The 72089-nt window shown below is 43.1% G+C and overlaps 1 protein-coding gene across 1 annotated transcript; it reads right to left on the reverse strand.

The window, feature by feature from the left end:
* Positions 1–6250: 6250 nt before the first annotated feature.
* fgfr2 (fibroblast growth factor receptor 2) lies at positions 6251–45675 on the reverse strand. The gene is made up of 18 exons (XM_067609619.1): positions 45075–45675; positions 42557–42812; positions 34979–35236; positions 34506–34580; positions 30089–30258; positions 27906–28029; positions 23323–23513; positions 21897–22041; positions 19883–20076; positions 18971–19110; positions 16661–16782; positions 15690–15800; positions 15203–15393; positions 14399–14521; positions 13105–13175; positions 10160–10297; positions 9446–9551; positions 6251–7948 (listed from the first exon to the last, which is right to left on the reverse strand). Exons 2-18 carry the CDS (start codon positions 42735–42737, stop codon positions 7784–7786), a joined length of 2505 nt encoding a protein of 834 aa, XP_067465720.1. The 5' UTR covers positions 42738–42812; positions 45075–45675; the 3' UTR covers positions 6251–7783.
* Between the last annotated feature and the right edge of the window lie 26414 nt (positions 45676–72089).

Raw genomic sequence — 72089 nt, forward strand, 5'->3', positions numbered from 1 at the left:
GCAAGGCAAGAAGCTGTAGAACTAAAGGGCTTTGAGGTAAGTGATTAAGTCAGGAGCTATAATTATCCCGTCTTGTCCGGGCAGGACAGAGCAGGCTCTTGTTGTTTCTGAGCAGACAGGCAGGTACAGAGGCATGTCACTCACTGAACACTTTTATTTAATGACCTCCTTACTGTAGAGAATGAGAAAGAGAGAGAAGTTTCCCTTTACCTGCGCCCAAACTTTCAGCAACACACAATCACCCGAGCCATTCAAGTCAAAGAAGGGTGAGGAGGAGGGAGTGATTGACCAAGAAAAAAAGAGTGAGGGGGGAGAAAAGAAGTAAAGAGACACAAACAGAGAAAGAACCAACAAAACGTTGAAAGCATATTTGAAATTGACAAATTGAGTAGAGGGGGGTGAAGGGAAATGAGCTGTGTTGGCATTCAGAGAAACAGTGGAGTTCTTGTTAGCTGGAAAGAGTGATGCAGGTGAAAAGGGGAGGAGGGTCTTGTGTTGATTTATTTCCCATGTGATTTATAGCCAATCCCTTGTCTGTCACCATGGCATTGTCATGGTGATCATTTGTCATTTAGACTGTGAAAACAGTCCACCTGACAAAGGTAGGCGCCAACATTTGCAGCTGAGTATGCGCAAACTTTACTCATGACTCTGTTAGGAAATTTTATTCATTACATATAATGTTGCTTAGACGTAGGAGAACATGGGTGTCATGGAATGCAACCAGTAAGACATTCATCTTACTTAAAATGACTGAAGTTCAATACTAAAATCATAATGACTCCTATTTATCAATTATATCCTCTGCTTTCACTTTTGGAGACCAAAACAATCCTAACCTCCCTTTTCAATCAATCCTAACCTCCCCTCTTCCACTTCCTGCTCTTCCTCCCCCTTCTCTTCCTCCTCTTGTTCCCCTTCCCCCAACACCAGTGTGTATGGACCCCTGGGAGCCATAGTACTGACGAACTGCCCTCCTGCACAGTTTCAATTAAACATCATTTATGGGCACTCTTTTTTTTTTACAAGTGTTTTTTATTGGCTTGGGCCTGTGTTTACTCATGACAGTAACAGTGCAGAGAGGTTAACTGTCCTGCCTGTACACTGCCATATATCTCCATCCAGTCTGTCTCCTGACACGGAGGCCAGAGAAGGCAACAGACTCTTTACTGTCTAAAGTGCACTAACAGCCACCTTTCTGTCCTCCTGTCAGTAATATATTGCACTTTGAGTTCAGTTGAACTGGTGTGAGGGACGAAGTGCAGTTTATCTCCAAACTTGGCCGTGGATACTTCCTCCGATTTTCCTGTTTGCTATTGTTGACTTTTTTTCAGACACATCAACATTGTGATTTCATGGTAAGGTACTTCCAAGGAACAAAATAATGTAAATAAACTTCAAGGTTGGGCTCATTGCTGTGTCAGGTGATTGAGCCAATGCAATAAATAAGCAAATAAATAAGCGCTATCCTGAAATACAACCTACTATGTCAATATAAACTGCGACTATAAATGGTGTCATGGAATAAAACAGTTTATACAGCATAAGAAATAAACCTGTTTTTAAACAACAAAATATGCCCCTGTAAACCACAGGTTTTTGGATTTATAGGGCACCAATTTTACATGTCAACGTGTTTTTATTACTACACATCCTGTGTAGTAATAAAAAATAATCTCAACTGTAGTTCTGGAGGAGTTCTACCAACTTTGAGGAAAGCCTGCATTAAAAACTGGGGGGGGTGGATTTGTATGTAAATCTTGCTGGGAGGGTCTAACAGCCATTGAGTTGCATCATTGGAAGTGAAACCAGTGTTTTTGAAGCTCAACCCATATTACAGACAAAAAAAACAGAATACCTCAACCTCTTGTGCATTGTTTTTGACCATTATTTTCTAATCTGTCTCTGCCAAGTCTTCTAACCTTATGGCAGAGCAATACTACATCACTGGAGTTCTCATTTTGGCTCAGTTTTTTATAAAATACAACTTTGCCTTAGTCACAAGCTCAGTCATTCGCCCAAATAAACCTTTTCTAAGTATATAAGTATTTTGTTTGTGCTTAAAATGAAAAATCTCACCATTGGAAAACCCAGGTTTGACACCTTGGCAGGACATCATTAACACGTGTCAGGGTTTATAGCTTTTGAGGTCACCAGTGACATCATCACTGCAAGACAAGACATGGGGGAATAGGGCTGACCGATGGGCTGAGTGTTGTGATTGGCATTACTGGGCAGGGAGCGTTATGACTAAACTCATTTATAGAACACACCCAGAGGCTGTAAAACATGCCATGAAAGCCTAATGTAACAAACCTCACCACTTAAAAGAGTGAAACTTATCATTTTGCAATGTGGAATTGTGTGTATAGATTAACACTACCTCAGCATCCTAGTGTTTGCAATAAACACTGTTAAATTGGGGCACATTATTTACCAGTCTTCTGCTTAGTTGACAAACAAAAGCGGTCGAAACTCTGCTTAAAGATGTTCATTCTTGAGTTCTGGCGATTCAACCCTGTCATCTTCCTCTAAACAATTTAGTTTCAGCTCTTCTTTTCCACTGATTACACTCCAAAAGCTGTTACCTCAGACCTTTAGACAGCAGAGTCAGCATATAAACCAACTGGAAGTGGATTCTGTGAATTACAATTGCTCAGACACAATTGCGAATGTTTAGAAGATCCCACGGGGCAACAAACCCCTCACATCCTTGCTCACACGCGCACCACAGTCCCACACACAAACACACACTCGACTTGTTTATCCTTCCATGCAGAACCAGACACGGTGCCTTGCAAGCCCTTAATCAAACACAAGTAGACCCCTCCCTCACATGAGCACTGACCTAGCAATGAACCATTCATTATCTGATACTCAATGCAAATTGTAGGTTGAGAAACGCAGCCTTGACGGATGCATACTCTTACCCCATTGGCCAGTGGCAAAGGGTTTGGTGAGAAATCATCTTCAAATGCAAAACATAAAATAATTTTAATTTTCATAAAATAATAAGATTAACATAGGGGGTGTGCTCAGATGTCTTCAACCAAGAAATTTTGGTGGCCTTGTAACAACCTCACTTATCAGGCAAAGCTGGAGCTTGGTGAGGGGAGAGAGCTATAAGCGGTGGGTATGGTGGTCACTTGGCAGCTTTGTTAAACTATAAGTCACCCTCTAACTACGCCCACTGCCCTCCCACCGATCCTCCAACTCCTCCTCCGGGGTTGGTGGGGTCTTATCTCCAGTGGATGTGGGCTCCTCTGGCTTCACACAAAGCCTAATGTTGACATTCCAGAGGACCGAGCCTTGTGCAAACACACCAGGCCCCACCAGATGGCTAGGCGAGGGAGGACAGGGCTAGGACGAAGGACGCAAAGGAGGACGAGGAAGGGCAGGAAGAAACAACAGAATCAGACATTTACCACCAAAATGTCAGGCTACCCTGGCAGTTCATCAGTCTATCCCACTGCCAGATGGCTTCAGGTTCTATCTTCAAACAAATCATGTGTCCTGTCAAACTTCGCTTGAGCGAAACACTGACATTTGTCCCTCAATGAATGTAAAGTGTTCTTCTTATGTCCTCCAGCTACTGCCCCTTCTCCCATAAGCCATACATACAAAGCTAATATTTGGAGGTCACTGGGTTAATCTTCAGAGCATTAGGAAACCATAGAGTAGAAAGCCCTCAAAATGAAAAACTCATTTAGGGCTTTGACTGACCGTGGTGGGTCATGTTTATCAGAAAAGGGCAAGAAAGTATCACTGCTTAGTGAGTTTTTGGGCAGTTGAGTAGTAAAAAATATCAGACTGTTTTTACATGGCAGTAAATATATGACAGTAAAACTGTGCCACAAGCGAACAGTATTTGTTTTTATTTTGGTCAATATAAGCTATGCTAAAGCACTGTATGTAAGAACGGGATATTTTATTATTGGTGTAATATGTTATATGACAATCTTCTTGTTTTGAGGGAAAATAGCAGAAATGAAGGCCTTGCTGAGAGTTAGTTGTTAGTTGCCTTTGCATGATCTGTGGTCTGCAGTCATGGGTAACCCATCCATTTATTTACCCCTGCATCTTTATCAATACGTAAACAGAACTGATATGTATCTTTTGAAAGAACAAGCTTTGCTTTAAGTTAGGACCCATTGCGTCACATTTGTGACATCAAATAAAGTATATTTGTCTTCCCTCACAGATGCAATGACAGATCAGAGGGCATTTTGTCAAAATGGAACGATCTAATCCTCTATTTGGTCTCCCTGGAGTTCACCCCTCCCTGCTACCGCCCTGCCTGTGTGTGCCATCAGCCTACAGCACAATAGACAGCCGTTCTGATAAAAGTGTGCAATAGCCAATGTGGATATCCGGCTGGCTTTCTCTCCTCTCACCCTTTTAATGAGGGTGTATGCCGCTGTGGTTTATCCTGCCACTCTTTCTTTCCAATCCCCTTCCAATCCTTCAGGGCTGTTGCTGCTTTCTTCCCCTTATTCTATGGAAAAAGAGGAATGTTTTCTGACTGACTTTTCCCTCCAAGCCCTTTTCAGGTTCCGGAGACATGAGGGGGCACGTCTATTGGAGGAAGACTGGTGTGTGTGTGGGTGTGTGTGTGTATCCAGAACAAGTTGAAACCTGGTAATGGAGTGAATCAAGATTTATGTTAAAGAAATGTATTTTTATTACGGCCAAGAGCACATACTGTTGCTCTCATTTTCGGATTTGAGTATACAACAACATACTTTATAAACATAAATGTTTAATTTCCAGATTAGTATTTGGTTACTATCCATCCAACAATTACCTCACTGCATGCAATAATTTATGTAGCTCTAGGGATGACGTCATTCAGTCAGTCCACCACTTTGGTCCTGAAATATCTCAACAACTATTTAATGGATTGAAATGAAATTTGGTACGGGCATTCATGGTCCACAGAGGATGACGCCTACCGTCTTTGGTGATCCCCTGACTTCTTCTTCTAAGGTTGACTTTTTTGGTTTTTTTGGTGAAATATCTTGACAACTGTTGGATGGATTACTCTGCTTTTCAGAGTGAATTGCTAGGGTTTAGATTAGAATTGAAGGTTATCCCTTCAATTTCCATCTAGCGCCATCATCAGGTCAAAATTTCAACTTGTTTATGACCAAATATTTGCTATCTAATGACACAACATTCCCATCAGCCTTAGTTGTATCTTGTACTTAGTGTTAACAAATGTTAGCATGTTAATGCGCTAAACAAAGACGGTGAACCTTATACCTGCCAAACATCAGCATGTTAGCATTGTGATTGTGAGCATGTTAGCATTCCGATGTTATCATTCAGCTAAAAGCACTGCTGTGCCTATGTACAGCCTCACAGAGCTGCTTCTCTTTGTCTTGTTAATTCTTTGCTTCTTATCACATGAACCTGCAACAGAAGAGTGTTAGTACTATGCTGTGTGAACATTCTTACTGTGGTTGATATGTATGAGCCACCATTATTAAATAAAAGACACATCCACAGCTGCCACTACCAATCACACTTGCTAATAGATCAACTTTGATTAACTTACATCAAAACAGATAAATCAACTACTCACTCTGTTGAATTAAATCTGTTGTGATAAGAGAAAAAGGGGAATCAATCAGCTAATCAGAGCACCTATTAGTCTGCCAGGAGGCTTACAAAGACTCTTTGTCTTATCAAAGTCGGACAGATCAAGACACAGAGCCACACTATCATAACAATGATGAGTTCTCTGTTCATTAACAAAATTGCTTTGACCACTGGCATGAAGTCAGTATCTAATGTGATCACATTTACTCTGAGTTTGTGCTGAGCTTTGTATTTTTGCATGCATTTTTGGTCTGTTAGAACAACTGAAGTAGGTGAGTTTTTATGTAAAATGACTCCCTTTCTATTAGAATAAACTAGTGAAATATAGAAAAATCCCCTTGTTTGAGCCTCTGTAGAAATGCCAAGGTTGTCTGAATGAATTTTTGACATGGTGGAAAATCCCTCTCCTCACGTATTAAATAATCAAAGCATGCAAGCAAAATACATAACTTTCTCCAACACAGCACTGTACCATTTCCACCCATATCAGAAACAAAAAAGAAGAAATTTAGCTCAGAGGAATGCACAGTTTAATGATAACACATTCTTTGTACTTGGAAAAATAAAACAAATCCAGCGATTTATCTCTGCCATTCACTGCAAAACTGCAAAACTGAGTGCAACAAAGTCAGAGATTGGGACAAGAATATATTTTTCCATCATTTATTTTGCAAATGTGGGCAAGAACACTTGCAAAAGAACATCTTAAAGTTGGTCCAGTAGAAAAAAAACAAAAAACACTTGAATGATTTAATACTTTGTTTTTCAGCTTTCAATTCTGTCAAGTAAATTTGGAGTCTATATTTAGTCTAAATGAGGGAGCGGATTGCTAGTAGGCATTTCCAAAATATTTTTCTTTCAATCATATAAATATCCAGAAATCAATCTCGTTTCCTAAAGCAAAGCTAAGAAAGAGTAAAATGACTGGATAGAAATGGCATCAACATCTACATAAGAAAGGGATTAGCTGACTATAAAATGTACAGTTTTTAAAATTTAACTTAATATTCACATTCATATATAAAACTTACAAAACCTGGATCTTTCAAACCCACTAAAAATAGCTTTTTCTGTTACTGCTGAAAGATCATTTTAAATTACCATAAATTTAACGGATTATTTATGTATTATCAGCATAATTAATGTAATAATTTCTGCCATATTGTTTTTGTTCTTTTTCCAGACTTTTGATTCATAAAAAAAAAAAAAAAACATAAGTCAATAAATTAACATGCTACCTCAGTCCCTGAAAGCCAATACTCAACTGTGTTACTGAGTGAGAGTAAGACAGGTGTTTGTGTATATTAAAGTGTGTATCCATGTCTGTATGTGTTGTGTGTGTGTGTGTGTGTGTGTGTGTGTGCGTGTGTGTGTGTGTGTGTGTGAGTGAAGAGAAATATAGGACACATAACCTATTAGCATACCTGCCTCAAACTCAAAGTAGGGTGGGGAGGGTTACGGTTATTTTTTGAGTCCATACAAAAAATAATTCATTGTAAATATATAATATATATTTATACATATTTGAATATATTTACAAATATACCCAGCACTATACATTATACTGTGTATTTTCTTTCTCCAGAATAATTGGGAAGGTTTATCAAGAGAACTGAAAAAGAAATGCATCAATATTACAAAATAAACAAGAGAGCAGTTTCTATATGTGCTCTCCTCCTATTCCTCTGTTTTGTTAGTCGAAAGTCTCTCTCTTACTTTTCCTATTCATCATCCTCTTCTAGTCCCTTGTTTTAAGTTCACTTCGGTCCATACATTCCTCCAGGAGCAAATAAAAGTCTTGGAATGCCAGCCACTGGAATGGGATCGATTGCAAAAAAATGAAAAGTCTCTGTTTATATGAAGGGAGAGGAGAAAGAGGGTCCCTTGGGAACATCAGTTCATTCAGTCAGTAAAAAAACAGCTTCTGTATGGTCCCTTTCCTCTCCGTAAGACCTCATGTGAGTATGTTGTGTGGGTGCATGGCAGTTTGAGTGTGTGACAGCAGCGCTGCCACCAGCCCAGTCCCGTCTGGGTCCGTTAGTCCACTGGGAGCCAGAGGGGGTGATGGGGGGGCAGGAGGTTTGGAGGATTTCGGAGAGGGTGTCTGTGCTACGTGTGTTTTGGGAAGTGGCGGGGTAAGAATGGGGTAGGTCAAACTGGGGTAGAGAAGACAGGTGGCGGCTCATGTTTTGACATTTCCATTGATGTGCTGGTACTTGGGAAGGCAGGGCTCGTCCGGTAAGGGGTCGTGGGAAAACACAGAGTCGTCACCGGAGGAGCAGGAGCTGCGAGTGTCGGGGAAGCTGGGGGAATACTGCTCTGTTGGGGCACACAGGTCCAGATACTCCTGTACACAGAGTGAGAAAGAGAGGGTTGGGTGAGATCATTTACACTCAGACACAAGCTCACATGTTTCAAAAGGGAAAGGTGCTTCGAAGGAGTGAGAGGCGAAAGATGTAGAGCAAACAGGAGAACATAAATATAGCGCTGAAACCCAGTCAACAAGAGCAGGGACTTTCCAGAGAAGGGTGAGAGAGGTGGGGAAGAGGAGTATCACCTTCATTATGATATTTATCTAAACCATGCCAAATCACCCTGGAAGGATTTATGAAACAGAGCAGAAAAAATCATATTAAACTGGATACTGTATGAAAATATTTGCAGGAATAATAGATAATAAACTGAATGTTGGACCGCTGACTGATCCAGCAGAGCTTGAGGATAGCATGGTTGACCTCGTTGCGGTTTTGGTCGACTATAAAACAGTTCAGTATGGTTGTGAATTTGGGAAAAAGAGGATATGCTTAGACCAGAGAGAACTGGGGCAAAGATGTGGTGCTCCGGCCTTTACAGCATTGCTTCACATCACTCTCAAGTCCAAACTAATCTGACATCTGACACTGAAACGCCTGACATAAACACTATAAAATGGCTGGAAAAAATAAAGAAGCTGGCAGAACACAGCGCTCACCCCCCACCCCAAAAAAATGAAGATGAAAACCCCAAGAAATCCTGTTATTAATTTTTGACTCAGTCCAGTGTTGTGAAGTTGTTTTGGTCTTTTCATGTCGGCTGAGGCACCCTTTCTTCCCCTCCTCCTTGTCTTTCATGGCTGTTATTGAGACTAGTTGTGAGGAGGAAGAGTTCTTGGGGTTTTCTAGAAAATGAGCACTGGCTTCCATTTTCCCAGCTCAACATGAGAAGGCTCACATTACTAAAGACCTCCACATCTGCCAGCGGTTTGGGGCAGAGTGAAAGGGGGGTGGGGGGGGGGCGGCAAGAAAAAGGCGCTTTATTACATTTCAAAAGTTCAAACTCAAAGTTGGGCTTTTTTGGCAAAAATTCATGAAGTTCCAGCTCAAGAGCAGACGAGTCTTGACAGCTTTCCATCGACGGCCTCTTTTCAGGTCAGCACACGGATATCACAAAAGACAGGAAGGGGAATGGAAAGAAATGCAGGCCATTATAAGGAGCAAAGCATGGTTGTGATGATTGGGCAACTTCACTAGGCCGTAGCGGCCATGTTGGGCCTGGATCAAATCATCCGGCCATTTTTTTGGTCACCATTTAGGCCTTGTGTCAGCAACGTGGCTGCTAATGCTCCTAAAGCTTTCAGCAACATTCTGCTGAACCCTGCATGCACTGGCAAGAGCGTGATTTAGTTTGGATTGAGAAACATGCTACTCTGTGTAGGAATGTATCATATTATTCCATTTTATTGTTATGAAATGTCTGACTCCCATTTGCCAGGAAATAATAGCATGTGTGTAGCGCGATTTCTGACCACCCGGAATGCATCCTAAAACTTTATGGAATAGGTGAACATGAATGAAGCTGCACTCACCTCATTGGTGCTGAGGGTGAGGATGCGATCCAGATCTTCTACGAGCTGCTTGAAGGTAGGTCTCTGGGATGAGATGGCATGCCAGCAGTCTTTCATCATCATGTACCTGAGAGAGAGAAAATGAAAATCTGTTTACTCCAAGGAGAAGAGTGGATGAAGAGGGAGAATAGAGCAGTTCATGGAAGTGTTGCAGGCATCACCAGGTCTGTCCAAACTCAAAACTATGTCTCCTATGTCCTCAAGTGTCAAAATTTGTCATCTGAATTGCTTTATGCCTCTGGAACCAGGTATAAAGGAGTAAATCAAAACAGCAGGCATTCTATCACACTCATCTCATTTTTTCATACATTTTGATGGCCTGCTGCTGATCACAAATATGCCTCCTAGTGCTGTGGATTTCTTGAATACTGTAATGCAAATGTGTGTGATGTCCTGTATCCGTCTCTACTTTGTCTCCAGTGTTTTCCATCAACCCTCTCAGTGTGGCACTGCAGTAGAGCTGTGCCATTGTCCGCTGATTGCAGAGGACTCATTGTGAATGAGGACACTGATAGCAGCCAGTTACAGCTGTGCGGAGGCCTGACAGAGTGCACACAGAGTCCCGGAGTCATGGATCTGATGAAGCCCGGGATGGCGTTAAGAGTCTGAGTGTAAGAGCCAGTGTGTATTTGGGTGTCAGGAGGAGGTAAGTTTGGAAGAAAGGCAAACTCTTACAGCTCATTGGTGCAGTTGCCAGGCTTGTCCATGCGATGGCCCTCTTTGAGCAACTTGAAGAGCTCTTCAACAGGAATGCCAGGGTAGGGGGAACCCCCTAGGGTGAAGATCTCCCACATCAGCACCCCAAATGACCAGCTGGTGAGACAGAAAAACACAAACACTTTAAAAATATAGTCATGACATACAAAAATGACTGCAAGAAACTGCAAGATATATCTGTAAACAATGTTCAAGACCTCCCAGTCTTATATACATACATATGACCTTAACCTATAGATAATTTACATATGGCTACTTGGCTGAAGCTTGGAGTGATCTTCAGCAGTGTGACTGCAGTGGTGTCAATGCCCTCTTTCTGCCGTCCGGTGGCTTGTGGCGCGAACCCGCTCCCAGTGCCACTCTGGCCCTGATCTCAATGATGGCTTTTGTGCCCGGCTGGACGATCACACAGACTGGCATTGTCCAGTCACACCACACCAAAACAAACAGAGGACCACCCACAGCAGACAAGAGGAGGAAGAGGTCCAGAAATGGCTATTGACTATTAACTACTTCCTCATGGCAGTGTCCGGTCGTTAAATATCAGCAATCCCATGCCGCTGATTTCCATCACTGTCATGCTGCATGTTTATATTAGAGAGACTGTGGATCCACAGTGTCTCAAATGAATCATTCCTGCAGTGACAACATACTTGATTCATGTCCACACAAAGGCTGTATTATAACACACAGACACGCTTACTAACACTGATGCATGTGTACGCATTCAGGCAGCCACAGGCCATGTTAGTGGTCCGGTAGGGCAAGTAGGCATGGACAGGCAGGTTGGGTGTTTTATCAGTTCCTCCATCTGTTTACACAACCAGCCCCGGGTGTGTTCTCTTCTCTATCACTGGCTTGTATCTCTCCATTTGTTGACACACTCATCTCTCCTTTCTGTGCTACTTTGTAACCATCTCAATGCTTGTCATCTTGTTGCCCCGTGCAGGTTGGTGTCCACCTGCAGCCAACCTTGACTCACCAAACAAACATGTCCTGGGTCACTTTGAATGACCTGGCATTCATCCTTATGTGACTATATTTATGTATTCAAGCCAACTAGATACATAAATAAAGTGTAGTCAAACAAACAACAAATCAAAATCAAACAAATCAATCAATCGTATGCAAGTGACTCTATATTAGCAAAGTTCATATTCTGGATTCATATTCATATCTTGTTACATTTATATCTCAAGCACTTAGGTTGTACATTGCTCGGCTGCAGATATTTATGATATCGACTGAAGGGAACATGAATATGAATGTCAGAAAACAAGTCGATATGTGTACATACATCAGTGGTTCAGACCAAAACATGAAGATTTAAGGCTCTGCAATGTGGTCAAATGTAGACCTGCAACCGAGGGGATGGAGGGGTTTTGTTTAATTTGGCAGAGCAGGGATGATGCCGTGATGGCGCCTCTCTGGGTTTGAGCTACAGCCCCTTAGCTTTACCTAAGCCAGCCAGAGCTGAGTCCCCCCGGGCCCATTTGTCAAAACAACAAGTTTAATTGTAATTCATGTATTCATTTAATCTGATGTCATGTATGGATCGCCAGTGTTTCTGGTGATGTTTGAATTACACATCACTCTGGTGTGCGTAGGCCCCCCTCCGCCTCCACAGCACCTCTCTTCCTCTTCCCTTTCCCTTCATATGCTATGTGAGAAAGGCAATTACTGAAAGTGAGTGATGAAACGTAATTAGCGGTGAGCTGACATAAAGGACTACAGTAGCCACTGCCTGCCTGCACCCCTGCCCCCACCCCACCCCACCCCCCCTCGATTCAGTCCCCTGAGCTCCACCAGGTTATTGATTGGTGCTGAGCTATGGAACATGAAGGGCATCATGTGTACACACACATATTATCTAAGCGTACACACACATATACACACAGACATGGACAGTGGAGAGATTCTCTCTATCCAAGTGCTTAACTGGATGAGTGCTATGTTTAGTGTGCTACTGGTGTATGACTCATAGACACACACACACACACGCGCAAAATCTCTTTTCCCAGGGGTCAGCATGCAAGGCATTTATCTAATTGCCACATATACTTTCTGCCGCCAGTGTCTGGAGCAGAAACTTCAAACAACGCTGTCAGAACGCATAAAGCTCAAACACCAAAAAGAGAGGGACGCCTCCCTTTGTTCTGTTTTTAGAATGAGTACTCTTGAACTTAAAAAAAGAGGGAGACAGAGACGGGTCAGCAATTCACATACCAGATGAATGAAAATAAGAACGGTAGGCGGCAAACGGAGGGGAGAGAGGGAGATTATTTTGATCATGGAACAGCTCCAAAACGATGAGCCACATGTTCAAAGTGTTGCTGAATGAGGAGAGGAGAGTGAAGGAGGAGGGGGAGGGATGGGGCCCGCAATGGAGGACTGCAGCATTGTTGCGTTCAGACATGTGTGGAGGCCCAAAAGGAGGGGAGACTTCCGAGCCGGGCCGGAGGAGCGAGGGGTGAGTCTGTGGTGGAGGAGGCGCTGGTGGGCTCCGGACTCCTTCCAGGGCCCTTTGAAGCTGGTCAGATTAGTAACACGGCATTGGCTACAAGTCTAGCGTGAAATCCTCACTTTTGCCACAGACCGGCCAGCACTGGCCCCCTATAGCCAGTAACCCCCCACCCAACATTCACCAGCACTGCACCAAAACACCTCACCCACTCCCTGCTCCTGAATGTACTCCTGAAAAACAAGCCTCTGAATGTCACTGCAGGCCACAGGAAACCAGCAGGGCTTCACATGAAATCTAAAAAATAACTGATTGTGTGTTGTACTGTGTGAAGAAGAGGGAGTGTTTGAGGTTTATTGCATCACTGATGTGTGTAAATTGATTTTTTTTTTATCATTTATTTGCAGTAGTAGGACACAGAGAGAGTTTGTTATATACTTACACATCACTCTGGTGTGTGTAGACCCGGTCGAACAGCGCCTCTGGAGCCATCCATTTCACCGGGAGACGACCCTGTGGACACACACACACACACACACAGGTGAAATAAAATCTACACCCAAACCACCACTGGACTCTTTAATTTCTGGCCCGATCAGCATGTTGGAATTCATTAACTGCTGGGAAATCTCATTACTCTTGGAAAGGCCGATATGTGAAAGCAGCCTGGGGAATAAGGCACTAGAGCAACTGTCTGGGAGGAGGATTTCCCAGAGGAACATTTACATTGTTAAAGCATGAGAGCTGATAAACAGGGTCACTGATAAAGGAGAGTTTATCTCTGCGTGCCATTAAAACACTGGCTGGGAAGCTAAGCGCAGCTGACAAGGCGGCCATGGTCAATATCTGTGCGGTAGCTTAATGGCAGGAATAATCTCATCAGACACTCTGAATTAGTAAATGGAGGGTTATAAAACTGATTTTTCAGCTGCTGTAAATACAAGCTCACTAACCAAAATCAGGAGTACGCAAGAAAATAGTAAGAAACACATAATATATTAAACTAATGTACTTTTAGGTTTTAATTCATTACATAAAGTGTCTTATTGTGCACCTACAATACTTTTTCACATTTTAATGTGATGGTTATTTAACAATAATAAGGTCACTGTGAGTTGTTCCTTTTTCAGATTGAAGACAAAATAAAGAGAAATAAAAGCAAAAGTAGCGCTACAATGATGGCTCTGTCTAGATTGGTTTAATGTAAGTGATCATCATTGTCACTGCTGTCATTGTCCTAATCATCATTACCATCAACATCATCGCACATTGTTGTTGTTGTTGTTGTTGTCAGCTAGTTCTCAGCGTGATTGTGCATGCGATGAAAAGGCAACCATGCATACTAAATGAGGATGTGCAGGCAAAGCTGCTCTGTGGTGGGAAAGAAAGACACCATTGGACCACTATGGAGATGTCAATTATGTTTAAACCGCTCCCCTCTCCTTCTCAATCTGTCTCTCTTTCTGGCTAATTGTATAAGTGTCTATGGAACTAAAGGAACAAGAGACTGACGGATAAACAAGGCAGAGTCTCCAGAAGCACTACATTCACAGGCTGCCTGGGAACCTGCAGCTTCTGCCAAGACACCAGCCGAGGGAAAGAGTGCAACAGAAAGATGAGGGAAGGGAGGGAATTAGAGGGACGGGTGGACTAATCTCACACTGTGGCACTCAAAAACATTCCCCTCCCTCGAAGTGCACATTGCTCTGTGTGCAGCATGCAGGTCGATGACTCACATTGGTCGTCTTTTTATAGTAGTCGATGTTATGGACGTCCCTGGCCAGGCCAAAGTCAGCTATCTTCATGACGTTGCTTTCTGTGACCAGGACGTTCCTGGCTGCCAGGTCTCTGTGTATACACTGGGATGGATGAGAAATAAGAGGGGGAGGGGGAGTGAAGGGTAGAGAAGAATTAGAGATTAGAGTTAAGTCATTCCATAAATAAATCAACTCTGAAATAGGTGTATACTTAATTTGGAATGGTGTTAACAAGTTTGTGGTGCATGTAATCATCAAGAAATCTCCAACACAGAGGTAGTACTTGAATGAAAAACATGACTCTACAATGACTGCACCAACTTGAACAAGTCTGGATAAGTTAAGATTCCTTGCATACTTTGCCACATATATGGCCGGAGTCATTTCTGTGCATCAGTGCACATATGCAAGTATGCACATGCGTGTGTGCATGTGAGACAGTATGCTCTGTCACATTCCAACAGTGAGAGGGAGCGTGAGGCTGCATTTGGCCAACATGGCCGTACCCCCATTGTGAAAACTTGACAATCCTTCTACACAGAGGGGCTTTTGTCATGGAATGAGAGACAATGCAGGGATTGGGCAGGGGGTCAGAATAGTGTTTGTAGGAGACATTATTCCCACAGTGATGCACAAGTAAGCCTCCTACGTAAAAACCCTCCTGGATACAACACATCAAACACTGTGCACTGGCACAGAAATCTGTCTGGACAGTCAGCAGGGAGGGGGGGGGTGGATATCAAAACAGGACAGTTTGTGTGTTTGTGTGTGTCCTCCTCTTACCTTTTGTGAAGCTAGGTACTCCATGCCCCGTGCCACCTGATAAGTGCATGAGACCAGATCTTTGAAAGTGAGCTGTTCGTCTGAGACACGGGCAATGTCATAGGAGTATTCCATGCCGGGCGGCCGGCGGGCTCGAAGGTACTCCCTAAGGTTGCCTTTGGAGGCATACTCCACTATCACATACAAAGGACCTGCACAGGAGACGAGAACCACATTACTCTTTGAACATGGTCATGAATGATTCCTTTTGAGAAAAAGGGGCACTGCACAAAATTCAAAGTAAATCTTTAATGAAATACATCAGGAAGAGGCAATTGCCCATCTGCATGCTAAGACTTTAAAGCTACTTGTTTCAAGAAAACTGCTATACAAAAACACAAGGAAGTCTGTATGAAAAGCACCTTCCCAACTGACAGTGTCCCAAGTAAAATCATTGAAGTTCCCCTTTAAGGTGGTACTGTATGATGTTTTGTCCCATGTCACTCACCATCTTGTGTACAGGCCCCCAAAAGATTGATGATGTTCTTATGTTTGCCGATCATCTTCATCATTTCCATTTCTGACACCAGGTCAGACAGGTCTTTCTCAGTGGCGTCATCTAAGAGCAGAAGAAGCATGATAGCAGGTTGTCAGGAAAAACTCAGCAAAACAAACACACCCTAGTCCTGTCTTCCCTTTAACCCTTGACTCACAACTCAGGTGCTGCCTTGTCAGGCAACACCTTGTTTAGTAGGGTGCTTCTGATTAAGTGCGGCTGACAGACAATGTAGGCTAAAGTTACAGGAGCAAGAGAAGCTCCTCACACAGACTATAGAGGCATCCTTTCAGTGCCAAAGGGAGGGAGGAGGAATTAAAGACGTTCAATCTGGATTCATTATCTGCTGCACAGGCTCCTTTTTCATAGGACTGATTGAGCCAATAAAGGTATCCAGACAGTCAGAATGGTATTGCCTGCATTCCTCTGCACCATTACCTTACATAGAGTAACTCTAAAGAGCAGATTTCTATTGTCAAGGTTGGTAGCCTGCTGCTCTACCTGATCTATCCACCCCTCCCAACCCCAAACCATCCCTGAGCCCCCCACTGACGCTTTCATTAATCACAGCAGTGCTGCTAGTGTGACTTGCCTCTTTGTGTGGGTGCTGACTGAGCTCCAGCCAGCTGCTGCTCTGGGGTCAGGTATGTGACCGCCCCTAACCCTTACCTACCCAACCCGCCTCCCCCTAGCCGTCATTCACCAGCCACCAATAACAAATAATAATGACTGCCCCAGGCTCCGCCTTGCCCTTTGCTGAACCCTCACTGCAAGCATAAATCACCTATAAAATGTACTCAGGTTGCCCACAAGACATAATGAAGTAGTGTACATCTTATCCCAGTGGCTTGATTTTAAGCACAAGTTAGACGTTTACCATTACAATCTCACTGTGACTGTGCTTCAGCAGGAGACCCACTTACCTTTCAGCATCTTGACAGCGACAGTTACAGCCTCCTTGGGTTTGTCCTTATCGATGCCAAGGGCCTCTGCCATTACAACTTGGCCGAAGCAGCCCTCACCCAGGGGTTTACCCAGGGTCAACCTGCAGCCACCACACAGCAAACACAGAGAGAGAACAAAAAAGACAAGTCAGGAAGCTGATTAGCTACTGAAACACAAACTAAAACTCATCGACCTGATCTCACTGTGGCATTGATTCACTCCCTGGACAGAAATAAATAGGTTAGATAGAGTGTGAGAGAAATAGAGGGAATGAAACCAGGCACTAAGCCAGTTTCTTAACCTCTACCGGTCTTTTTTTTTCTACAAGATCGCTCGCTCTGTTTCAATCAGATTGTGTCTGTGTGAGTGCTTTATTGGCGCGGTGACGGCGGCCCGTGCCAGGGCAGTAGGTAGGAAGGCAGACATGGCAACGATAATCACCTGATAAAGCCAGGGAGAGACACTCATTTCTAAACTGTTTACCCTGCCTTGGCATGTTCCAATATACACTCTTTACAAGTCATTACACAGGGCTTAGCTTAGCCCCGAAACTTTAGCCCGTGACAGATGGAATGCTGGCTTTGTGTTGCCATACAGGTGGGCCTGACTACAATACCAGATGGAAATTCAACTGCTATTGTATTGTAAACCATGTCACAATAGCTGGTGTGTTCAATTTAACATCCAAACTAGAAAGAAATTTTACTCACACATGCAACAACTATCCATCACAGGCACAGCACCTCTCTGACCCCTGAACCAGCGGTGTGCTCTAGTGTTTTTTTTTTTTGTTTTTTTTTTGATTGACGGGTGTTGGTCCAACCCCTAAGGCCCAGCGTCCCTGCTATGTAAACACTCACACTGCACACCGTGAAGCCCAGGGCCCAAGGCCGGCACCCTGCCGTAGTAACACAATCCCCTATCTGTCCACACACACTCGCCACGCTCAATGGCAACCATTCTGTCCATCCAGCCACACATAATCGATGTTATTTTTCCTCCACACAAACCGCAAACGTTAGCATTCCTCAGCATTCTGCAATCCCAACATGATCCCTAAGGCGCTGGGATGACAGGCGAGGAATAAAGACCCAAAGAGAGAAGCACAAAGACATTTATTCAGCCTAGACAAAACATCCCCTTTGGTTGGTTCATCAATTAAAATCAAAATTTTCACCAGAGTGTCATTCTGTATGCACACAGAGAGTCTAGCATTACATTAGAATTGTTTTTTTTTCAGTGGTGATTGATGGTAAAATTTATCATCTGAGCTTTTTTTTACAACCATTTTAACAAAAGACAGGCCTTCACGTTTATGGTTTGAGATTTCCCCTTCTTTTTCAAAACTAGAAGTCTCAAGTGAGTATTAAACTCCTCTAACCTTTGCCGCCCTATTAAATCCAACCTAAAGCTTATCGCTGGCCACTGCAACTGTGACTAACCGAAACCTCAGCAGTGCTAATTCCTCTGGTATGAGACAGAGCAAACACTCCTAGCCCAAACATGCAGATGAAAGCTGCAAGTGCTAACCACTAATTAGCACAGCTTCGTTCCTTACCATCAGAGGCATGTGTGTGACTATGTATGAGCGAGTGTGTGACGGAGCAGCCGTTGTAATGATAAGGCAGGGTGCCAAGTTCAGGTCATTCTACTACAGCACAGTAGCCTTTATCTCAGCCACCACAGCCATTATTCACCACTTTGTCATTATTGCCTGCTGTCTATCAGTGTTCATGGCACTCTTCCCCTAGAAAAATAGTTATCTGATCATTTAGCAGCTGAGATACAATCAAATGTTCATTGTATAGTAATCTAGGTGTTATCTGCTACTGTAATGCACCCTGTTACCCAGAGATATTTGTATTGGCTTTGACAACAAGGGACATGGGTGTAACACTGAAAATGGTCATGCATACTGTCAAACAAGTACTGTATGCAGGTCTTGAATCCTGAGTGTGTCAAATGAAAGTGACACAGCATGGAAGATCAGCACTTAAAGGCTGTTTTATTCTTTATGGAAAAACTGAATCAGATTTACATAATGATGCATTTTGCTGAATGTTCAGATCAGTAATTAGGACCAGTTGATAGTTATTATTTTCTAGCAAAACTTTGATCTTAATGATTCTCAGAGGCTAGCAGAATATATAAAACTTTTTTGTCTTTAAAAAGACTTTTTTTTGTTTCAGATGCAAATGAACTTTTCTCATGAATAAAAAACAGTACAGACGAGGACAAGGTAGCGAGTGATCAGAAACATGAGAAACAGACACTAGAGTCACCCTCACCTGTCTCGGGCAAACTCCCAGCGTGGATCCTCAGGAAGGTCGTACTCAGGGATTGGCTCATCGTGTGCAGAGCTCCGCCGTGTAGTGATGCGTACCAGCGGCGTACTGGAGTTCATTGAAGAGCTCGAGTCTGCCGACACCTACAAGTGTAAAGACATTGGCTGATCACCGCGGTCTGGGTTCATAGGTCAGATAAAGCTCCAAGGCATCACTAGAGGATGTGTGCGTATGTGTAATTGACTGTGGTGCTTTTGTTGAAATTACCAGTTGGGAAGTATGGAACATTAATATGAATATATCATATTTAACATTAGGGCTAAGAATCTGTCTCTAGGCTAGAGATTACATTTCAGTGATCATTAAGCTGTGTGCAACAACAGTAATTTTGATGAACATGGGTTAATCACTCAGCCTCGCCACTGTCCCCGGGGCTCATCTCTCCTCTTTCCACCCTAACCTTACCTTGACACAGGAATCAGTCTCTCCGCAGAATGTAATCCAACACTTTTTGTACCTTTTGGTTTCCCTTTAGGGAAAAGCATTGCTCACACACAAAAAAACACTCTTGACTGCTATTTCAGGCAGCAGTGCTAACTTGTTCAGAAATGCACACCTTCTTAATTAGGACGGAGGTAGTTTGTTTAAAATACCATAATAGTATGTACGATAGATCGTGTTTTTTTTTTGTACACAAAATCCAACCATGCAACTTTTGTTATATTTTAGCATTACCCTACGTTTATTGCTGAAATAATAAAAGTAAGTTTCTCTAACTATCAGACTACTCTTTCTGCATGTCAGTGAATCTAAGAGTTTGTTGTCTGTTGTATTTCTGCAGTATATGTGCATTGTGTGTTTTTCTCCTCTAGGGGTGTTAGATGCCATTAGAACTCTTTATCTACTTTCTGTTACCTGGCGGCGCAGAGGGATCTGCTTGCTCAATTTGTGGACCGCTGGTTGACCCCCAAAGTCGGGTTTCTTTGCAGTGTTCCTCATGCGGCACACCACCACGATGCCCACCATGCAGGCGATGAGGAAGACGCCTGCACAGTATATAGCAATCTCCACGTAGTCTGGGGGAAGGGGCTCTGCGTTTTTCTCTGTGGCTGAGGAAAATAAAGGAGGGGCATTGAGATGGAGATCAGGCAAAGAGAGTTAGAGGATGTGATCACTCTCACATACATGTATGGGTGACACACAGGCACATTCTCCATTTGAATAAACACACATGGGTATCAGACAGACAAACAGAGAGACAGATGCTTTGGAGATGACTCATGCGTAAATATAATCACCATTGGCAGGCAAACTAAACAGAAATGATTTTGTAGCATTCTACTCTCTCTCTTCTTCCCAAGGTACCAGCACGCCTAACAGGCCTGTACAGGGCTTAACAGTCTAAACAGATAATAAATCTTGATTCTTCCAGTACAACCAGGCATGCATATGTCTGCATTCTGTGCTAATGTTGGAGACACACGGGCACAAACACCCACGAACGGCGGAATAAAACACGCTTCACTTCCAATCGCAAACGAGGGAAAGTGATGCCCTTCATGGTTGTATATGGGCTGAACTTCCTGTCAAGGAAATGGGCTAAGTTAGTGTGTGTCTGTGTGTGTGTGTGTGTGTGCACTATAGAAATGAACTGTTCCATAATGCATGGTTCTCCAGACCACAAACAAGGCTCTTGTACAGCACAGCCAACCAAGAAGCCCGTCAGCCAGCTGGATGTGAAGCTACATGTAGGAACCTTTCTTCTGTCTGCCTCCTATCCTCTGGTCCAAAATCCACATCGCACACACAGATGCCACAGCCTCGAAGGCGCCGTCGGCGTAGATAGAGCTCGTCGAGGGCAATAAATATTACATATTACTCCCAGAGGAAATGGCTTGACTGTGATCATTATGCTGTATTGTTTACAGACAAAACAAAACTACTATCTTGTTACACCATTAAGGGAGGGTTGATACTACTTGTCCGTTGAGAGCCACAGAGTTCAGATAGTCAACTACTCTCATCAATCTCATTTAATGCCCTGACATGATGCCCAATCTACTTTCAGCTACAACTTTAGCAGAAACATTTGTCTGTCTAGCCTGGCGTAAACTTCTGCAGAAACTGACACTAAGTTTTATGTATTTGATCCTTTGGTGTACATAATTACAGGCCAGTCATACAGCAACGGACAAAAATAGGATAAAACACATTGATAAATGAAAACACACACAAATGGACAAACATTCACATGCATGAGTCATTCCGTGTAGAAGCTAAGAGGTTTGGCCCTGATAATTGAGAAAGCCAAGCCAACTTGAAGCGAGTGTTGAGCTTTACCTTTCGGTCTTTATTTCAAGGAGAAATAAGGATTATAAAAGTAGCCAATTATCAGAGCCACGAGAAGGTTTGAGAAAATGGGATGCGCTCAGTAACAGAGCATCAGTGAAACACATGTAGAGAAAAAAAAAGATTTTTTTTACATGCAGACTCAGAACCAAAATGTGGCACTGAAAGACTTTCCCCAAGGAGCAGGAGAGAGATGTAACAGCAAGAAAGAGAAGGTGGGAGACAAACCCTCCCCTCACTTTGGAGTCTGGAGACACTCAAGCTGCTCTGGGAGCTCCATTTCCGTCTCAGAGTTATAATAAGTCGTCTGCAAACTACCACGTTATCTGCTCTGAGCTTTCAACAGCTCGCCAATCCTGATAATATTATAGAATATATGCTCCCTGCTCTTACATTACATTGTCTTGGATGTTGACCGTGCAGGTTCATCACAGTAATCTAATATTTGAGTTGTGTGCCTTGGACTCCGGGGGGAGGACCTGCCTTCCGTAGAGGTCATTGAAATGACATAATCCAACCATTTTTGACAAAGCCGAGAGAAGAAAAAGGGAAAGAGAGGACAGTACACGAGTGTATATACCTGGAAGCACCGTCAACCAAGCAGTGTGATAGGAGATCCCAATAGAATTACCCGCCAAGCACGTATACTCCCCAGCATCTTCAAATGTTACATTGGGCAAGTAGAGAACTTCTATCTCCTTATCTGTGGTGTTAACACCTGCGGTCTGGGGAGAGGAAGAAGAGGAGGAAGAGGAAGAGAGGGAGGAGGTGGAAAATAAGAAAGAGAGGATCAAAGATAAGAGCAGAAGGGGGACCGGAAAGCAGAAATGGGGAGTTATAGAGAGAGACGGGGGAGGACAGAGAGAGAGAGAGAGAGAGAGAGAGAGAGAGAGAGAGAGAGAGAAAAAGAAAAAATGAGACCCACAACACCAAGAGAGAAATAAAAAGAGTTGGGTGGCGTCCATCATTGAGTTCCCATCTACAGCAAAGGTTGTTTCCATGGTTGGGGGAGGAGGCTTCATAAACAAAGACACAGATAGAACCCAGTATGCCACCAAAACATGGGAAAATAGAGCCAGTACACCAAAAATAAAACCCTGAAAGGTTCCCGTCACCATACCAACAGAACCTGCTAATAGAGGCCAATCTAATCCATACATTGGACTAGACACATGCACACACAAACAAAGAGAGCATGGAGAGCACAGCACTGCAACACCGTACGCTATCTTGACACAGCTTGCAAGAGAGAGAGAGACAGAGAGATGTGAAAAAATGTAAGAGAGGGCAAAGTCAGATGCTAGCTGTGACAATTTCAGTGTCTTGGTATGCAGGTCCAACCAGTGCTTCCATGGCTGCACCAGTCTCAGCAGCTGAAACACAAGGGTCTAACATTAGGGGAGAGAAGGTTTGTGAGCCCCAGGACCACCAAGAGACCACCAGCAGGACCACCACAGCACAGCAGGTCAGGGACAAAGCCCCGGAAACCACACCGGAAGGGGGAGGGAATGTCGGTCAGGTCTCGGGGGTTACCTGGGATGACAGTCAACCAACCCGACTGGCTGACTTCACCTATATAATTGGAGACTTTACAGGTATACTCTCCAGCATCGTCCTCCGTCACATTGGTAAGGGTGAGCATCTCCACGTCTGAGCTGTTAATGCCTGACCGCTGAAATCCACATACACACATACTTAGACATGAACATATTCAAATCAGACAAATAAACGTAGAATTAATCACAAACAGACAAACATGCAAAGATCATGACTACGGCTACTGTTTATGGATCTGCAGGAAAGAAGAGAGAGCAGGAATCACCACCAAAGAGTCAGCATGGAAAAGACCTATCAGTTGATAAGGGAGGAAATATGATGATCAGTTACTTATATGACCTTTGGAATTCATCTGAAACACCTGCAACCACTGGAAAAATACCAAGAAAAAAGGAAGGATGAGCGTCTAATCAAGAGAACAAAACCTAAAAGGGGAAGCTGGAAAGTACCTTCAGCACTCTGACGTAAGGATGCCCGTCAGGACCGTAGCGACTGCCGTTCTGAGTGATATGTTTCAACCACTGGATATGAGGTTGGGCATCGCTGTAGACCTTGCAGACAAAGCGGGCGTCCTCCCCAACGTATACAGAGGTGTTGGCCGGCAGACCAGCCTGGAGAATAGGCCGATGAGGGGACCGTTCTGTTGAGAGAGCGGGAAATGTTAATGTTGAAACTCAGTGTATAATACACAATTTTAAGAAAAATCATATCTGAAATTTTAGGATGTGCATTGCCTGTGAGAGTTTATCTTTGCAAAAGCAGAACTTCCTGTACTGTACGTGTGAGTGTTTCCAAGCAACCCTAACAGCTAGAATCATGACTGTGCCGCCTTTTCCTTATCTCAGAAGCATTTAGAGGCTTCACACAAAACAAAGACGCAAGGGGATTTATCTACAAAAGATAAAGAACTCAGGTGGAGGAGGACTTCCATACAGTGGGGTGTATATGGTGCATGTGAATAGGGGGGTTATGCAAAACTATGCACCAGTCTTGGAAAGTGAAACACCTTCATACCACCCCCACATCTCCTGCTATCTGCATTCTTTTACAAGCAAACATTTGGCCTGCGAATCCAAACAGAGCGAGACCTGCTGAACAATGCCCCCTTTCAAACACTACCCGGCCTTCACAACTACACTGAGGAGCCCACCAACCCCCACACTGACAGCAACCACCCGCTGCCATCTCACACACACACACACACACACACACACACACACACACACAATGACATCACTCAGCCTGGGGCACTGCATTGCCTTTCCAAAACAAAGCCTTAAGCCTTAAGGTAGGTGCAGTGAATTTGTGCGTTTGTGTGAGTGCATATGTGTGTGTAAGATGGGGGTGGGTCATGGGGGATGGTCAGAGGGTGAGGCTGGGTTGATGAAGGGTAGAGGCCAGGATAAAGGAGGAGGACTAAAAAAGGGAGAAGGAATTAGCAGGGTGAGCAAAGGACGAAAATGAATCAACAGATGGAGAGTGCAGAAACTGGGAGGCAGAGACTTCTTCCATATGTCTGCCTGCCTGTCTTCCTGCTCCATCTTTCTGAAATCTGTCAGATCAGATGATTCCCACCCCTCCTTCCTCTCACCCCATCTCCCTCCTCCTTCCTGCACATTCCTAGGGTTTGTCTTGTTTATTGTCTCTCTTTCTTTCTCCCTCTTTTTCTCTCCTCCTCCATCATTCACAGGCATTCTCACCCTCTCAATCTTTCCCGAACAGAGAGGTGATCGATTGTTATGCAACTCTCTCTTTGCAAAATTCTACCGATATTTACAAAAACTGTCAAATGTAAAAAAGAGCAGTCAACTTTAAAGTTAGGTGAAAATACACCGAACTGAAACAATCATAGAGAGAGAACCTAGGAGCTGCCATAAAAAAAAATCATTCTGATCTCAGGTGGTGAGGGTAGGTAGACACACCTTTTCTACCCTCATCCTTAAGCCTGGGACACACTGCCTGCGTGAGCATCGCGTGTGTGTTGCAGAACCTCTTGCTTTTGATTTCAGCGCCCATGTTAGCAGGTTAGAGCAGCAGCGCGTCATCTAGAGATTCAGCATCTATTTTTTACGTGCGACGCGTGTGATTCTCGGCAAAATAGACAGTGAAAATGATCATACCGGCAACATTACACCTTTCACTATAGTTTCAGTGTCTTTATCTGTGGAATATGTCACAGACATGAAAAATATAAAAGTGTCACCAATGCGGATCAGCCTGCACGGTACAAGCCGGGGCGGTCTCATGACCTTGGCACTGTATACTGACTCAGTGGTGAGAAAGGCAAGGCAGAGACTGTTTCATCTCAGACGCTTGAGGAAATTCCGGGTATCCCCTCAGATACTGAGGAATTTCTACTCCTGCACCAATGAGAGCGTCCTGACTGGGAACATCACTGCCTGGTATGGACGAGTACCGAACAGGGCCGCAAGGCCCTGCAAAGAGTGCTTCAGTCAGCTGAACATACAATAGGCAGTGCTCTACCCTGCCAAAAGGATATTTACACCAGACACTGCAAGAATAAGGGTAGAAGAATCATTACGGATTGTGCAATCAGACCAAATGACAGCATGGGTGTGTGGTGTGAGAAAATAGGCCAAATCATGATTAGAGGGAAACCCCAAAAACAATAAAAGTTTGTGGAGCAATTCTTGCCTAAATTAGAAAAAGGAATATTTTGTGTGTGGCCATGGGTGATGCAAAGACACTCCTTTATGGTCCATTGACCTTACACAAGAGAGCTACACTTAAGGAGAGAAAGGCATGAGGGAAGAGAGGAAGAAAAAGTTTTGAAAGACTCAGTCATACTGCCCTTTCTGTCTGCAGCACCAAATGAGGGACTGGCGGCAGGAGAAGCTAATAGGTCCTGGTCATTGTTTCCATGTATCAAATCAAATGAGAGAGCAGAGACTGCAGTGTTTTTTATGTTCTGCTGTGACCAATATGTAGTGACCGGTTTCAGATCTGAATCCATCTCTCAATTAAGTCATTGGTGAAGTAATTTGATGGCAGTAGTGGGGAGATACAGACAGAAAGAAGCGTTAGGAGACGGACCAGCGGCATTCCATGGTGTCCCATGCGAGACCGCTGAACTCTGTGTAACCTGGCAGCTTGGCACACAGGGCCCTAAGGGTCAAGGAGGGGCAGAGGCACAGGAAGAGCGCGGCATGGCACAGGATGGCATGGGGCTACCAACAAAGTGCCGAAGGGCCACTGGGTGCCACAGTTCTGACTGAAAGAGCCGGCGTCTGTTTTGACTTCCCATGTGTGTCTTCTCGTGGATGTCTGACTGAGGCCTTTTCTCTAGAGGCCAGTTTGAACCAGAAGAGGCTGGTTCCTCTTGGTTTTAATAGCTGATCCTGCAGGTCATTTGGAAAAAGACTGATAAGAACGGTCTTTTCTGTCTCTGTTTCTCCTCCTTTTCTCTTTCTCCCCCTCTTCTCCCTCTGTCCGCCCCACCATAATGGAATAAAATGAAGCAAGAGGTTGCAGGGGGCAGTGCCTGCAGAGCCAGACGTGGAGGGGGTTTACTGCTCTGCAATAAAACAGAACAAAAACAGAAATATGCAGTCTGAAGGAGAGCTTTAGCTAACTCCAGAGGAGAGCAGAGCAGGGGGCCTGAGTTGGGGAGCATGTGTGTGTGCGCATGTGCCTTTACGCTCATTGTGCAAAAACCCTCAGGTATTCAATCTCCATCTGATATAATGAAAATAATACTCACTATTTCCATGGAGACGCTAATCAAAACAGAAGTGTGTAATTACAGTAGGTCTGCTCAGGACAATGGTGACAGTAGGGAAATAATTCTACATATAGCACAGACTACTGACGCATGGACTTGACCAGTGACCCCTAAATGTTCCTCTGTGAATCAAACTGTTCCAGCTGAATGTCTGTCCAGAATGTCTGTCCAGTTTATCTGTGGATTGTTGACCAGCCTTTATAAGAATAACTGTGTCGATGCGTTCTGATTGCTTGTATAGTGGTTCAAGTGAGGGCAAAGGAGAGCGGGTCCGTACACAAACACACCTGTCCACATCGATCTGCTATCTTTATCCCACTCCCCTTGTTGTCCCCGCTGTATATCGATTCTGCAAACTGAGCAGAAAAACACTCTTTCTGCGCTCCAAAGGTCATAGTGAGGGGTTGACTGAGTTGGGTCTGAACTCGCTGTGATAGTGCTGAAGCCAGCACTATTTGTGCTCTATGACACAGAGAGTGATTCTACACAACGATCATCCACTCCCTCCCGGGTAAAGACGCAATCATACCTGAGCTGACCTTAGAGGGTCAATTCACCCAAATTACACACACACACACACACAGAAAAACATATTTTCCCATTTACCCCTCGTGGTATCAAGTTATGCAGATAGTTTCTGTTTGTGTGCAAAGGTTGTGGTGCTCACAGCATCGAAAATTTGCTTTTGAAGAACCGAACAGCAATGTTTTTTTCCAGGAACAGTGTTCCTATTCATCAGGATGTTCCAGTGTGCTCTGGGAATGTATCTTCAATAGAATGTAGTTCCAATTAGAAAAAAAAAATAATGGTTTGGGTGAACTGATCCTTTAAAAAAAAGCTTAAATATATTTTATATATTTTAATATAGTTAATTTTTACCTGTAGTCAAGATGTGAAACAACTACCAACTTGCTGCTTCAAACAGACTGTTTGACCTAATCCTATCTCATACATACACATACACACAAGATACTATGATGCAAGTGGGACTTAACTAAATGAATAAAAATGAGAAAAATTATATAAATGAAAAAGCTACATTAAAACTGTTGACACATGTGTGTTTAGCTTCCACACACTTGGCTGCACTCCTTGACCTGCACCTGCATCCAGAGTGCACCTGGGCGATCAAACAGCTCATACACACACACACAAATACACATACACACAAACTATTCTCACTGTGAGAACTCTTTCCACCACCGGCCTCCCTTTCCTCCACCTCTCTTTCCCTCCACTCCTACACAAGTGTACTCTGAGTCTTGTGTTTATGTTGTGCATGGTACTGACCTACTACATCCAGAGTGTAGGTGTGGTTGATAGATCCAAACTCATTCTCCACCAAACAGGTGTAGTTGCCCTTGTCCGACGGCACCACGCTCTCCATGATCAGGGTCCAGTGCTGGCTACGCACCTGCGTAAAGGAGGCAGCGGTTTCTTGTCATAAGTGGACTCACAGCAATAAATACATAAAATAGCAGTTGATATTTACAGACATGTAGAGCTAGCACTAAATCAGAAAGATGAAAGCGGAAAAATGAAAGTGAAAGAATGGATTTGGTTGGAGGATTGAAAGATGAGAGCTGACGCAGTGTGCTGGAAAACAATATTGAGGTTGTTGACAGGCTGATTCAACCACAATGACTTTGCAAAATCAGAGTATTGCTGTGAAACTTATCCCAACTCATTTGAAAGTTTTACACTTACTCTGAAAAGTGGGAGTCGCAACAAATTGGATAAAATAGTAAACAATTGTTTGCACGTTTTATGATTTAAGGTAAAATTACATTGACAAATACAGTGAGTAGAATCCAGCATACTTCCCTGTAATCATCTAATTCTTCTGTCAGTCGCTGTTATCTCGGGTAGTAAACCCCACCCTTCTACTCTAAGCAATTTCAAACACACAGTTATTCAGAATTATTTGTAAAAATAGTTTCACCTGTGTGTGGAATCTACAGGTGTGAGCTAACAATAGTGCTTCCGTCTCCAGACTGAAGAGAGACTGTAGCTTCTGCTTGTGCAGGCCTACATTTCACACAATGGAGAGATTATGCCACAGGGCTGGGCTCAGGCACAGCTTTTGTCCAACATTTGTTGACGAAGAAAAAAGGGAATTGAGCTGCCCACAGTGTATCTGACAGGCTGACTGTATCATTTCCGTCACGTCGTGACTGTTTTTTGTCTACACTGTAATGAGCCCACTGAAAGCCAAAGGGAAGCGACATTAACAGCTACATCAACATAATCTGCTCCTAAACTTTCCTGGCAGGGAGATGTGTTTCCTCATAAACCATCAGCCATTAACCAGGAACCTCATACTTGTTCAGCATCACTGGATCTTTTCATAAATTAATTTCATAACTGTCTATTTAAACGGCTGTTCCACTCCATCAGTGGGACTCTAGGTTTTACAGTATGTGCTGCTTGTTTTGAGAGACAAAGAAAGGAATTTAGGAGCAAAATAACTAAACTCCAATCCAAACAGACTTCGTCACAAGGGAGGAATTCTTCACATTCAGACTAGTTGTAGCTGTTTGCAGGCTTTTTATACAAAAAGGAAATAAAACACAACCAAACTAGCTTTACTTTCCCATGACATGCAGAATCAGGTATTTCCAGCATATACGGTATAAATCAGTTTGGGCCGTTTATTTCTTGAAACTAGACTAGGATGAGAAACACTTTCACATGTAAAACAGCTCTTTTGTTGGAACCACAGCATTGTGCATAGAGAGTCATATTCTTTTTAGTCTGCTGCTGATATGGAAAAAAAGTGATAGCCACCAAATTTGTCATTATTCTGGTCCTTCCTCCAGGAATTAGGGAATGCAGCTGAGTTAATTTATAGTTTTAATTAAGTCAGTTTCCTTTTTTTTTACACAGAATGTGTAATCAGCAGGCTGCACAGAACAACAACCTCCTTCCATTTAAACTTGAACCGGCTAAGCAATAGTGTTTGTAAATCACATTTCATAACAACAGAATCGCATACTAGTCTCCAACCAAAGCCAGTGGGACCTGTTCTCCCTGATTTCGTTACCTCAGCATTCTCAACTCATTTCAACCCTGACGCTACCTACTTTCTCTATACATTACTGTCTAGGGGCGTTTAACCCTTAAGTCTCAGGCTTAGGTTTCTAATTGTTGGGGGTAAAGAACCATTTCAAGTTACAGTGAGAAACTGCAAAGTATCCTGTTGAGAGGAGGCGCACGGATGAGCAATTCCAATTTCACACCAGAAACCCTGCCCTCGTTTCCTCTGTCTACTCTCCTCCCGTCTCTCTAGTGAAGGGTGGAAAACGGGTGAAAGGACAGCCAGAGAGCGATTGGAAGAACTGGCCTGACATCCCTTGTAAATACATTCAAAAAAATGGCCAGAAATAATGTAGCACAGAGAGAAGAAAAAGTCTGAGAAAGCAGTAACTTGACATTTGTAATAAAAAGGTATGATGTATTACTGTTTATCCTACCTTATACCCTCCCATGCGGTCTTCTTGGCGGAAAGGCCTGCTGTTTTTAAGCCAGCGCAGCTTGGGCCGGGGGTTGCCTCCTGCAGCACAACGGAACTTGACTGTGTTGGCAGCTGGCACCGCATGCAGCTTCTTCTCCATCTTTGCTGACGAGGTCCAGTATGGGGCGCCTACAACCAAGGGGAACAGTTGGTGTTCAGTCAGGGTGAGATTTCCTAATCATGTCCTCAGTATTAACTGTTTGGCTTCAGGGCTTTGGACTGGCTAAGACAGATATACAGGGAAGCGTGACTGCAGAGGAGCCAAACCTGAACCATTCCTAACACTCCTAGAGACCCCCCTTGGCAACACTGACTGACCCGCCGTCTGCATAACACAACCCAGAGCTCCACACTCACACAGTTAAATAAAAACACACACTTTCCCCGTAGGCTCGGCGGGGTGTTGCAGAGGGGGAAAAAACATCAGCTCTGAGGGGAGAATGTGCCTGGGCGTTGCCAAGAGGGTAACTAGACCATCACATTCAATTTCATCTCATTCCACTTAGCAGCTTTTTTTCCTCCCTCCACTTCCTCCAATTACCATAGCTCCCCTGTTTATCTGCCTGTCACTTGGAGAGATATGGACGGCAGGGCCAGGGATGCTTATCACCCTTGGAAAATCATTATGTGCTGTCAGGGGAGAAAATGAATGTCACGTTTACCAAAGGGGTCTTCAATGCACACTTTTATCCAGATTTTATCAATGCCAAACTGTCTCTGTTTCTCCTACCGAAATCTGTCAGCTTCCCTATGTTTTGTCCATTCCCCAGTTCCCTCTTTTCCCCCAATTTCTGTCTTTCAGTCAGCTGGATTTTCCTCCGAGCCCCCCACCCGCCCTTTCTCTCTGCACCTGGGAGCGTGATTGCCTAAGCAGATGGGGCTCAGGAGGGAAGAGAAACCCAAAGTCAAACAACAACCCAAACTGTCTTCCACACCATTACTTCCTCTCTTGTATAGCAGGAATACAAGGAACAGAGGGAATACCTACAAATAAGACCACTACTGCCTTCAGTGTGACCCTCAAACATAAGTTTAAGGTCCAGGAGGAATTTCTGCTTCAAGTGCCCACCCTCCACTCTCTTCCCCGCCTGTCCAATCTGCATACTATCAGACACCTCCCATCATTTTCTCTGGCATGCACAACCGGACAAGACACGCATACTTGGATAGTAAAGTCAGTAAACAGTGCTCTTCCTTCCTGAATGGATGCATACGCTATGTGCTCAAACTATAATTAGTCATTCCCCCTTTCTTCTTCTTCCTCTTCACTCTCACTATCTGTATTCCTCTTCCTCTGCATCTTCACCTCTCAGTCCCCTCCATTTCTTCCTGTCATCACTACGTCCGTTCAGACAGAGATAGATTAGGTGGAGACTGGCCCGTCGCGAGGCTGTCTCCCCGAAATGACCTCTGCTCCCAAACTGGCAGCTGGGTCAGAGGATGAGGTTGGGACATGAAAGGTGAGCGGTCCTGTTTCCCATGCTCTCCGTCCGGAGGGGCAGCACTTCAAACGAGACGACCCTGCAACCTCTCTCCAGATGAAGCCAAACTTTCACTGGCCCAACTGCTGTGGCCTCCAGGAACCCCCGCCGCCCCCAAAGCCCCGTGCATCCGGATCCCCACTCACGGCTGTTTATCCTAAGCTGGCCTGGGGTGAGCTGAGGTTATCTAACTCCTGCGCTATGAGTCAACATTTTTTTTCTCTCGTAAAGTTCCTCCAGAGAGCTAAATCCATCACCGTTCCAAAGTAGTATTTCAGTGGTGAGATGATTTCACATTTAGCTGTGACATCCTCCTCTTTAGCATATATCTGCTGAATAATACTACTACTATAATACATCTTGAAACTGAGAATACAGTTTAGTAGCAACCTATCGTCATCGTCCTGTGAAAACCGTGTATCTCTAAAAACATCAACTTTTCATGAGCTAGGGAAAACAGCCTTGTTTTCAACTATGTGATAATGCATTTTTTAGCATATCCAAGAGGCTTTCAGGTGGTTTATTTAGCTCAAGAAGTAGAAAAATTCAAAATCACCAAATTCCTTGGATTGCAATGTTGTAATAAAGAAGTGCTTATTGGTGACACCATAAAGTCAGATCCTGCAGGTCCCTCGTTTTGCCCCTGAAAATATTAAATATTTATTACTAGATGTGCAACAGTCAAATTTAAAGTTCAGGAAAAAATACTGTTAATACGATAAAAGTTTATCACTTAAAGCACAGCTTCATGAGGACTGTGCTGTGTAGTTTGATCAGATTTGATTGTGGTTAGCCAAACATCATTTTTTTCTTTTAACAGTGGAAAAACAGTTTTTTCTTGGCTGTGCACGACACTTCGGCTGCAAGCTTTATGTTTCTGTCTTAACTATTTGTCATGATGTTAGTTACACTAGTGAGGCAGGTCAATTCTTCCACCAGAATCTTGTCGTGTGCAGCTTTATCTAAATGGGAGCCACACTGACTGATGATGTAAACAATAATGAGTAAAGGTGTCAACAGGACGGAGAATTTGTAACAACAGGACTAAATGCAGAAAGCAAAGCTCCACGTGGCTCTTTAACTTCATCATTACATCAGTGCTACCCTCCTACGCCCCCCCACCCTCACCAGTCCCCTAAACACAGCTTCCCTCACAGATCCCTGTGGAGGCTCTCCCATGTCTCCTCCAATAACACCACCCACCGCTGACGATAGACAACTAAACTCTCCTTTTTTTATCTTTTTCCACCAGCTTATGTTGTTCAATCTTCTATACAAAAGTTGAAATCAAAATGCTCTGTTTTGCAGTGGCCTGATGCCCAACCCATTCTGAGTGCTCCAGAAGAGAAAAAAAAAAAAGCCACGAATATAAAACTACACCCCGCACTCTCCACTCTCATTCCCTCCCACGCCTACACGCACCCTCCTCCCTCACTCCAGTCCTCGGCCCGAGGCCAAGGCTCCACGCCATGCTCAGAGAAGTGCTGGTACTGATCCAACAACCCCCCTCCCTCATCCTGCCTCTTTTCCCTCTCCTCTTCTTCCTCCTTTCTTTTAATAATAATCTCGGTTTTGAATTTTCAGAAACACACACGGCGAGAAAATGCGACTGTACTGCCAGAACAGCTTTCCCTTTGTTTTCAAACAGCTTATTACCACCAGAATGGCTGGATCTTTTCCCTCTCCCCCCATTTTTTTCCTCTTGCTGAGTTCCTTTCTCTCCCCCATATTTAATGGATTTCAGGCAATTACAGTCAGCCCAAAAGTGGAGGAGGAGGACTCACAGTGAGACGCAATGCGTGTGGAGAATTTTAACAAGATGTGGAAGCCCTCATCTTCACTCTAGCCCCTTTTTTGAGTGTGTATGTGAACGCATGCATGTGTGCACGTGGCTACATAAACATATTACTACCCTAGATACTCACCAACGCACAGAAAAACTTGGGTAAAAACTTTCTCTTTTTCACACACACACACTCACACACACACAAACACACACACATATACACACAGGCCCATCAGGTGGGTAACTGGGTCCAGATGGGCGTCTTTCATAATGGATGAGCCCAGCTGACTGACTGACTGGCTAGCTGGCTGGCTCCATGAGGCCCGACTACCTGAGAGACACTAGCTAAAGGAATGTCAGGAATCCCTGTATTCCCTGGAGCAGCTCGCCTGGGAGACACACACACACACACAACACACACTCCAAAACCTCACCATATAGGCCTAGACAGGAATGCTAAGGTATAGAATAGCAGAGATGTGGGTGCATGAGTTTTGGCGTTGTTAACAGCTATCTCCTCCCGATAATGAAAAAATTAAGACCATCCGCTTTCCCTCTTCCTTTAATCTTAAGCGCACAGGCTGAACTGTGCTAATAAACACTGACAAAGCTAAGTAGATTATTTCGCTTAGGGATTAAGTCTTTGTAAGTGTTTGGCTATCACAATCAGCATTCCAGTTTTGACATGCTGCTGAGGACTACTCGTTATTTATCAGACTAGGGCATAGCTTAAAACAAGTAACATATGTCCAAATGTTTAAGCCCTGTTAAAGACTTCTTTTACCTGAGATATGAGGAAATAATAATAATCTCTTTTCAATTTCCTAAATGTGTATATTCAGTAGGAATCATCTCAAATGTCCCTTAATTTCCCAAATGCTACTATACAAAGTAAAATGTGGTTATTTGCACTGTAGCTGCTAGGAATGAGGGTTGAGTTCACACGAGAAACATTAAACAGACAGAGAAAGTGATTATGCAGAAACAACAGGCCCCCCCAGGCTTCTACTGTCAGCTTTATGTGCCTTGCTCATGGGCACCTAACCTATGGGAGGAAGGGTAGCGAATCACTAACTCATTCACCCCTCCTTTCGTCCTCCCATACTCACTTATCTGTTCTCCGTCCGCCCCTGTGTCCTCCGATCGCTCTGTATCGTCCTCATCATCCCCCGACGAGATGGCATCTGCACAGAGTAACCACGGTTACTGCCATCCTTTCTCAAGCCGTACACACACGCACACACATACAGTATTGCATGCACAGGTTTTCATGCAGTCACTTTCTCGCAAAATTTTCAGATACACAGATACTTAAAGGAAATGCTAGAGTGGGATAATTTTTTGGTAAATCAAGTCTAATGCTACTGTAGTTGCACACACACACACACACACACACACACACACACACACACACACACACACACAGTCACTCAACAGACTCCAGAGTCATTCAGGGAGAACCAATGTTTGTCTACCTGACCACATCTGCTCCATGGCTACTTTCTGGACTCAACAAAGATCAGTCCAGCCCTAAATCTCCAAACTCCCTGTCCTGTCCAGTCCTGCTTGATCCCTGACTCACCTGTGACATTCACTATGAAGCAGACCGTGTCTTTGCCCACGCTGGTGCAGGCGTACAGGCCCGAATCCTTAGGCGTGGCATCACGGATCTGCAGCACCTCCTGCTCTATCAGGGTGCGGTTGTTGGTGCCCAGAGAGCTGCCGTCTTTGGTCCAGGTGATGGTCCCCGTCGGCGGCAGAGGGCAGCTCAGCTTCAACACCTCCCCCGGGTGCACTGAGCACACCGTGGGCTTAGAAATTTGGTATTTGTTCGATGCTTCTGCAGAGCGAATGGGGGAGTGGGGAGAGGGGTTGAAAGGGTAGAGGAGGGAGAGGACGGAGTGGAGGAAGAGGGTGCACAAGAAGGTGGAAAGAGAGGTGGGAGAGGAAGAAACAAGCCATAGTGTAAGAAACAAAAACACCAAATAACCCCCATTGGATGCACTTAAATCAACTTATGCAGGAGGAGCAATACAGAGAAAAGGGAGGCCCATTTTTGTAAACCGTCACACCAACATATCGGTACCACAAACTCCCAGTCAGTCACTTGAAATGGAGCCCTCAGAAAATACCACTGTTCTCTTATAAGTGTACAGTGTGATTGGCGTTTATAGATTCAGAGCATGCAGTTACGGCCAGAGCAGCGTGTGTAGAAGAAAAAAAACAAAAAAAAAACAATCAATGCTTTGAGAACAGGTGAGAATTGGACATCACTGTGTTGAGAGACAGCCTCCTCCCCCCCCCCAAACCACCACCCCCTTTCAGCGTAGATGCCAAGCAGCCAGTGTGTGTGGGTGAGCAGGAGCAGTACAGACAGATCTCTGCATCCTAAAAAAAAGGTAATAAAACTCCAGCACGTCTGCCCATCAGAGAGGAAAGCAGCCAGAAAGGTCTAGGACGGAAGCAGTTGTCAGGCAGGGGAAAGGAGAGGGGGAGGGGGGAGGGGGGCGCTCTGTTTTTTGGCTTTTCTCTGGTTTTGACTGTGCGCCTAAACTTCGAAAACCTTGACCTGGCTATAGCCTGACTCTTCTGTTTTTCATCTCTCTCTTCTTCGTTCTCTTTCATAACATGGCCATGGAGGATCTACAACCCCTGCACAGGATCTGCCGGCCAAGGCAGAGAGCAAGAAACTCCGCTCGACTCCAAAGTGCATAAAACCTTCACTTCTGGGAGGAAATCCAAGTCCGCCTGTGAATGCATGTGTGTACACCGTGTCCTCTGACTTGTACAACTGCACGGTGAGAACGAGGTGAATGTCCAATATATCAAACGGATTTTTGGAGTATCCGTAGCTGAGACTGCACTTCTACATCAGGACACATTTTTGTCAGTGTCTATGAAAACACTAACTCTGGCTGAATGTTGAGCAAAAAAAAGGGGGAAAACCTGCCTGAAATATAAGCTGGCTTCTCCTGTATACACTAAAGCCAGTTCCAGTCACCCTGAGGCTCTTGCAGACTTTTAACACACACAAACAAACACAAACGATCATGCACAAAATCTGAAACCCTTCACTGTGAGAACAAAAACTGGAAGAAATTCCAAGTTTTCCTCTTTATTGCAGCACAAAAATGTCCAAAACTGTGTGTGCGAGTGCGTTGTCTTCACAAGGGGCAAAAATAAGAGGGATTAAAAACATTTAAGGGGGAAAAATAGCAACAGTGTAAAAGCATACGGAGAAGGCAGTGATGAAGGTACAGTAGCGTATATGCATTTGGCTGAAGGCTGATAGGTGTAATTATGGAGGCAGTGGCACTCCCAGCCTTTCCTGTACCTCAGTACACCTTTTCAACAACATCCTACCCCCATTATGTGCTGCTGTGTGTGTTAAATGTAAAGTATACACACACACACACACACACACACACACACACACACACACACTCAAGCTTCAACAGGAAGGGAAAGTCATTCCGCTGCGAGCCAGCGGTCGAGGCATGTGTGCAAGTCTCTAAACGTTCCCCTTGGGCAAGTAGACACACTTAGGTACAGTCCTTGTATTGTCTTTTTCTCTCTCTCGCTTCCCCTTCGATCCGGAAATAATTAACCCCTCCCTCGCCGCCCAGAACTGAGTGTGTGGTCTGATAAGAGGTGGAGCTCCTGTGCTGATTGATGGGAGCTGTCTCCTCTTCCTTTTTATGACATGTTTTCCATACCGGATGCCTCTGCCTTCACTTTGATAATATTACTGGCTCCAGTTTTACCTTTATTGTTTAAGGTAGGACATTAGAAAGATGTTGTAACTGCCGGGACACTAAGCAGCCTGCGTGAAGCTTGCGTGTATGGACAACTTCAAGGTGGTGGGGCCCCTTAATGAGGTTGACGTAATGACACAACACCTGGATTTTAACATACAAGCGCACTCGTACACACATACACACAGTCTGTCCGCATGTAGAAGAGAAAGGGAGGCGCTTTATAGAAAAATAATAACTCGTACAAGCACATGGATGTGCGTGCGTGATTGTGTGCTGCACTACAAGGAGAGCTCTGACGAAGGAGAGATGGAAGGAGAGAAAATAAATACAAAGGAAAGGAAAGCAGTCTAAACGTCTGATTAAAGACAGCATGCACATGTTAGCTCTGCCTTCATCATTTTCTTATCTCTGCTGCTTCCATCTGTCCCCCTCAATCAACTCCTCCTCCTGCTGCTGCTGCTGCCCCTTCATTTCCCTCTTTCACCTCCCCTTCCGCTTTGCACACAAACCCCCTCACCCTCTCACACCCCTGACCCTTCTGACCTAACCCTGACCCTTCCAAAACCTGTTGACACCTCCAGCATGCCTGATTGTTCATGGGAACCTGTGTCATGTAAGCACACAAAACACATACAGTGAATGCAACCTGAAGGAGCCTCATACGCGTCGAGAAAACTAGGATACAGAGTTTGATAAAGGCATGCATCATATACATGCACAGCAGGAGATAAAGGCTCAAACACACACACACACACACACACACTCCTTGCTCCACTTGATGAGAGTTTACAAGAGAGTAGGGAGGCATGCTGAGTTGAAGAGTTGAAACACTTCACTGCAGATATTTCATCTCTGCAAAGTTTCATCCCCCTCTGCACCACAGGAGGGGGCGGGAGCATCTCTCTTGTTCTCACACACGCACGCGCACACTCAGACTCTTGCTCAATTTCTATCAAACAGCTTTGCTCCTCTTCCCTCTCTCCATCATCACAACCAATTTTGCCTCTCTTCTCCTGAAGCACATCTCCATTTCAAAACCCATCTCTCTTTCTCTCTCTCTGACAGCTATTACATGTGTCTATCAGGTGTGATAGATTCAGGTTGTCCACTCCTCGCTAACTCACCCTCCTCATTCGCACCGTCTTGGCTGGCAATAATTAGTCTCACAGTCTGAGTGTCTGCGGCAAAATGCAGCAAGTGATTCTCACAATCATCTCCTTGATGCCATGTCTGCTATCCTGCCTGCCCGTCTGTCTTTCTGTCTGTCCGTCAAGAGCCAAGCAGAGACGTTGGCAAAGCGGCGAGGGAGGAGTTTACGAGTTTTTTCTTACGTAAACGATCTTATGAATTTACTTCTGCGGGAGACGCTCATTCGGCCGCAAGTCTATTCTTCCATTTCCTCCCTGTCGCGTTCCGCACAACGGGATAGGTGGACTAAATGTAATGACTGCCATCTCAGAGGGACACACTCAGCATGCATGCGGACTAACAGGCACACACACACACTGCCAAATCACATTATCTCTGCTGCCCCTCTTATCCCTCCTCTTTCCTCTGTATCCTGCTCACGTACTCAAATCCCAGGACTTTTCTCCCCTTTTTTGTCTCTCCTTCTTTTCTGATGTCTGTATCCTTTCACATTCAAATCCCTCCATGGCTTTTTTTTTTTTTTATTATGACAAAGGAGCAGCTCTGTGAACTGGCTCCTGCTGGCGTCCATGGCAACAGCTCCTCCGGTTTGCCCACCCCTTCACCCCTCATCAAGGCATTCCCTGAACCCCACCCGACCCCTTTAACCCACTGGCTACACCTTATCTCCCAAAATCTTCTTTAATGTGAAGGCATGGGGACCCTTCCTTCTACTTTACTCTGCTTTCTGGTGATTAATCTTCAGAATAAAATATGCAAACAGCAGGATATATACACATTTAGTGCCACTTTTCCAGAAAAGTGAGGCACACAGGAGGCTCAGTGACTTTGGCTGATGTAAGGATGATGCAGGGATCAAATCTGTGAGTTAAAAATGTGCCCTACTTAAAAGTAGTTGCAAATATGAGGCTTCATGGAATTTGACAAAAAAAAAATCTAGAATAATTTCAAAATGTTGCTTACTTTTATTAGGAAATTGCATCAATACTTTTACATCACAGCTCTGATTTCTTAACGTCTGTATTTTAATGTTATTTAGTGTTTTCCTCCATCATCCTGCACCCTGTTAGTGCTGGCTCAGATTCCTCTCTGCCTCTTGCCGTACAGCGGACAGTCTGCTGAGAACTGAGGTACAATCTGGCACAGGTAGCAGCTCTTCCCTGCCTCTTATCGGCCTGGTGTGAGATTGAACGGTGAAGTGACAAGGTATTTTCTGGCACATTAGCCAAGGCAAATAACAGTCCACACACACACACACACACACACACACACAAACACACTCAGCCACCAACACACTCAAACCTTCAAGATTAACACCAGCCAACGGCAGGCTAATAAAAGTCATTGTGTAAAGGCTGTATATTCAGCCCAACTGACCCCCGGTCACACCACCGGCTGTCACACTGCGTTTGTTTAGAGTTCAGTTCCATTGCCATCACCACAGTCACCACACACACACACACACACTTCATGTCATTAACCTGCCAGCTGACACTTTTATACTTTTACAGCTGTACTCCTACTGTGTAAATAGCACAGTGTTGCAGATAGGTAATAAGCCTGCAACTCCTTGACTTCCCCAACTTCACATACATTTACACACACAGACACACAACTGCCAGCTGTCTAATGGAAACTAATATTAATTAGGAGTCATCACAAGCGTTTGTGAAATATAGACAAGTGCTGCTGTATTTGACATTGGCTGATTATGTTTCTTATTAAATGAAGTACGGTATACAGGTGGAAACTATATTAAGAGTAGAAATCATGTAGCAAATATATAAAGAAATGTACTCACAGAGTAATTTTATTCATACAGAGTCCAAAACCTCTCCAACAAAGTAAAACAAGCATCCATCTTTTTCTTTGTCAGTCTGAGCATGAAAGACTCATCCTTGACACATAACGTAGTCTTAAATTATTTAACCACTCGACTATTTTGAAGTGGTTGCCTCCACGCTGATCAGAATATTTTTTAAAGAATAGAGTTTGGCAGGGAGAGCAGGAAAGTACAGCCAACTATGAGCTGACTTTAGTCAGCTGCACTCACATTCAGCCTGTGTTCCAATGTGCCTGGTGCCACATTTATTCCACATTATATGCAAAAAAGGGGCCTGAACACACCACAAAGCGAAGAATACCAATGTTAAGGACACACAAATACACATCTCCTGTGTTTGGTGCCATTGTTATTCCGCTCAGTCAGAGTATTTTAATCACTGTGCAAATGGAGAGCGCCTGGGCAAGGTAAACACTCCCATAGATACTGAAGTGGCTACAGCGACAACAATAGGCCTGTTGTGGAGGCCTAGACCAGCGCGCTTGCTCCACTTCTACTGTTACAGCAGCCACAGGTAAACAAACTAGTAGGGCCACCAGGGGTGCAGGCGTTAGCTCTATAGAGACAACATTGATATGCAATCTGATGAATCTACAGCACTGCTCTCCCACACACACACACACACTTACAGCGGTGTGACCAGGCCGCAGGGCAGAGAGGGGTGAAGGGGAGGGGGGGCTGGGAATCCCAAACATCTCTGCAGGGGGGTGTTATTAGGACAGAGAGGGCGGGACCAGTCAATCTGTCTCTCTAACATCTATGCCCTACAGGTGACACCAGTGTAGTCGACCAGCAGCAGTAAACAGAAGGAGTAGACAACAAACTAGAGGCTTAAACACACTGATTCAATCACACACAGCTGCGGTAAAAAAAAATGTGTTTTCCATGTGCAGCAGAAAAACTGATTCGGGATCAGATAAGCCAGGCCAGGTTGTCCATGCCCTGTTGATCCTTCATCATGTGACCCCCAGGTCTAGCCACTTAATCTCCAGTCACATGACTTCACCGCTGCCCAGCTCTCCGTAATCTCTCCATCTAAAGGAGAAGTCAAATATGCACAAATCCTCTTAGAACTTTCCTGGAGGATTGTATAACTCTGGAGAGCTCCCCTTGTCTCCCTCCCTCTGTCCTCTCTGTGGCCATGTAGCGGAGCATCCGGGCCATGTGGGGCTCAAAACCCACCGGCTTGGAGCCAAACAGTCTGAGACAGAACAACAAAAACAACAACAGGGGAGGAGAACTCAGGCAGCCTCTCATCAAGGTAAGAACCATACCTGACCTCTAGGGCAAAGGGCAGGAGAGGGTACATAGTGTGTATGTGTGTGTGTAGAGAGATGGGGAGGTGGCTTTAAAAAGTGATGCTCTGTTGTTGGCCTAAGTTACAATTAGTACGCTGATTAAAGCTGGGGAACAAAAAGCTTTGGAATGTGACTTACCATCCATCACAACAACTCTAATTAGCTAGTCTCTGACCAGACTCCGCGACTAGAGACAAAAAAATGGAGAAGCCTCAAAAGAAAATATGCAAAAAAAGCTGTCTGCACTATAGAAGGCCTTTCACAAAAAGGTTTCTCAGAAGTTTTTGCCAATAAAAAAATGGCCTTAAAATATTGGAATTCACAAAGTGAGCAGAGCAGTTGTATCTCAAAGAAAAACAAAGTAGAACTTTTTTCCCTTTCCCTCACTCTATGTGCTTCTTTCCAGGCAAGCAGGGCATGAGAGAGATGCCAGCATAAACACTGTCCCACCCTCCTTCACAGCTCTCCCTTGTCCTCCCACACGGGTTCACAAACCTGCCTTTAACACTCAAGTATACCCTGAACTACCACAGACATCAACAGGAGAGGTAAAACAAAAAAAGTGTGAATCACACGCCTGACAGTGAGGAAAACAAGAGGCTCGCCGTGCCAAAGTTATAGCTGTTTCTGTTCTGTTTTTATTTTAATCCACCAAAACCGTACATAAACTCCAACCTTCCTAATTGTTAGATTTTCAATGAGGTCTAAATAATCTCATGTTTTTCAAACAAGAAGCTTTAAATACTAACTTGTAAGTGAACAACTAACAGTGGAAACAGTGAAACGTCAAATCAAGAAATTCATTCCTTTTTTATTTCCTCATTATTCTATCTTCAAATGGGTTAAACTGCAGAAATCACTGTTCCTCATGTTGTTAAAGACATAAAACTTTAAGAGCCACATTTATAAGTAGAATATAATCGATGCAAGTTAGATGAGGACAGGAAAAAAATGCAAAAGTTAAAAAAGACTCTAAGGTCAGGTTTAAGGAGGGGGAAAAATCCTGACACAAGTACACCTGCTCTCTAAAAACAACCCCAACAAATGGTTTTACACCCTGCTCCACCTCCACAGCTCTTCTTTCAGGTCCCATCTTGTCCCCCACTGCTTACCTTCAGGTTCCAGAGTGGCCTCCTCCTCCTTGGTGGCAGTGAGGGGCGGCCGGGCCACGCTGACGGTCAGCAGGGACAGCAGGACGGCAGCCAGCAGCCAGGCCCACGAGGCCATCCCGTTAGTGGGGGCCAGCGCTCCCCATACCCCCCTTCTCCACCTCCCCCTGGACACTGATCCCATCTGAGGGGGTCCGCCCAACCATCAACTGCTGCCGGGTCGGCCTGTCACTCACTGGAATTCACCCAATCACCTGGGCTGAGAGGTGACAGGGAGAGAGAAAATGAAGAAGGGAAGGTGGTGGCGGAGCGATGATTGAAGATGTAGAAAGAAGCGTGGACAAGAAGGAAGAAAGATGACAAAAAGAAAGCATATTTCAGTGTGAATTCATTGTTTCTGTACCATTTTCCACTTTCTTTAATATATTTTAGACAAAATCAGATACAAGAATGAAGCAAGAGAAAGCAACAGTGGAGCAAGTGTTTCAAAATGCTGTCAAACAAGCCATGCCACAGACATACCGAAGCTCTGAGGCACCAGCAGTCAACACACAACCAGCCTTTGCTTTCTATAATTGTGTGCATTTCAGTATGTGTTTTAGACAAACCAATTAAGAGACATTCTAGCTCTATAAGGCTCAGTATTCACAGACTAACCAGTTTGGTGACTGACTCATACTTTTGAAATATACTTCAAAGATCAGACTTCTTTTAAGTTTATGACAGTCTAATATCACACAAATCTGGTGTGAGAAAATGCGTTTCATTTACCATGATGAGCAACATGTCCCTGCTTTTAAATTTTCCTCCAAACTGATCATAAAATCCGGTCTCAAGTGATGAGTCATAATATGTTTTGAAAATATCCCAGATCAGCCGATTTGGCACCAATTTCGTTTCGTTAGACATCGTTTGTTCCGGTGCGCAACAGATGCGTCAAACCTGTTGCCCGCGCTGCTACATTTGTGTTAATTGTATTCGTAAGGGGCTTTTATTGCATTTCCGTGACTTGATTATGAAACCAGTAAGGCTTTAATTGAAATGCAATATTGCAATGTTGGGACACACACACCGATCTGTTTAGCCAGACATCTGCGCTTCAACCGTGTTGGAGAGTCTCTGGAGGTTTGGTGAAGTCACGCTTCCCTGAGCTCCTTCTGCTCCAGCTGGAGATATCGATTGGTTTTACCCGCAAAGACACATGTAATTTGACTTTTAGAGAGCAAACCTGAAAAACGTGCACACCCTGATTTATTTTTAATTCACCCCTCAGGGGTTACACTGAGTCCGACCGGTGGACGCGCACATGATGTCCCGGTGAATCCATGAATGTATATCGACTTCATAAGGGAATTGAGCCGGTTTGATTTAGCAATTAAAGCAACTAATTCTGCACAGTGAAAGCTCAGACATATGAATTATTAATGAAAGTAAACCAATCTGAAAAGTACTGAGAGTGAACCAATCAGTGCAACAATCAAACACTGAGCTTTCCGCTGTCTAAAAACTTCAGCAGGACAAATAGAGACCAGAGAACCCTAATAACTTCCATTTGTTTTACATATTTTAAAATTGTGTTTTAAAAAATAGATTATTATGCAGCTATTAAATATAACCACACTCAAAGAACTGAAAGGGTCAAATGAAAAAGATACACCAAAGCCTTCAGATATGAATAACATCTAAAAACACAAGAAAAGTGGAACAGAGGAAAGAAAGTGAAATGAGGATATAATATGCTCCTCATTACAAAATTCGGTCTTTATCGTGTTACTGACGACATGACATTTGGACACATGAGGGACTTTGCTCCATACATGACCACAGCCTTCATTTAAACCAGGCTTTGAATGAAATTTCTTGGCACTGTTTGAAATCCTATTGAAATTCAAATCAGTTGGCTTTTCCACAATGGGGGCTCATTTGGAGCTGCTCAGTGATTTAGGGCTCCGGCACCAAGCAGTGAAAAAACAACTGCGGTCACGGGATAATTGGCACCATAAATGCAATGTAGAAAATTAAGCAAAGTAATAAATAACCAGGACACTTGTTAATGGGCCCTGAAGTGATGATGCAAGGTGCTGTGTGGTTCCTCGCCTTCTAAAATAAACAAGGGTTGATTTTACTGAATACACTTTAACATATAATGAAGGATGATTTTAAAAACTATATGTCCAATGTTTGATGATTATGTCCAATGCATTCTCTCTTTTTTGGATGCACATTTAAGAAAAAAAAAGAAAAAAAAACTTTATTGGAGACTTTGCATATTTTACAGACTTCTGCAAAGTCTGCACGAGGACATCTTGGTTAGAAAACTCTGTAAATTCAACTACAAGTAAAACAGTTCTCATTTTGTCATGCAGATACAAGAAAAAAACAGTACGAACCTAAAACGCGCAAAGCATTTCTACTACCACGCAGCCTATTAGTCATGACAGCCGAAATTTTGACAGATGAGATTCGGAGGAAGCTTTAGACTTTTCCCAGCTGAGTTTGATCGTAAACAGAAAATACTTACCAGAGAGGACTGAAATCGTGGAGATCTCTGTTTTGGCATGCACAGATAAGGGAGGAGAGAGCATGGGCTGAATCCAGAAGGAGGAATGTCTCCAACTCCACAATGCACCAAAAAAAAAAAAAAAAAAAAATCTGCGAGACGCTGCCTTTTTCAGCTTACTATTCCACAATCAGCCGGCATCAACTCAGATCAGAGAATATATTCCAAACCCGACAGGCAGCGTAGTCCAATGCCATGCAGAGAAATCCGACTTTATCCTTCGAACACAGCTCGAAAAACCATAGCGCTGTCCCCCCGAAACTTTCCTCCCCGTCACCAAGTTTCTTCTAGGGCGCAAAACATGCCCAGTGTTCCCCCAGCAGCGCACTTGTCAACTAAATAGAAAGTTTGCAGCTACTAAGGAGGTGGAACTGGGTTTACAATGTACGAGAGGATAGTTGTCCGATGCAAAATGTCATTAAATCCATCAGTGCGCGTTCCCCTGGTGAAAAGAGCGTCTTTCGCGTCTCCTTCTCTTCTTCCGCCGTCCTCGCACGGTTTCTCAGACGCTTTGTCAGGTTTACTAGGTTTTTTCTCCTCCTTACGTCTCCACACACACTGCCCTCCTCCTTCACTCCAGTGGGTGTCATTCCCCCCCCTCCCCCCCAGCACCCCCAGTGTAATTCGAGCCGCTTCCTGGCCGCAGTGCTCTTGGGCCCTGCCTTCCCTCCGCCCATCAAACTGCAGCGCTGCCTGCCTGCTTGTCTGTCTGCCTGTCCTGCGCTCAACTTGCTCTAACTGGGTCTAATCCGAGGGCCTGTGCTCGGCTCCGGAGCTGTCAGGCTGCAGTAACAACGCCCCTCAGTGGCCAAAGAGTGACTAGAGACGCACATAACGCATACACAGACGCACAGAGCATCCATGCAGACGTTTCCTTATATTTAGATGCTGTATGTGGGCTGAGACGTCAACCTGTTACAATATCAATAAAGTAATTAATAGTGAGATTAGTTGGGATTTTTTTCTCACTTTCTGGTTGGGGTGAATATTCAGCCAGCTATGTAGTAAACTTTGTCAAATCAGGGTTGAGTGTCTTGCTTAAGGACACTTTGGCAAGTCATCTGCCTTCCACTTTTACCAGATGTGAGTGAGAGCTGTCTTTTAAAGCCATATATGCACATGGAAATGCATAACAACGCAAAATCAACGCAAAAATACGCTACAACAAAGATATAACCAGCGGGATAAAAAAAAGATCAGCTATTAGATTGATTTATTGTCATGTTTTGGGGGATGTAATGTGTCTTTGTATATGTGATATACACATTAGGATTACGAGTGACTTACACACAATGGTGAAAAGTAATGAAGCACATAAGTACTGTACTTAAGTACAATTTTGAAGTACTTGTACTTCGTATTTCCTTTTTGTGCTACTTAAATTTATATTATTTGCAAGTTGATATTTTACACACCAAATATGTGATCAGCTCATTAAGTATGATGCATTGTTGTTACAGAAAAAACTTTTATTGCATAGTATTGCTACTTTTACTTAAGTAAAGAATCCAGATACTTCTTCCACCACTGCATACACAGTGAGCACAACAGCAAATATCACATCACAATCATTATATTATAAGCATCTTGTATTAAACAGCGCAGTGCCTGTGATTACAGAATGATCACATGAGAGCAAAGACCAAGTAAAAAAGTAAATAATAAATAAAAGTTTGATCTAATTTGCATTGTTGCAGAGTTAGGAATAACTGAAGTTCATAACTTTTCTACAAATGAAATCTGTCCACATCTACATAGAGAGAGACTGAAGACTGGCCCCCTGTAGCTCGTCCCCCACTGCTTCAAGCTGTCTCCTGCATTGGTTCAAGCATAAGTGCTCTGAAAGAGACACAGGGGAGGGTGGAAGACTCTAATCTCCACAGACTTTTTTTTTTTATTTTTGTCTCACTTCCACTGCTGAAGCCCACTTTTTTTAAACAAGGGAGGGAAAACGCTCCCATTCATTTTGAAAAGAAGCACTAACAAGGCTTTTTTTTTTTCCAAGGCAAAGGTTTGGCCTGTGAATGGGGAGTTCTACGTCTGTTTTTCGCTCTTCTTTTTTCCTCTCTCTTCTCCCATCTCTGCCTCCACCAGTAAAGCCATCAGATAACAGTGGAGCTGACAGGTTGGCTGGAAATAAAGAGAGAGCGAGAGGTGAGGAAGGAGAGTTTGACTCATTTTTCAAGGGTGGCACAAAATACCCCCCGCTGTTTCTCTCTCTGTCTCTCTCTCTCTCTCGCTCTGTGTGTGTGTGTGTGTCTTTCCTCCCTCTACATAAGTCTATTTACAGTTCCCCAATTTATTTTCTGCTGCTCAAGCATCACACATTTGAAAGAAACCTCATCAAGCAGAGCCTCATGGGCCTTTGACTGAGAACTGGATGGACCCAATGCCCCTGCGCTATGGTATCCGTCAACCTGTCATTGTCCCTCTTCATCTCCAATCTTTTCTTCACTCTTCTTTCTTCCTTAATCCCTCCTGCGCCAGCGGCCACAGTGTTCAGAACAAGGAAAGGGAGTAAGAAGGAAAGAAAGTGACAAGGCAATAGCTTGCCATCAGCATCTTAGACAAACATATTGATCCCTTGTTATTGTTGAATCATCAGGAGGGTGGTTTATCGGGAAGCTTCTCCAATAACAGCGGTGTGTGTAAATGGTGAGAATACTTCTTATTACTGTAACGATTGAAGCTGTGAGTGATGTCTGAGCCTGAGCTACTCTCCAGTCATTAAGCGTCCCTCCTGCTGCTATGCAAATTTAAGATGCTGTTGAAGTGAGTTAATCAACAACTAGCCGTTACTTCCCTTTGTCCATGGACTAGCTAATTGCTTCACATTAACCGCTCCTTACTTGTTGTGTGAGTGAAAATATTTTACCTGGTGCAAGTCATTTATTGTTTGTTTTTTTTTCTTATTCTGATCACATGAAGGTGTTTGTATCTTTTATTGTAGCTTACAAAGTGTAAAGTCTCAGATAAGTCTATTTTAAGCAGCCACAGTCACCGCAACACATCTTTTAAAATCCCAACAGTGCTATATTCGTGATAACATAAGCAATGATTGTGGTGAACGCCTCTATTGGAGTCAATCAACCATTATACAGTGCTTTTTTACTGCAGTGGCTCCATAGACAATCCACTCCCTTACAGCAAACTGGGCCAAAACAGCAAAACCCCTCCCTCTGTCTCTATGCTATAGAGGCCTAACAGAGATATTCACCACTGAGAATCACTGAGTACAAAACGGACTTGTTCTCCTTTGGAATATCGCTCTTTCTTCTTCCTTGAGGGTGCTGCTGTTAATCATGAATGGCAGCGATATGTTATTGTAACTTCACTATGCCAAATCTTGGCAAGACCCCTCCTTTTTTCTCCCAGTATATCACTGACACTGTATAATTAAAACATCAAACGTGGGTGAGTCACATCCTGTGCAAAATATGAAACAAATGCGTGGAGCTGCGTGTGGTGGGGGATGGAGGAGATTGGAGAGAGAAGTAAGAAGTAGACGCGCGCCTCAGGGTCTAATTTGAACCATATAGTTTCTCTGCAGCTATGTGGCGATGTAAGAAGACCCTGACAGAGAGTGCGAGAGGAAAGTTTAGGTGTTCGGTCAGAGAGAGGGGAAGGAGTCAGTGGTGGCAGTATGAGAAATGTGTTAGAAAATAGCAAAGTATTCTGAGAGAAGCCTCTTATTCTCATCATGCGGGCACTCTGGACATCTCCTCCATCCATGAGGGCTGCCAAACCCTCCCACTCCTTTCAACATGAGCCATCTCACACCGCAGAGTCACTGTGCTCTTAGCTCAGGAGGCATCACCCCATGAGCCAGCAGGTCTTCTTCCTCAGTGTCACTGATACGCTGTAATAACCTCGTCCAGACAGCCAGGCCTCCGTTGTCCTCTCCTCCCCCTCAGCAGGTAACAGAGAGCAGGGATAGAGAGAGTGGATGGAGGGGGAGTGGAGGGTCAATCATCCAGATTCCTCACATGTTTCCACCTCAGTGCTCCAGAGTGTTTGAAATAGCTGGGATGCCTGCAGACTGAAGCCGCAGTTGAGCTCAGCTGAAAGGGGAGCAAGAGAAAAAGGGGAAGGGGGGAAAGCTGATGTTTCCAGCTTGAAACTGGGAGTTTGGTAGTTTTAACTCCCTCAAGCTGCAGTGGGTAACAGCAGCACATGAAGCAGAAACACGAGGCGTGCTGCACTGTTGCAGTATAACTCCTGATCAAAATGTCTGCTTTCCCTCCCACCTGACTGGCAGCATTACTCCTAATAAAAATAACACAGGACTTTTTCCAGAGAGAAACACAGAGAAATGCTGAGTGGAACTGACAACTTTATACCTCTATATAAAATGAAGAATGAATGGAGCTTTTTCCTGGCATTTGAAGTGACAAGGATGTCTCTCTCACTTCCTCATTCTCTGTCTTTGTCCCTCTTTTTTTCACTATTATTTTGTCCAATTTTATGCCTTGGTTCAATAAGATGACACACATGCATTGTGCAGATTGTGCACAGCTCATTTGGTTCAAAGAACAGTTCACTTCAGTCACTCTGGGTATGACTCATACTTTGCATGTCATGTCAGGGCTTCAGCCAGTTTTCTCCCTAAAACTGCTGGTCCTTTAAGAGTTAACTACAACAGCTTATTATTCCTCTTTAGTAAACCTACACATCCTGACTGAGTTGTAAGACTTACGTCATTGCAAAGCCAGAGATTCATTGATTCACAGTGAGCTCAGTGTAACCCTAACCCTATCAGTAGTAAAGAACATCGACATAAAAAAATATTGAGTTAGTGCTTAAGTCACTGTTGTAAGTCTTGAATCATTCAAAATATTTAATCTTTTTTTAAATCATATCAAAAGTGGGGGGAATCATTATCTTAAATCAAATGACAGTAAATATGAACTCTTTTTAATGTGAACTTAAAGAACTTTTGCTGGTTAGCAAACACGGTGGATGAAACAATAAATAACGATAAATGCTAAAACTCAATGTAACAGTATCACAAGTAAAGGAAATAAGCTTAGCTGTTTCCCCCTGTTTCCAAATATGCGCATGGCTTCTTATCTAACGCTCTGCCAGGAGGCAAATAAGCATATTTCTCAAACTACTCCTTTAAAATGCAAGCCACTAAATCAAAAAATCCATTTTATAAAGAAGTGAGTGAAGTTAAATTCACTTAAAGTCCCCCTCCATTAAAAAATATGTTTTTCTTCTTGTTCCTACAATGGGATATTTGTGCTCCACTCCACAGAATGATGTATGTATGTGCAGAGTTGACACTAGAAAACTGTTTTCACATTCATCTGCTGAAAGTGGAAAGTTTCTCTGTGCTCACTAAAAATCTCAGTTCAATGGGTGGACCTATGAGCAGGATCTGTGACATCACAACTAGTTTGGAAGCCAATCGTAGTCCAGTATGCAACTTAGACAAGTATGATATGGAAACTTGAAGCCTCCAGTGCACAAAAACTGAGAACGGACTTAACAGTGAAGTAGGAGACATCTTTAAAAATGAACAATATTTGCATATTAACAGATTCTGGAGTTTTTAATGAGGGAGAAGGAGTAGATGTTGTTTAAAGGATTTTTATGTGGTAATTACACTTTTCTGTGGAAAAACCATATCAGACACACATTATTGTTCCAAGCAGAGTATTTTTATATTTTCTAATATCTTCACCTATCTTAATGACAGTTATATCTTAACTATATAACTTATTTTACATTATGAAAAACAAGACTTAAACGCTTAGTGTTAAATTAGATTACTTGTTTAAATGTATAAAAAATTACAGCCTGGTCCTGCTTCCCTGTTGCAGGAGTTAGACATTAGCGCTGACTGCAGTGATCCCTACAGTTCCTCTGCCTGAAGCAACAGGAAGCCAGGTTAAACATTACACAGTGTACAGAGCCGGGCTGTTCCCCGAACTAGTAACAGCTCTGAGTGACAACTCACAGGATGTGTGCTTTGCAATACCTATAATCTACTGCTCTCAGCAGCAGCACTGTGTGCTTCTATGAAGAGAACTGATGCTATCTTTGAGGATGTCCTCAAGGACTCTCTTTTAAGCCAATGTGGTTTCTGACAGACTTTCACTGTATTTTGAAAGCAGGTGTTTCCTATTGTGAGTCTATTGTGTGACCATTTGAAGATGAGCACAGTCTGTCGTCTGGCTGATCTTTTGAATATGTTAGTTGTCGCAGAGAGTGATATACTATGGACTAAAGAGAGCTGAGGAAACAAAGCGAAAGCATTTAGGGTCTCCTCAGAGTGCCCACCTCAGTGAGAGTCATGCATTCCCAGCATACACATAGCTTTCATTGTGTTTATAGATCGAGGGGGGCCCGGGGAATAAATCACAAGGTCAGTGAATGGGCTGTCTGACCTTTAACCCCCAGGCCAAGAAAAGACTCTGCTCTATGTCCTGATGTCATCAGCAAGTCATTACCACCAAGGCTCTCAACACCTCTATCGTCCCACCCTAACTCACTCTACTCAGCTGCTATTGGACAAGCCCCCTGGCCACAGCACCTAAATCACTGTGTAGGGCAGCAGTTATAGACTTGACCTTGGCTTAGCGCTGTTTTCCATTCCCCGCTCCCACATTTAACTCTGTTTATTGTTTCTCTGTGTCTCTACTTACTACTCTGTCTAGTGGCAAGAGCACAAGAAATAGTACGTTATGGGAGCAGTAAACATGTTATATTCACTCCTGTTAGTTATATCTGAGGACTGTACAGATGTTGCCTTAGAGTTCCTTATTATTCTGAAAATATGTCAGCTGGCATGATTTGCTAATATGAGTATTTAAAAGTAACTGTTTATCCATGTGTCTGTACTCCTTCATAGCAGAGCATGTTTGCCCTTGTGTGACTGACAGACTTTGTTAAAACAAAGCATTGAGGCAAAGCATATGTTTTCTTAAGGGACGATGAGGTGAGCGGAGGTTAACTATTTTGACCGTGAACGCCAATCTAAGGCCTAATTTGAGCTGAGCGGTCTCCTGAGGAGTAACCTCCTCACCTGGACCCTGACCTTCGACCCCCTCAAGCTGCTTCTGCACTACATCCATAGAGATAGATAGAGGTAAAGAGGGAGAGTGACAGAGATATATGTCTTATTAAACATCTCTATACCCTGCATCCTGACAAACAACCCTTATGCACACATGGCAGCACCACAGCTCTCAAAATATAGATTTAAGGACGTAATTTCTCTGTGTGCATCTGTGTATACTGTTTACATGGTTTCCTGTACTCAGAAACAGAGGATTGACTGTGAGTGAGCTGGCTTGACTCGAGGCTTCAGGTTGCAGCATGCCCACCTCCGGAGCACAGACTGACAGATTTACATTGTTGTCTACCACATCATTCTGCACTTGCAAGTCCTAATCACGCTGTTGAGCAATGGCATCTCCTAAAAAACCAATCTCTCAGCATTTACCAGTTTCTTTTTCTCCCTCCCCCTTGCCCACAGCAATGGCAGAAACCCTGAGCTGTGCAAAGCAGGGCGGATTAAAAACTCCTGCTAGGCCTGTAAAATAACAAAGTTCTTATGAAGGCACCTGGATAGACTACTCTCCAGAGCTGAATGCACCTCAAGACAAAAGAGCTATTGACTAACGCATTTATATAAAAGATTATGTCTACACTTACCTTGGAGACAATCCGGGAAAAGTCTTTACAACCCTTTCTTCATGTAAACAGACATGTATGCCTGAACATGTGGAGACTAATGTACACCTCAGCCATACTTGTTGAAGAAAGCTGCACCGTACAAGTAAATAACTCAGGCAGAACGCTACACTTCCTTTCAAAGCACTTAGCTGTTTGGGTGCCCTGTTAGTGCAAATTCCATTCCAATCCAAGGCCAACATACAAAACTGCTCCAAAAGAGCAGGATTTTAGCAAAGAATGCTGTAATTATAAATGTGGTTTGTGTTGCAAAGTACAGTATGGTTTACGAGACCAGCAGAGAAAGACATCTGCATTACATCACACTAAAATAGTTTAGTTTAGTTTAGTTTAGTTTAGTTTAGTTTAGTTTAGTTTAGTTTAGTTTAGTTTAGTTTAGTTTAGTTTAGTTTAGTTTAGTTTAGTTTAGTTTAGTTTAGTTTAGTTTCAGTTAAGTTTAGTTTAGTTTAGTTTAGTTTAGTTTCGGCCACTTTCAAATAAAGGAATACTTTAAACAAGTTTTCCAAGTTGTTGCAAGTGGCTTTACTCAGGGTTAATAAATCATTAGATTTATAGATTTGTATAACTTCAGCTAATTAGACTAACATTTTTTGGGTAACCAGGCAGGTTATAAAAGAAAAACATTTAGCTGGTGTGTATATTCTCATCCATCATAGTTTGATTTGTCATTTTATACAGCTCTTTACTTCAGCAAGGCCCCTCCAATGGACAGATTAATCACCTAGCTCCTAGAATGGGGCTGCTAGAGATAATATATATCTGTAACATAATATAATAGACAACATTTTGATCCAGATGCTCCACAGCTCCTCTCTTGAGGGTTGGTGGTTTAATGTCCAGAGGAGATGTTGTCATGAAATTTTCACAACCTGGAAACCCTGACATTATTTTTGTTAATACCTTATAATTGATATATAAAGAATTACTAACATGTTAACTAATAATTTAAAAACTCATTAGTTACAATTTCTTAACATTTTAAGAAAGTGTCTCTTATTAGAAAGTGGTAAAGTTTAGTTTAGGTTTTATTCTGGTGGATTTTGGCACACACTTATATACAATGGTTATACTTAAAGTAACTGATAAAATTTATTATGTCCTTCTTATGTTGAATGCACTGTTCAGTATTACCAACTGTATGTAGCCCTCCACATACTACAGTTGAAAAAATAAACTGTCTATAGAATGGATGCATTCTTGTAACAAGATGATAAGTCTTGTCAGTCTGCAAAGCCACAAATAATCTATCATCCTGTGGAATCAGAGTGTTTGCTGTAATTAAATGTACAACACGTGTAGAGCAGCACTGTGGGAAAACCTCAGCTTGTAATTACTGTAACAGTGAAAGTCAAGGAGACACACCTTGTAAACCGATTCCTGAGAATCCTGATGTTCACACTGAACGCTCCTCCCCTGTCCCTTCCCCCGGCTGCACAGCCAAGCAGGGGTAAAGTTGCTTTAGACCCCAGCACCAGCACCACCCCCAAACACACACAAACACCCATCTCCACCCCAGCCTGGCCTCTCCCTTGCCTGTGCTACCCAGCACGAGCTGTCACTCCTTTAGTGTGTCACCGTAATTCACAGTGACAACAAACAACTGGCCATGCAACACACTACCCATGATCCCTTACAGAAAACTAAAGGGGGTGGAGAATTGGAAGAAGAGAGGGGGGCAGAAGGGGACATTTAGGAGGGGACAGAGAGAAGAGAAAGAGGGCATAGGGTAGAAAGGCTAGAAGGAAAGGGGCTAAAGGGGAGGCTATTGTCATGTATATAAACCCACTATCTGTCATATTCTTCAAAAGCCATTTTAATATTTCCTTCCACATTGTGACATCCCGCTGCGTCGCTGCAGCGGAAAAACCCACAATTAATATTTTGCGATATGGTCATTGTTATTCTGAAAAGCCACAATGAGCCTGACAATCAATATGGTCCTGTCAGAGGAGTTGATAGGTTGAGGAATAGTAGGTTGGTGACCTGTGACCCTAAAGCATAGAAAAAAGACAGAGTTGGGGTGAGAGGGGGCAGTTTAAGTTTCACACCCCTTCTCAAATGCAGCGCTTAGTTCTAGATTTTGTACAAGTGTGAGGAACATTTTCTTCCCCTGTGAGAAGCTAAGTACTTAAAAAGTAGACAAAAAAGCCAGGGGGGGAAAAGAAGGGAAATAGAGGCAAAAGGAAGAATACCAATAGGTAGAAGTACGAAAGAAATGAAAACAGCAGGGAGGAGGAGGGAAGGCTGGGAGAAAGAAGGAGAGAAAAAGAAAAAGGAACATGACCCAAGGTTCAACTAAAGACAAGGCATAAATCAAAGATGGTGTGAAAACACAGCACCTTTGGGATCTCTGTTTTGCTTTCCAACCAAAGAACCAAATTGTTCTCTAGCAGAGCACAGCCACTTCTAAGGCTTGATGTGCTAATAGTACTGATCAGTTGTTGTTTATCTAACATTACTCAGAAGAGCCAAATCAATCACGGTGTAAACATTAACCAGGGTGCAGAGAGCTGGAGAGCGGGAAACACTTTCAGAGAAAAAGAAAGAATTCATTCACACATGGCATGACAAACAGGGCAACTTCTCTCTTTGAGGAAAGAAACCCAGCTGCCTAGAAGTGCAAACAGTTACTGGAGAAAGTCCTTAACCTCTGATTTAGTTTAACAGAAAGTTCCCACAGAATTTGAGGAACTGATTACCAAGTATTTACTAGGTGTGTAAGATGTTTTTGGTTAAAATAATTAAAAAGTCATTCCACTTCATTCTAATTGAAACACAATTGGAGGCATTTTATTACAGCAGCTCACAGGCAGATTTTCTCGTTTGTTTTTAAGAGAAATATGTTTTTAAGACTAAATCAGAAAATCTTAAGATTGGATGTTTTGTTAATTACAGGAGATTTTACATGGGATATTTTGTTTACCAAAAATGCCAGTAATAACTCATTCAGTGATGTATTTCCTCTTCAACATGCTCAAACATCACTTGTATATGTAGTGGTGGCATGTGTGCCATGTGTATTTCATTGTGTGTCTTCTGTATTTGGTCATTGTGGCCCCCGGCCAGTCTAGACAAGGAACTTGTTTACTTGACTGCAAAAGCACAAAGATGCATACAAGCAAATTTTCCATCTGTATCATTCCTCTTGTGGTCAGTAGTGACTGTCAGCCACCGGCAATGATATTGGAGCAGAGGATGTTTAGCTCTGTGGTTAGTGGCATTGTTATGTAGAACATGAAATATGTATTTTAAATTTCCTTTCAGACCAGTGTCTGTATGCCAGTGCATACAGTATGTGTGCACACATTCACACCAGTGTTGAGTAGGATAGAACACAAGAGGGTAGAGTACAGTAGAGTGAAGTAAAGTAGTAGTAGAGTAGAGAATTACAACAACAACAAAATAATATTTACAAAGTGCACTCACTACCTTTTTTTTCTGTAGCTTTAACCACATCTCATGGACTTCATTAGCAGACGGGGTCTTGAGTAGGATCAAGTAGAGCAGAATGCACACAGTGGAGCAGAACAATGCATACAATAGAGTGGAGTACAATACAGTAAATTATACTACAGTAAAGAATATAGAGTATAATCAAATGCAAAAAAAAGTGGAGTAAATAAGTAAAGTTGTGAGTACTACACAAAGATGGATTAGTACTATCATATGCTAGACCTGTACTATGAGCACATACAACCAGAGCCATGTAGATTAGTATGTACAGTAGCTGTGTATTGGCATATATGCATAGCAGGATGTACAGTATGTTGTATCTGTTATGTTAATGATTGCTTGTAATATCCTAACATTCTTATTTGTTAGTTGTTATACTGGCCCAATGGTTTAGGAGGGGTGGATGGGATGGAAAGAGGGGGATTTATTGGGATCTTTGAATGTTTAGTTTTTTGTGATATAATTGTTATTTTTTAACATAGGTTTGTAAGTGGAATTCTTCTCATTTGCAAATGATGTATCATGGTTGTTTATCTTGTAGTATTATCTTTAGTTTGTCTGTATATGTTTTTGTAGTTAGGTATGTGTGTGTATGTACTGTATATGCAAGTACATGTAGGTATATACTATATATGTATATATATATATACCTGGAGAAGAGTAGAGCTAGAGTAGTAGAGTACAGTGCAGTACAGTATAACTGTACAATTAGTACAGTAAAGACTAGAACTAGTTCTCTCTTTCTCTGCTGCTTTCCTGTCTGTTTTGTCTGTCTATTCCCTTCCTTGCATGTTAACTTACTTAGTATGTATCGTTGCTAACTACACTGTTGTGTTGTGACATTGTTTAATTGGGGGATGTGTACTGTATTACTCTGTGCAAACTAATTATGTCATGTTCCATGATTTTGCAAGATCTGTAATTTTATTCTAATTTTAGGGGACAACAGATGCCTTTTAGGCTAACTCTGACTCATTTACAGTTCTTCTTTCTATTTAATTAATGAGCATTGTCTTTGTCAAATGAATAAATAAATGAAAATGAAAAAATGCAATACAATACAAATTTAAATAACAGAATAATAATAGAATAAAGTATGATAGAGTATAATAAAGTAGAGAAGAGCAGGGCAGTTGAGTACTGTACAGTAGAGACGAATAAAGTATCGTATAGTATAGTATAGTATAGTATGGTATAGTATAGTATAGTATAGTATAGTATAGTATAGTATAGTATAGTATAGTATAGTATAGTGTAGAGAGTGTAGAGGCTAAAGTAGAGTAGACTGTACTTAAGGTAGTTTGGGTATGGACAGTAGGGACACATCCCTACTAATATCAAGGTGTTGCCGCTTTGAGTCCACACAATGTTAACTGTAAGATATCTGCAAATTTGCCAGGTTTGTGTGTTTTCTGCAAAAAAGTGTGCTATTATGATAAAGAGTGACTTGATCTGGCAACCCTCAACTTCAAGCTGTACGCATTGTTGACTAGCAGCAGCCCTACAGCAGACGCAGTAGTGGAGCTGGTGAGGTGGAGAATGTGAAGTGGTTAGTATTTATAGTTCAAATGTTCCAAACTCCACAGAATTTAAAACGACTTCACTGGACAAAACTATTACTGTTGGTGAAAATTCCTCCCAAAAGCAAATTAGGACATCTGTTCCTTTTTAAAGAAGAACCAAAGTATCAGTAACAGCTGAGTTTAGTTAATAAGAAGGTTCTGTGATCAATCCAAACATTCATCTTTGAAATTAGTGGGAGAAATATTTACTACTTAATGTCATCTCTCCCCTTTTCCATGAGTGGATCAGGAGCAGAGTTATTATTGCATGTGTGTCATTAAGACATGAACATTATTTTTAAGCTAAATTAGCCAAAGCTTGGCCAACTGATCTGTTTGAGACTGTCAGACATCATTTTATTATGAAAATCCTGTCAGCAGCAGTCTGAGCAGCACAGACACACACAGACAGGTGAGCTGCAGCCTCTCAGGTGAGCTCTGATGTCATAGTGAAAGATCTAGCCATGAGTTCAGGTGTTGAATGAAAATAATACAAATAGAAGTTTTTGAGATGATTTGAAGACAGGTTTGAGCATCACTGTGTCTCTGGCATGAAACTCTTGAGTTGTGTCGCCTAAATCCACAAACTGAAAGAAGGACAGAATCTCAGGTGAAGTTTGAAAACTTTCCAGCAGTGAGTTACAGAGCATCACATTATCTAAAGGTTTCTATACATTTAAGTTATTGTAACATTTAATGTTTTTTTTTATATATATTTATTAATTTTGGTCTCAGATTTACAGTTAAATAGTCTATCAATAAAATAAAATGTAAAAATCAGAGAAAAAAAATCATCATGATACAAGTCCAGCTTCAGGCAAGTCAGCAAATGCATATTCAGTATTCAAGTATACATTTAGCAGAGTCAGGCTCTTTATGTGTGTATGTGTGTGCTTCCATGTGCCTATGAAAGAGAATAGAGTAATAGAGAGCAAGTACACATATACATTTTTTTTGGCCATCCAACAAAAAATGTCCTAACCAAAGTTAAAACTAAACCTACACCCTTGAAAGTAACTACAGAGCAAAGTAGAATAAAAGGGGCAGAATACAGAGGAGTAGAATAGAGTAGAATAAAGTTGCATAAACTAAAATGGACCATATCTTTATCATTCAAAGAGGTCAGTAGATCCCTCAGTCATCAGTGAAAACAAACAGAGAATACACTGATCACAGATGAGTTGATTTCATTTCTCCTGCCTCACACTAGAAGATGGACGGTGAGTGAGGAGCCACCATCTGGGTGTCAGCCTGCTTGGCTGGTGGGTGAACTGTCCGCCTGCGGTGTGGGGGTCTGTCAAGGGGTGTCGGGCCATGTGTCCCCTCCAAGGGGGGCAAAGGGGTCCTGGTGGGCCTTGTAGCCTGTGACTATGATGCCTGTTCCCCTGACCCAGAGCACCACCCCTCACCCCAAACAAGACGCACGCATCCAAACACACATATGCACAATGCCAGGTCAATGGCCACTTGCTCAATCCATTAACACTCTGTTAGCTTTTATATGAGCTTACAATGTTATGAAAAGCACATGTCCAAAGGTTGCAAGTACAATGGAAAAGCCGTCGTCCAGATTCACCCTCAGTTCCTTTAAATTGGAAGTTTGTGACTTTTGAGTCCTGTAAATCTCAAACTGGGAAGATTTTCAAAACATAAACATAAACTCCCATATAAACTGCATAAAGATCCCAACTTAGAACATAGAAACCCATAATGGGACAAAGAATGGACCACAATCACAAAAAAAAGACCCAAAACTCACCACAGACCTCCCATCCCAAACACATGCACATTTACAAAGTGCAGCAATTACAGTAAGAGACGTAGAAAGGATGATGCAGCTGCAGTTTAATATGACATCTCACTGTATTTCAGTGTCAGTAACAATTCCTTTCACCACAGTCAAAGTAAGAAATCCATCTAAATCTACGTGTTCTCTGTGTTTTTATTGATTTTTCAGTAAACTTTTATCTACCTGATCGTAGGCAGTTTAAGGAGAATTGACCTGGCTTTCAACAACTTACCCTCTGTCTTTCTTTGTTTTTGTCAGAGCGTATGATGTAATGCAGCAGCGATCAATTTGTAAATCAATAAAAATGGAGTCTGACACAAGAGAGTGAAGGTTAGGGAGTATTTGAAATGAGCGAATAACCTTTCCAGTTTTTCTGTTTCAGTATGGGTTTTAATAATGCCAGCAGCACACTGCACCACTTCAAGAGATATATGAAGCAAACAACATGTACGTAGCCACCAATGTATGCATTAACACACACATACACACACACACACACACACAGGTGTAATTGGGCTTTGAGAGTATAAGAGCGGGAGTGGGCCCATCTGCCCCTGGTATCCGGGCTCTGTGTTTGGGGGGCCATAGGCAGACTGCTCCTGGCATAGAGTCTGAATAGGCCGGCGGCTGAGCTAAGAGAGCTGTGTGCACACGGCCTCCATGGCTAATCTGCTAATGTATTCCAGAGGTCAGGAGGGTTTCGCACCAAATCAATGGAGGGATTTACACAGCTTTCCCCTGGAATGTGCTCTATCCGCACTCTGCTTCGGGGAAAACATCCACCTCTGCTTTGCCCGGCCGTCCAATTTTCCGCGGCATTTAACCACAAAAAAGGAAGAGCGAATTTGGAAAAAAAAGAAGAGAGGTGCAGTGAAGCACTCTCTTACCCATCCTTTCTCTTTTACATGTACACCACAGAAAGTCAGCAGCAGCTAATGCATTTTTTCTCTCAGTGTGCTGCTGAAATGTTTTGGCGCCTCTGACAAAGCAAAGACATGCTCTTTCATTTCTACGTCCGCCATATACAACCCCTTTGGAATTTAAGAGTTCACTGACACGCAGATGACTGAGCAGTGATGTAAGATAGGGCCGTGCCTTTACATATGGGGAGGAAAGGTGAAAACACAGCAGGGAGGGAAGAAATAAAGAATGCATAGCAGCAGAGAAGGTCTTCATGTGGAGCCAGAGTTTTTGAAGTGTATCCTATATAATCCAAACTGATCATAAAGAGTTTTCAGTACCTTAAAGGTAAGAGAAGAAACAGAACAGCTGGAGACCTCAGACCAACTGAGAAAATCTGTGTATCTGCGCTCATAACAAATGAAATGGGGCAGAAAATGGTAGCAACATGTGGCAGTATGCTGGTGGAAAGGTGAATGAGGTTTCAGAAAGAGAGCTTTCTCCCATGCTACGTGTGAAAGTACCTAAGATAATAAAAAGCAAAACACATATAGAAGACTGTGGAAATATTGTGTGCAACAGTCCTTCATCCATGTAAAGCTCCCTCACTTCGGTTAGGCTGTGGCTGTAAATAAAATATATTTCCAGTCGGTTTGCCTTGAGTGTTAAAAAACACTCAAAGTGTGTGAGAAATAATTTTTTAGTTAGTTATTTAACATAAATCCCAGAGCTGTAACCAAAAGCTGCAATCCTGAAGCACACTAGAGTGATCTGTGGACCAAGCAAAAGAAAGAGAGAGGTGAAAAAATATGGCAGGGAGGAAAAGTGGCGCTCTCAGAGTTTCTGATATGAGATCATGGGAGATATTTCCATCTCCTTATCTGTTGTGTGTTTTATGCGAATGTGTGTCAGTCAGGACTCGTGTGTGTAGGAATGTACCGGGGTTATGAGGCGCTCCCTCCTCTCCTCTTTGTCTCAGGCTGTTGGACCGGGCTCGGCTCAGGTCATAAATAAGCCGGCCTAGGAGGACGCCCTAACCCAGACACCCAGACGCAGAGCACAGGGGCCCTGGCCTTAAAGCCAGCGTGGACCAGACTAACCCACACACACACACACATACACACACACACACACACACACACACACACACACACAGAACCAGGCAGCTCACTTTCACTGCCCTTAAAACCAGTTATAGAGGTCACAGGTCAGCTTCATATAAATGTGTTCAGCTATGTGCTTTGAAAGGGAGATTGATGTTCACCCCCATAGGGACTTCATACAGTATGTTATTCTCTCACATATCTGTCCAAGGGTGAGATATCGTTTGTGTAACTCCCATGTGGAAGGTTGGTTTACTAGTTGATAAGATGGATAGTTTTATGTAAATAGTAGATTTATAGTTTAGATCTTTGGCAGATTCAGATTAAGATTATTGCTGACCTTTTTGATCTGATCTGATCTGTCACATATTTTTTAAAAATCTCAAAAATGTTCTCATTCTCTCCCCCTCTCTTGTCAAAACTCCCCCTCCCCCCTCTCTAACTTTTGCCATCCCTCTCTATCATCGAGCTGATCTGTCTGCGACTGCTCGCCTCACTGCTGCAATGCTACATGATCTGTTTACCAATACTATACTTCGCTGCCAGGAAGAGGGAGAGACACAACAAAAGGCTGTTTTTAAGGGGAACAGACTCAACGCACACAGTGAACCTCAAGCTCAGTATGTGGATGCAGCACGAAGGAGATGGAATATTTGAACGTAACATTGAATGTAGCTGTGCATTTATTTGAATCAATTAATCTACAAAAGTAGTTAGTTAGAGATTTTGGGGAATACATCTATTTGTTTTCTTGCTGAGTTAGATGAGAAGATCAATACCACTGTCATGTCTGTACACTAAATATGAAGTCACTGCAAGCGGTCAGTTAGCTTAACACAATCTGGAAACAAAGGGAAACAGCTAGCCTGTCTCTGTTTGAAGGAAACAGATAGAAGTGTTCAGTTCATGTATGAACCATCACCAGTAGCTTTCACCAGTGGGAGTGACTGAAAATACTGCCAATCTGCCATGATGTGGACAATGTTTCCTCCCTGTTAAAAGCTTATTAAAAGACAAAAGCCACAGAAACAATCAAAATGTATATGAACCTTATAAACAGTGCTTGTATATGCCTACTTTTTTTTTTTTTTTATCAGTGATCCAACTGCATAGCTAGAAAAAACATGAACTTCATAGTCAGTAACTTCTTTGAACTGACCTGAACAAAATGATTTGGATCAGCGAAAGTGATTGGTGATTTCCATCTCTAGTAACAGACTGCTTCTGAAGTCTACTAATTAACACAAGTTTTGGGGGGAGTTTTGTGCTTGACTATTTCCTGGTCGGGCGCAGTATCTTCCTGGAGTCATCGCTGATTCCTCATGGTGATGACAAGACTTCAGGAAATTATTACATGGCCAAGAAATAATCCAGCTAGCTGGGCTCTGTTACTTTCAAACAGAGCCAAGCTAACTGCTTCCCCCTGTTTCCAGTCTTTGAGATAAGTAAAGCATCTCCTGGCTGTAGTTCAGATTTAACATACAGACATTAGAGCATATTTAAGGTGTTAAGTTGTTCGGTGTATGGATCTCTACACATTCAGAGATTCAAATGAGAGAGAGATGAGAACTTCTCTGATTCTCTGAATCTCTATCTTACCCAACCAAGTTCATCTTCTATTCCCATTTGCTCATACCCCTCCACCCCCCTCATATGACTCACCCCCACCCAGCCTCTTGTCCCAAGTCCCGTCTTCTTCATTGACATGATCTCTCCATTTATCTGCCAGAGCGTTTCCTGTCCATGGGGTGATGGGGGGTCAGCGGTTTGATAAACCCATAAAAGGCCCCCATGTTAGCCCATGAAGGCCCCGGATGGCCTCTGTCACCCGTTCCCACAGCCCGCCTGTCTGTCAGCCCCTCTGACTGACAAGCCCTGTCACCCCACAGCCCTGATGCTTACGCCCACTCCAAGTACCCCCTCCCCCCAAAAAACCACACACATTAAAAATCATTCGGTCTGGCCTGCCACTCATTAATATGACTGACAAAAGCTTCAGCCTCACACTCTTGTCCCTTGTCAGCCCACCAGTGGAGGATGAAGGGAGGAGAGAGTGTGGGCACAGTGCCCAGTGACTCCACCTCGTCCAGTCATGAACAGGGTCTCTTTCTGTCTTTTCCTTTGGACCTCCAGACTCTTTGAAAAGGAAGAATGCACCATGCTAAATCTGCCCACAAGGGATGGTGGGCGGTGTAAAAAGGCTGACACTGATGCCACCCTCCCTCTGGCACAATGACACAGATGCTCCTGGCAGAAGGCTAGAAGCCTGTGTCCTACAACATCACAGGATATTTTCATTTGGTAACAATCTGGCTCCTTAGTATCAGGCTCTGACGTGTTTTTATACTTTTCAGTTCCCATTAACCAAGACAAGCTGGATGAAAAAGTGTTCTCATTTTCAGTAATGGCTCGAGGGAGGGATGGAAGATCATGCCAGGGAGTTGCCCATTCCCACCACAGCATGTACTGCTCACCAAACTCCCCTGAAGAATTTTGGGGGTTTCAGTAATTTGCTGAGAGGCCAGTTTAGTAATTGAGCTACTTATTTACTTAAACTACCAGATTTGTCTTTTTCCGTTCCTATCTGGATTTGGATCCTCAGATATCTCTGTCTCATGGGCACCTCTCAGCCCTTTAAATGAATACTTTGACATTCTGGAAAATATACTTATTTGTTCTCTTGGCGTGCGTCAGATGGGAAGATTGATAACAACTGGATTTTGTTACCTTAAGACAGAGCCAGGTTAGTTGTTTACCCCTGCTTTTAGTCTTTAGGCTACGTTAGCTGACCAGCTGCTGGCAAAAACTTCATATTTACCGTACAAATATGAGAGTGATATCGATCTTCTTATTCTCTTAGCAAGAAAGCAAATATGAATATTTTCAAAAATGTCAAACTAAATGTAAACTATTCCTTTAAATCACTGCTTCCTCCGTCAGACTTTATGTATGTTCCAGGCCATCATCGGTGTCACTTTTTTAAGGATGAAATGGACACTGACTGAAAATTTGCATCCAAGCAAGTTGCTTTAAAACAACTGTGTGTAAAACAATGTGGACCCAAGATTTTTATTTATTTATATATATATATATATATATATATATATATTTTTTTTTTTTTTTTTTTTTTTTTTTTTTTTGTGCATTGTGGTTTGTGAATCAACATTATTTGATTGATGATACAGTATAAATGTTGCAGGTCATTTAAATAATTCTCATATAAAAGGTTAACTTGTATGTTGATGATAGTTGATCACGGCTTAATTTCTAAATACGTTATGGCAGCCAAAGTAGGTTTTCTAATTACAGTTAGGTCTATAAAATGATATTTAATATTGTCTTCCACACAATAAAAAGTGTTGTTAATCCTGCATAGTTTTATTGGAATTGGAAATGTTTCGCGTGATATTAAAAGCAAGAACCTCATTGTAGCCTGCGGTTCCAAGATGCATTTAAAGTTTGACAAGTTTTTGTTGATGTTATGGTTATATTACCTTGTTATGATTACCCGTTCTAGGAAAGAGTGTGTCCACTGTTTTATTTAGAGCTACTTGACTGCTGATATTTCAGTTTTTCCTTTGTCCCAAAAGGATACAGTTACTAGAAAGGCTCTCAATCTCTCCGTCTATCCAGTTTTGCTCCCTACACCATCCAGGTACCTGACCACAGCCCCATATCTCACCCTTTGATTGAGGGCTGGGGGTGAGCGTCCCAGCCAGCGGAGGCCGGTCCTGTCTCCAGACACACATCAGTGTGATGGAAAGTCGTCTTAGCAGGCCAGGAACTCAGCTCACCCTGTCTAAAGCCAGCTGCATTAAAGAACCAAAGGAGAATTAAGAGGAAACTTATGGGAGGGAGAGAGGAGGCTTTCTGTCAGAAGATGAGATAATCTGAAGGGGCAGCCTCGGACACACACACACACACACACACACACACACACACACACACACACACACACACACATACACACAGGTTAATGCAGTGGAAAAACCACAGGAAGAAAAATGTATTTTGGAAGAGCCACATGGGGTGTTATCTTAAAAGGATAATGAATATGTCTCCCCCTGCGAACGAGAGCGAGTTTCAGTGTCTGGTTTGTGATGGTAATTTCCACAGCAACGACAACCTGGTTCCAGCGTGTTGACTGGGAATAATGCTGGTCATGCATGACTGTCTCTGTCTTTGTCTCACTCCATCTGTCTATTCGTTTATCTAATGACACCAATACCAAACAACCAAACAAAACAACTAAATACACAGTTAAAGATTAAATTTAATACACAAAGTCTTATAATTTTTGCATTCTTCTGCTGCTTTGTCATTTTTTTTTGTAACTCCAGGGCACAACAGCTAGTTTTCTAGCCTTCATCCACTTCACCACTTCATAACGCTCCTCTCCTCCTCCCTCCCTTCTAGCTGCTGTATCCTGTGTGGTGAAGCTGGCACCGGGCTTGTACAGCTTTCCTGCACAGACGTTTTTGATTCAAGTGCTGAAGTTTCTCGGGTTCTCTACATGTGTGGCGTAGACCATCTTCCTCCCTGCTCTGTTTACTGAACAGTAAAACCCATAGGCCACAGATTGACGTGGACTCTCATTCCCACCAGAAAGGAACCCATTTCATGAAGAATAATACTAATAACGTGACCAGAGCTGAAAACACTTCCTTTCCCGCAGCGCTGTGGATCAGGTTTTTGTTATATTATTCTTCGTATTACAGTACTGGCTTGACAGAGTGCCTCGTAAACACTAACCCAAAATTATCTAGTGCTTTTTCAAAGTGGTGCACTTAAAAATCATTCTCAGTCCAATCTCACCACTCATACCAGCAGTATAATTTATTTCAACCCCCAAACAGGCTGAAATAGTCCCTCTATGCAGCATGTTGGTGTCCTTTAGGGGCTTGTAAATGAATTAGAATTGCCTCAAAATTCCCCTCGGGACAAACCAGAGAGAGATGAGTAGGAGGACAAGAAAAGAAGATGATGAGAAACAGAAAAAGAGCAGAGAGAGGTATGGGATGTAGAGGGTGAGAGAAATCAAGTAAAATAGATGAAGAAATGAAGAAAGAGAGGAAGGAAGGGCCTGGTTTTCTTTTCCCTAACTCTGGATTCCTGGGTAATGACTGGGCTGTAATGGTACTGAGCCTCAATTCGCCAAATGAAACAAGAGGCCCGGCCAGCCCAGTGATGTTTATTTCTCTCCATTTTTCATCTTTCCTTTTTTTTCACTTGTGACATTAAAAATCATATATACAGAATCTGCATTTAATTTATATGGCAGCCCACTGTTTTCTTCCCTTTTTCTCATCTGCTACCCACTTTTTTTATTGCACATTCAGCAAAGTCCTCTGGCCAAAGCAGGGATTTGTGGCTTGCTAACCAGTGAGGGGATATTTTCTGAGAAATCTCCTCTGCCAACAGCTTTCTTCACTATGGCCTTATACGCTGACCTGAGCAAGCGCCTGTTGAATCAGTGCTAAATGAGACTTTGGTCCATAGTGTCTTTGTTTAGCAGTTGAACATGGAGGCATTACAATGTCAAAGAAAAGAGGAGTGTACTATTTAGCTGTGTTTTGACTCGGATGACTGCTGGTATGAAGGAATGGTCAGTGAATCCCCCGTCATGCATCAGCAAAGTCAGCAATAAACCTGCAGAAAACACTTTAAGCCTGCACCCTCACGCAACAGCCCCGGTAGTGTTGAACCATTTCTGTTCTGTGAGACTGATCAGCTCCGTGAGCCACTGGTGGGCTCCGATCCAGTGGCCTCAGTGGCTGGATGAGAGCAGGCCAGGCTGCATGCCACTGGGGATTTCTGGGATCAGTGAATCTCTCCTTCTATCTCCGCATGGCTCGGAGGCTCCAGCTTTTGGAGTGATCATGAATTCTGGCCACGGTCCTTATTTGGTTCGATTTACGGGCGCCATGTAGCGACCGCAAAATCAAAACCCAGACATGAATCCTCTTTCTGCGTACACTGTCCAAGAGAACCACATCAACTGAAGTATTTAATACAATTGTGGTTTATACTGATGTATTGGCTGTTATCTGAACTCACAGCACTTGACATTTTAAATAGATTTGCATAGTTGTACATCATTCAGCATTTCTGAGGGTATACTTAGATTTACCAATAATTCAGAGTATTTATTTTGTAGAAACTTAGCCATCTAGCAATAAAAATGATAATAAATGATAATAAAATCCATACTAGATATACTAAATAATATCATAAAGATCATAACACTATATATACAGTTATGCAGTCCATGAAAAATACTGTTATACCTTTTTACCCAACTGAAGTCTTTTCTGGACCCCATTTGAGAAATGCATTGCGCTCCACTCCTCCATTCATCCCCCTTTCCTCATCCATCCACACATGGCAGCTCCACCAGCAGCCGCACCCTCTCCTACTGTTGTCCTGAGCCAGGCAGTTTGGCGGCCTGTGCCCACTATTCGCCAGAAATAAAAATATTTGTTCAGTTAAGTGTTTCTGCAAATGGCTTAACTGTCTCATGGGTCGTCGGGCAACTGGAGTTCAGGTGGTCTGATCCTTAATGATAGGACTAATTTCAGTTCTGTCTTCTGATTTCTCAGAAAAGTGAGAAAAACATCATTTTCCACACATGCATCCTGTATATACAGACTGCTTGAGGGTTCAAACCAAATAGCGGCCCCATGGCATGCAGCGCCTCTCCTCTGAACCCTTAGCTCCCGGCCCTCAGCCTTTATCGGCCCTGTATGGACATCTGACTGCACCAGTTGAGCTGAGACAAGGCACATGAAACATTTCTGACATTTCTCGAATGTGTGCCTAATCAGGAATGGCTGCTCATGTGTGGAGGATTCTCTAACTGGGGGAGATGGGGAGAAAAAGGGGAGGGGGGGGGGTGATGCTGCACAGCTGTATAACACTTTGGGGGTAGAACATACAGTCCTGCAAATGATCTGCCTGTGATTTATATATTTTGATAGGTTTGTAGGCTGTTCACGTCTATATAATTTTATGTAAATGTTAGTGCATGGGTCAGCCGTGCTGCGAGTCAGCTAGATTCACATGCTCTGCATATTATTCCTAGTGATATGATGTAACAAAACCATTTTTAGCCACTGCGATCATTAAGAACTTACAGTTGAAGCCCTTAGTTGAAACCTAATCATAAGCACAATTGTTACTAGTGGAAAAAATGGCTTATTAAGATATTATAGGCTATTAGGGGGAAAAATTGTATTCTTTATTGGTTGGATTTGAGGGCCAACTGCATTTAGAGCATGAAAGGTGCGAGTAAAGGAGGAAAGTGAGAGGATGGGAATAAGGTGCATCTGTAGCGTAAGTAATGGCATACTTGTTGCTTTTTTCAGCGAACGCAATTATCAAATTTCATAAAAATTTGCAAGGAATTTCCATGGAAAAATACATGGAAAAACTTGAGTGTGAGATGTGTGAAAAACAGCACTGTATACTGTCTCCTATAACACCTCCATCAAGAAAAACACCACTGGCGACACAGTGAGGAAAAAGAGTGTCAAAAAAAATTCTGCTGCTACAACTTCACTCACCCCGCTGGGGTTGTGTAGCCTGCGTAGGCCGTAAATATCAGTGTTTTTTATAATCAATTATACAGACATTTTTCTGTTCTCGTCCACGGGCCAGCTCCCCCTCAGACCCAGCAGGTTGCCGTGACGATGCCAAGCACTCCCCTCGACAACAACAGCAGCATTCAGCCGGCGAAGATTTAGAGCTCTGCAAATATTGGCTGCACTGGCTTTCATGGGCTAGGAACGAGAGGGATAGAAGTTTAGGAGGCGGAGGTGGTGTTGGTTGTGACTCTCACCTCTACCTGTTTTCTAAACTTCTGGAAAATATATTCCCCACATCCAATAGAAAGTAGAGGAGACAGGAGACAAGGGAGAAGTTTCCATAGTTGAAGTTAAATGAGATTGAGGCTGAAAAAACAGCAGGGAGAGAGTGAACGGAAGAAGATTTAGATTCCCCAGAAGAGACAGCACACATATTGAGAGGTGGGTCGACTCCCACGCCCGAAAGCTTTACTCTATTCAAACTGACACATTTGTATTCTAATGCCAGTGGGAATATGTATGACTGCTGTGGAGAGAAAGAGATGCACAGGCCTGTGCAGGAGGAAAGACAATGAAGGAGAGAATGAGGGAGGGGAAAACAGAAGAGAGACATTAATGTGGTTTAGACCTGTAGGGAGACAGGGAAGAGAGAGGAGAGGAGAGAAGCACTAACACATCGAGGGGGTTTTAATGATGACAACATTTACCTCCCCGCAGTCATTGTGTGCGTCTCCATGCCTACGCAGCAGCACTTAAAGACCAAAGGGGCTCTTTTCTCCCTGCTTTATCTTTGTAGTCAGGGAATGAGGTGATAATGATGAATTATCATACGGCTTTTGTTGCACAAAACGTGTTTTCTGATATAATTTAATCTTATGTAATTTACCTCATCCTTTAAACCAATTTGAGTCTATGTCCTTCTCCATTTCTTCTCATATTCCCATGTGGCTGCTTAATGAAAAAATCTTGTTTTTGTTTTCTTGGAGTGTAAAATGTTTAATTTTCAATGAAAGCAAGCACGTTTTTAGCCTTTTCTTCTTGTGTGTCTGTAAAGCATTTCTTATACTTGTAAGAAAAGTTTTATACAAATTTCATGGCTTTTACTGATCGTGAAAAGAAAAGAATTCCAGATGGGAGAAAAAAAATAAGCAAATTACATTTCAAGATTACACAGCTGATTTTCAAGTTGACTCTAAATCTTTGCTGATCAGCCATGAATTTAAACTATTTTGCAAATACATCAACTGAGCTTCAGTAGTTTACCTATCAGTCCAATTCAGAATCTGTACACAACAACCTGATGCTTGTGAATATTTTCACAATGCACAACAGTGAGTTTGGATCCTCTTGAAGCCCCATGTCAAAATGCATTTTCTATGGTCCCTTAATAACTCAGGCTAATCACTTTAGCATTGTCTCTAGGGGTACAATGCCTCCCCTCATGTCCTGTATCCTAGCGAGGGGGCTAGGGAGCGGTCTGGTGACGGTGTGTTGAATTTGGGTGACAGGGCCCCAGTGGGAGTGGGCGCCCCCCTGTCCCTTAGATAATCCCCAGGAGAAAGGGCCTGCATTTAGGGTGCGATACGCTTAATCCGGGGGGGCCTTGTTCACAAAGGAGCCCAGCACTTCCTCTGGCCTGGGAGCTTCCGCTGGTCCGGGGGGCCTGGCGTGGGTGCCAGTACAAACATGCGCCAGAAATACACAACAGTATTAACAATGGAACAGACAGCAGACATATAGACACACACACAGACATTGCAATGGTGATACAGAGGAGCGAGCATGGGAGAGTCAAAAACAAACTTGTAAATTCACACTGTCCTTATGGGGAACCAATCCAAACAAGCAGCCTACGCACAGGAGGGCCAGCAAGAGTAAACATACACTCACACACACACACACAATCACACACGCACACACATACTACATACTGTGGGCAGAGGCAGTGTTTACATTCTGCCCCCGGGTTCAATGAAACAAGGCTTGTATGTACTGTAGAAAGATTAGCTCGGTGAAGGACCGAAAAAGCACAAGATCAAAAAACTCACTGCCCACAGATAGTTTCATATTTACAAACAGGAAGACGGCGTCATGTACTGTAATGGCCCCTTCAGATGCTACGTGGAGTTCCAGTTCACTCACACATACAGTAGATGTGATCAGGGGATGCTGGTGGATGACACATACTCTCCCACTCCATCCCCCTGCCTGTGTTTGTGTTCCTACCGTAGAGGGGAAAATGAATACTGAAAAAGAGATAAAATCTGCAAAACTAAACAAATTTTTCCCTTTTATTTACCACAAAAGCAAATAATACTCACTAAGGCAGCATGTAACATTTAGGGACATTTACGTAAACAGCTGAGGGATATTATTCCATATTTCTCTGACATGATTCCACACGCAAGTTTGGATTATAAGTCTGGAAAAAGGGGAAACCTCAGGCATGGTGTCTCTTTTTCCTGATTTTCAGACTTGTTTTTCCTTCCCATGCTATTTCACACTGACACATCCTCTTTGCTCTGTGGGTTCTTTGACATTTTCATCTGGACACAACGCACCTGTGGAGAAGCTACAGCAGGTACATGCATATTGTAGCCTGTATATATCTCTGAAATTTATATTGCTTTCATTTTTTACGCATTTTACACAACAGTTTATGTCACGACCCTGGCTGTGTCTCTACAGTTCTCCCTTGTGTTTCTTGTTGCCTGTTTGTCTCCTCATGTATTCATGTGTGTGAGTGGCAGGGATGGCTCCTCCTTCCTCTGGCTTCTCCCTGATTACTCCTGATGCACAGCACCTGCTCTAATCAGCACACCTGCCATCCATCAGCTCATGAGCCAGACAGTATATCTTCCCCAGATCCCCAGCCGCTCTTCACC

The sequence above is a fragment of the Thunnus thynnus genome, chromosome 14 (genome assembly GCF_963924715.1).
Source record: "Thunnus thynnus chromosome 14, fThuThy2.1, whole genome shotgun sequence".
Lineage (NCBI taxonomy): Eukaryota > Metazoa > Chordata > Actinopteri > Scombriformes > Scombridae > Thunnus > Thunnus thynnus.

What these genes read in the sequence shown, in the direction of transcription:
- fgfr2 (XM_067609619.1), bottom strand. Translation starts at nt 42,737, where the DNA reads ATGGGATCAGTGTCCAGGGGGAGGTGGAGAAGGGGGGTATGGGGAGCG. An exon ending in TTGGTTGACGGTGCTTCCAG is followed by an intron (nt 20,077 to 21,896) that starts GTATATACACTC and finishes TATTTTCCTCAG; the next exon opens with CCACAGAGAAAAACGCAGAG. An exon ending in AGATCCCTCTGCGCCGCCAG is followed by an intron (nt 19,111 to 19,882) that starts GTAACAGAAAGT and finishes TTACACTTGTAG; the next exon opens with GTGTCGGCAGACTCGAGCTC.